Raw genomic sequence first — 72,089 nt, forward strand, 5'->3', positions numbered from 1 at the left:
TTCTAGAAGCATAAATTACCAGGTAGGGTAGTTCAGATAAAAGGAAGAGAATAAGCAAAAGTACAAGGCCTGGAGAATTCAGAAAACAATAAGTACAGTGGTATAAATTCACTGCAGTATAAGCTACCTATAGATTAAATTGGGAGACAAAGCTAGAAAGCTATGTTTGCTAGAATGCAAGTCTGACAGGTTTGCTCTCACATTGTCAGAGAATAGGGAGCCACTGGAGGCAAAGAACATATCATGATCAAAGCTACACTTAAAGAAAAGTATTGAAGGAGACAACCTTGAGACAGGGAGGAGGCCATTTGCAGTGGTTCTTAGAATGTAATGAGAACTGAACCGGTATCAAAAGTATGGAGGGGAAGAATTCAGAAAACACTAAAACAGATTTGGCAGAACCTCAGAACTGTCTAGATATTGGTGGTCAAAGGAGGGAAGTATCGATTACAATATGTTTGAGCCTAGAACCCTGAAAAAATGGTGTTGCCATGAATGAAAACAGGAAAACCAGGAGGAAGAGTTAATTTAGTAGGGGTGGTAATGATCTCAGTTTGGAATGGGACATATTGTGGTGCAGGAGGTCATTAAAGCCAAAGTACATCAACTTGAATACAAAGTGATGCAGGCAAATATCTAGTTTAGGGATGCATTGAAACGAAGGTGATGAGAGATTAAGCCATTAGGAAGAAGCCACGAAAAGAAGAGAAACAAGTCATAACCCTTAGACTTTCCTACATTTAGGGGCCAAGCATGTGATCAGTAACTCTCAAAGGAGGTAAGGAAGTAAGGAGAGAGATAGGGGTTCGAGAACCAAAAAAAGTGAAATGTCATGAAAACCAAAAAGGTAGTTTCTAGAAGAAGGGAGTAACCAAAATGTAAGAAATGTGACAAAACAGTCAAAGAAGTTGGTCAGAGAAAAGATCTTAAGAGCAAGTTTGATTTTGGGGTGTGGCTGGGGGTGGGGAGTGGTGGCTGGTGGTCGAGAAGCCATAAAACAAATGGTTATGAAGTGAGCCAGCTGGACCAGGCACGGTAAATACACAGCTAACTCCAAGAAATCTGTCAGTAACTATGGAGAGAAACTGAATCCTATTTTGCAATGTCAAATATTATACTACAGGCAAGCCAAAAGGGTTATGAGTCCTTTTAACATATGAATCTGTGTTTTCAGAGGATTTGAAGAAAATAAAAAGTGTTAGGAAGCAACATGAGGAGACTTCTAAGGCAGCTTTTCTTAAAGAGGATGGATGAAAAATACAATCCCATGGGATGGAAATGAACTTGCAATTTAAGAAAATATCACAACTTTGGCTTTTATACAACATTCCACTAACAATTAGAGGAGAGAAAACTACAGCCTCTGGGAGAAAAAAATATTCAACTCATTTCCAAACCAGACATCAAGTTTCTGGAAATAGCTAGTAATGCATTTGGCTACATAGGACGCTTATCTTATAGATAAACAAGACCACTTCCTCATAGTGACACAGAATTTAGTGTTCTTCCATTAAATGCTCTCCTTCAAAGCATTTGTCTTATCTCTTTCAACAGATTACAACAAAAGGACAACATTCTTTTGTTTCCCTTGATTTTTTTTTTTGCAAGCTGCTGTCCCTGTAACATGCTACACTACACTGATGGTCAGATTAAAACGTATCCTTTCAAAAACAGTCAATATTGGAGTATTCTAAAAGGATATTTAAACTTCTATTTCATCAACTGTATGGATGTGGTAACTCTATCATGTGCTTTCTGAAATTGAAATAGGTTATGCAAAGAAGAGACTGATTCCAGATCATCCATACTTGCCTCTGACCTTAAAAGATACTTAAACACGCACATAAATGAGCATCCTACACAAGAAAGCTGAAATAGTACAGTTAGAGAATCAATCTTTGGTTTTCTTATTGTGGCACCAAGACCTGCCCTTCTTGGAGGATATTAGAATTTCAGTTTTTAAGATTTTGACTTGTAGTTATCAGGTTTTCAAGAAGAGAGGTTTTGCCTCTCTTCTTGAACATATCCAAAGAACACAGCACCAACAAAATGCCCATTGCTTGCTTGCCCATCTCTCTACTTCAGATCCTCGTGGCTTGAGAGATTCCTGTTTACTCTATTCTGAAGTATTCTTTTTATTTAGAAAATTGTAGAATGTGAAACAGTTACTTCATTAATTTGTAATTTTGTTTTAACATAATTTAACCACATTACAGAAAAAAAAGTTTTTAATAAATCATTACCCACAACTTCATCCCAAGAGAGATCACAATTTTTACTTTGATGTATTTCCTTCCAGTTTTTTTCTGTTTTGCACATTTATTACATAATGGTATTCATAATCTAATACAATTTGGCAGTCTTTTTGACTTGATTTCATATCTGAAGAATGCCTCACCCTCGGGACTGTCACAGAGATTTCTGACTTTGTCAAGCAAGGTGGACTGGGTGTTTCCTAATTTTACTTCCTTGAGGGAAACACACTTGCTGGTTGAGTCTGAATCCTGTAAAAGCCGTTTACATTTATCTTAGTTCCTTAAAAATAAAAAGACTATTAAGCAAACAGGAAACTACAGATGTTGGAGAGGATGTGGAGAAACAGGGACACTTATGCATTGCTGGTGAGAATGTATAATGGTGCAGCCACTATGGAAGACAGTCTGGCAATTCCTTAGAAAAGTAAAATTGAGTTGCTCTATGACCCTGCAATACCACTAGTCTGTATATACCCTGAAGATCTGATAGCAGTGACACAAACAGACATTTTCACACTGATGTTCATAGCAGCATTATTCACAACTGCCAGAAGATGGAAAAAATCCAAGTGCCCATGAACAGATGAGTGGATCAACAAAATGTGGTCTATACATATGATAGAATATTATGCAGCAGTAAGAAGAAATGATGCCCTGAAGCACATGACAAGATGGATGAGCCTTGAGGACATAATGCCAGATACAAAAGAATAGATACTTTATGATTCCACTTAGTGAAATAAGTCAGATACAAAAGAATAGATACTGTATGATTCCACTTTTATGACCACGGTCAAGGTAAAATCAGAAGCTTATAATACAGAATATAGGGGACCTAGAGATACATGAAAGCTTGAGATGGGTGAACAATTAGCTAACGAGGATGAACTTAATTATAAGGGAATAGATAGAAGTGAAGGTGGTTTGCTAGTGGGTCTATAAATAAAATTACCATATTGAAGGTGAACATCATTGAAAGGGGTTGTATACAGACTCTTGTGTCCTACCAATGAACTACTGCAAAGTTATGAATTTTGTACAAAGAGTGTATAATTTAGGGGTATAGGAAAAAAGTGATATTGTAGGCTGTGGGCTATGTTTAACAGGAAAACATGAACTACCACAGCAATGCCAGGGGTACACAATGAGGGGAGGGACAAGAGTTAGGGGGAGATTTTGATTTTCTATTTGGTGAGGGTGTGTTTATTGGCTATCTTTCTCTTGGGGACAATGAAATTATGTAAAATTGAGAGTATTGATGGACTGTTGACTTTGGACATTATACATGAAGCCCAGTAGATGGAGGTGGCTGAAAGATGCACTAACTGAGAAGTAGATTGGTGAATGATGATATAGACATATGATTGAATATTCTGCTGCTGCAAAAAGAAATGAAGCTGTGAGGCATGCAATGATATGAATGGACCTGTAGAACTTTCGGTGAGGCAAAATAAGCCAGTAACGAAAGAGCAAATTGTATGATCTCATTTAGAAAATGCTTATAAGAAAACTGGAGTCTAGATTGTAAGCTCTTACAGCAATCACATTTAGTCGAAGCAGTAATTGTTACTATTGGAATTTGAGAGGCTCTTTTATACATGTATAACCTGATATGTAGAGATAAGAACAAAGCCAACCAGGTTGGGATTAAGGTCAGGGGTAAGGAAGACATTGCCTGTATTTTAGAACTTCACCTACTCTTTGAGGCCAAAGGAAGAAAGGTTTATTTTGCCCAGACCTAAATTTTCTGTAATACATAATCTAACTCAACCTATCTGGATAGATCATTTAAACGATCCAAACCCAGGGAGCCCAGAATTAAAATGAGAATCTTTAAACCTGTACAGCTTAATGTAATGCCTTGATACTTCTCAGAGTTATTATTTTTTTTTTTTTACTTTTTTTTGGCATGGGCAGGAATTGAACCCAGGTTTCTAGCATGGCAGGCAAGAACTCTGCCTGCTGAGCCACCACGGCTCACCCATCCCAGAGTATATTAAGCAGATAATCAAAAAGTATTGACAAGTCCCTGGAAGGATGGGAGAAAAAATATGGAACTATTAAACTTTACCTCCAGGGAAATCCTGGATTCCGTGTCAAACATTAGGAACATCTGAATCAATAGGCCAAGCCCTTGATCTTGAGGCTTACTCTGTGAAGCATATGTATGTAGTGGAGAAGCTTAGCCTACTTAGAGGCATGCCTAAGAGCCATGTCCAGAGGACCTCTTTTGTTGCTCAGATGTGGCCTCACTCTCTCTAAACCCAGCTCTGCAATGAAACCATTGCCCTCCCCCCTACATGGGACATGACATCCAGTGATGAAAGTCTTCCAGGCGGCATGGGAGATGACTCCCAGGAATGAGTCCAGCCCTGGCACTGTGGGATCAACAATGCCATCCTGACAAAAAAAGGGGAAAAGAAGTGTAACAAATAAGGTATCAGTGGCTGAGAGAGTTCAAATAATTGGAGACGCTACTCTAGAGATCACTCTTATGCAAGCTTCATTAGACATTGCTACCTATCATAACTTGCCAAACCCCAAACAAAACCATTCCTGCTGATCTTAAAGAATACCTGGGGCATTATGTAAGATTCTATAAAGGTTCCATGCACTACGATAACTTTCCAGAAACCTACAACCTCCAGATGGGTCCCTGGACCAGAAAAGTCCTGAAACCTAGAGGAACCAGCCTCTCCAGAGCATCAACTAGTTCTATACCCCTATCCCATATTTTTGATAGCCCCTTCCAACATGAAAAAGTTAGAGTGGACATAGCCCAGATACCCCTAAACAGCAGGAGAAAGATCAAAGGTGATGGTGGAGTTATTAAGAGAAGGTCAGGTTTAACAAATGAATTTGATTGCTGAATCATTATACTGATATTTCTTTTATCCTCCAGTACCTTAGAGCAGCTAGAAATAAAAACCTAAAATTGTGGAATTGTAACCCATACCTAACTCTAAAGTCTGTTCTGCAACTAATTGCTGTGATGCATTTTGAAATGTAATGCTTTTTTGTATGTTAAAAAAAAAAAACACAGGATGATTATAACAGAGAAGATAGGATTTAACAAATGAATATGACTAATGAATCATTGTATTGATATTTCTGTTTGTGTCCACTGTCTTGGAGCAGCTAGAACTAAAAAACAGAAAATAGTGAAACTGTAACCCCATGTCAAACTTTAAAATCTGTTCTGTAACTACTTGTTAAGCTGTATTTGTAAATTTATTGCTTTTTTGTATATATGTTATATTTCACAATAAAAAAAATTAAAAAAATAAAAAGACTGCATTATCACCCAAAAGGCCTACTTACCTCCCCGACATGATAGATCTGTCATCTTTGGTAAATATGAAGAGGTGTATATTCTCATTGTCCTATACCAGCTAATGCAGCTTCTTGGACTTTTTATCCTATACTTGCTAAAACAGAATTGGAACTAGGATTGTCACACACTTGAGCAATAGCCCAGAATCACTCCATAGGTTGCATGGCTTGTACTAAGGTTGCCAAATAATGTCCATAGTTCTTATCCACTGGTGGTGGTTGTGCTGACTAGGAATCTGAGGCCATTTTTCATCTCAAGAAGGAAAAGTAAAATACAATAAAAATGAATTACTGATAAAGTAAGTAAAAAAAAAAAAATACAAGCCCAATTTTATTAGAGTCATATACATAAAATTACTCTAACAGAGTACTATAAAACTTTCTAAATGCTTACCTTCAACTTTTAGACTTACCTCATTTTACTGGTCTAAAAGGAAAAAAAGTTTACCAACTGGCACAGATCTGCAGCTCACGGTTTGAGCAGTCCTGTCTTTAGGGATGAGTATCCTTTAGCTAAGGGAAGGAATTGGGACCGTGGGGAGGCCATTCCAAGCAGACAGGACAGCCGCAGCAGAGATACAGCAGTGAGGCTGTGAGTGTTGGCAGTACCTAGCAAATCACTAAATACCTAAATTAGAACTTGAACCACTGATAGTTGGATTAAAAAACCTGCAGCCTATATGGCTCATACCTTACTGATGCTCTTATTTTTCATAGGGGTTTCGTCTTCTTTCTTGCTGTTTCGCCAGTGTGAACTTTTGGCCTCTTTCCAACAGTTGTGGTGGCAGGAGTAGGGGGTAGAGATAGGGGATGAAGTGAAAGCATTGGGCAAATTCTATTGGTAATTTGTGTGCTTCTTCCATTCATCTGTCCCATGCTCAAGTACTTGCTTCTTCATTTTATCCTCAGCCTCTTTTTCTCTTATATATGTTTTGTTTTTCATCCTGTGTTTTTTCCTCATTTCATTCCAAATCTGTAAAGATGAATGTCTTGGGACCAGGAAGCAAAAGGAAAGTTTTGTTTTTTCAAAGGTGTGATCAAGGGGAATTGCTCCATTTCTCTTCTCAGTTTCTGTTTGTGAATGCTTCAAATTCTTATTCTAACATTCTAGAGTTTGATTTCCGAGCTTACAAAACCCATAGGATTTTAAATATAAATCTGTTAAATTCAAATTCGAGGACTGAGAAGTCAAGGGTCCATCTCACGTTTTTATTTTCTGGGTCTAAAACCTGGAAAGGGAGTAGAATTTTTCCTTTAAAATGAAATGAACTGAAAAATTGGCAACTGCGTGACATGTATTTTTATGGGTATCTCCAGCATCATTCATGCTCCTTGTGAAAATTTTTCATAGCTTCAGTTAAAATAATTTCTAAATCAAACTTCAGAATTGGCTTAAGGCATTTGTATGTTTGGATGAACTAGTTTCCCTAGTGTTTTATTTTTTGGTTTTGGCATGGGCAGGCTCAGGGAATCAAACATGGTCCCTTGTGTTTTAATTTCCTAGGCTGCTCAAGGCAGATACTGTGAGATAGGCTGGCTTAAACAATGGGAATTTATTACTTACAGGTGTGAGGCCATGAAAATGTCTTAATCAAGGCATCATCAAAATGATGTTTTCTTCCTAAAAAACAGCTGCTGGTGGTGATCTTGGGCTCTTCTACCACATGGCAAAGCTCGTGGTACGTCTGCTGGTCTCATCCTTTTCTTCTGGGTTTTGGTGATTTCACCTTCTCGCTTCTGTGGCTTTCTCTCTCACGGTCTATATTCATTCCATTTATAAAGGACTCCAGTGATAGGACTGAGATCTATCCTGATTTAGGTGGTTCTCATCTTAACTGAAGTCCTTTATTAAAATACCCTATTCACAATGGTTGACACACATGGGGATGGATTAACTTTAAGAACGTGTTTTTTTCTGGAGTTCATAGCACTTCCAAACACCACATCTAATTTCAGAATCCTGTTTGTTTAAGTAATATACTGAATATGATGGTCATTTAATTTGACTGTAAGCAGCACGAATGATGCTGTGTCTAACTATCCGGGGACCCAAACCACAAATAGATGGGCAGAAGAAATCATGAGTGAAAGATCCACAGATTCAACTCTATTTTTTAAATGACAAATTTCTGTTATATTAAAAACAGTAAAACCAAAATGAAATGGAAAACCAACTGGAAAAATATTTGTGACAATATTTATACAATGTAGATTCTAGAATAATATTGATAAAGGATCAATATCTATATTATATTAATACTTTATAGACCTTAATGAGAGAAACTCATCAAGCATACAATGGGTAAAAAGGCAGAGGACATGAAACTATAGAACTGAAATGAGATAAAAATGGAGCTAGTAAGATAAAAATATTTTTAAAAATTAATAAAATTAAATGAGAAAAAGTTCTGATACCTAGTGATGATGATTTTTGAATAGTATACTGTTGCAGTGCGCTTAGCTGTATAACAGATTTGAATGTGTTTGAAAGCAAGTTTCCCATTTTGGTCTTATAATCACACTCCCGAGTGTATCTACAGGAAAGAATTTTTAATAATAAGAAAAGCTGTATGCACAAAATGTCATTGTAGCACTGATTTTTAAAAAAATGTCAAATGTGCAATAATAAGAGAATGATTTATAACATTGTAGCATTATGACAGGATGTAATACACGTGTAACCTGTAAATATAAATGAAGACCATATAAATATGAAGACCATAGTTCAGCAACTTATTACTATCATCAAAGAAAATAATTTGTGATTTTAAAAATATCATGGAATAACTCATAATGTAAAATTATATCGTGCTATGATTAAAATGATACTAAATTGATATGAATAATCACTATAAGAAAAAAACGAAAGACTGCTATTAGTACTTTTGTTATTGTAATGCAATGCTGGGTAAATTTTCTTCCTTCCTCCCTCCCTTCTTTCCTTTCCTTTTCTCTTTCTTTTTCTTTCCCTTTGACTTATTCTTCTATCTTTCTTTCTTTCTTCTTTTCTTTCTCTCTCTCTCTTTTTCCTTCCTTCCTTCTTCTTTCCTTCTTTCTTTCTCCTTCTCACTTCCTTTTTTAAAAAAAATAGTACTATTGTGTGATTAAAAAAAAAACAAGCTTCCATGTACCCTGATAGCTTCACCTTTGTTTTTTTTTTTTTAAAAAGGTATATGTTTTAAGGAACAAAGCTAATCATGAACGGATGGATTAAAATAAATAAAATAGAAGAGGGAATAAAGGAAAAAATTTTGCCCCATGAATTGGCTGTTATTTAACCCCTCCCCCCTCCCTATGTAGGGTCATCTTCTGCACGCCCAGCACCATGCCAGGTGCTTCCAATACAGAAATTTAATTCGCAGAGCAATGCCTGCACATAGAAGCTGTCTGATGGCTTTGTAAGGCTTTTCACAAACTCAGCTGACCTCTACTCTCCCCACCCCCGAGTCCCATTCCTTAGAGACACTGATTTGCAATACTTTTCAGTTTTAGTTCTGTTACCAATATATTCCCAATCAGCCTGCCTATAATGCCATTTCTTGCTTTTTCAAAGAAAAATGTTGTGTAGTGACTTATTTCTATGGAAAATGTAATTTTGCTTTCTTGTTACCCAACCTCCACGTTTTATTTATTGGTGGTTGGTTTTGTTGCCGTCTTTGACAGTAAAAGCTTTGTTCAAAGGTCTTGTGGAGGCCTGGGAGATTGTTCCTCTCGAAAGCTTTTCTTTTTGTAAACTGTTGTAAAGCTATAATAGTAGGTATAGTGCTTTCGGTGAGTTCTGTGAGTTGTTCTAGTGAATTATTAAACCTGAGGGGATGGTGGGAATCTCCAAATTTGTAGCCAGTTAGTCAGAGTGGGACCTTGAACTTGGGAATGGGACCTGAAACTCAGTCTTGTAAGATACTGCCCTTAACCTGTGCAGTCAGACCCAAGTCCATGGAGTTAGAGCCGGAATTGGATGGAATTGGGTTACTGCAGTATTTGCAGTTGGTGCCAGAAGTTGTTGAGGTTTTTGCATTCTCCATCATATCCTTTTACTAGGTTTTCATAAAAGAGCAGAGCAGACTGCTTCTTTAATCCACCCCCTTTAACTCAGAGTCATAATTAGATATTAAAAGACTTATGAAAACATGGGCAGGCCAAAGCTGGTTTGTGGGGATGGTTTCTGTTCCTGTAACAATTTTCTTCCTTGCTTATTTAACGGCAGGTCATATACTTGAGCATGAAAAGAAAACAGACTCTTATCCTTTAGACAACCTTTGAGACACCCGGAACAAAGGACACCTCCGTTGCAACCAAGATTATAAAGACAAGGAGACATTGGAAATAAATCAAATGCAAGAGGTCCTTCAACAAGGAAGATTTGGCCTAAAATCCACTCTACCACATCTGGACAGTGCTATAATTAAGCAACTGGACTATCCAAGTCAAACCTCCCCACTTCTGTCCCCACCCTTTCACCTTCCATTCCCATAAAATCTGCCTTAACTCTCAGATTGGAGAGACAAATTTGAGGCTTGCCTTCTGTCTCCTTGCTGGTCAGCCTCACAATAAAACTTTTTTCTCAAAATCCCAGTGTCATAGTATTGGCCTCTGTGCATGTTGGGCAGCAAACCTTCACTTGTAACAGTTATAAGGATGAAGGCATGGTGGAATGAAAAGCCATTTTAGGTAAAGGAAATAGCAAGCCCCAAAACAGAGGTTTCTAAAAGGATACAAACTCAAATTTAGGAAATGTGGATTGCAATTTGACTGAAATATTCTAAAAGGATATGAACACATATTTAGGAAATAGGGATTGCAATATGGGTGAAGGGCAGGGGTGATCTAAGAGGAGTGGACACAGTCCCTGTGATAGTTTGATTGTAAAAATGGTCCTAATTATTTCCCTCCTTGGATGCGCACCTTCCTTGCAATGTGACTTGTAGCTTCTTTTCTCAGAAAGTGGAGTCTACAGATGTGGTCTTTCTGTCTCTAAGCCCTACTCTGCAAGTGAAATCATTGCTGCCCCCGCTGTGTGGGACCTGGCATCCAGGGGTGAAAGTCCACCTGGCAGCATGGGAGATGACTCCCAGGGATGAATCCTGCCCTGGCACCAAGGAAATAACAGTGCCATCCTAACCAAAAGAGAGAAAAGAAGTGTAACAAATAAGGTATCAGTGGCTGAGAGAGTTCAAATCGAGTCGAGATGCAGGTCAACTCTTAGGCAAACTTCAGTTACACATTGCTACCTATCATAACTTGCCAAACCCCAACCGAAACCATTCCAGCCAGTCCTAAAGGACACCTAGGGCAATACCTAAGATTCTACAAATGTTCCATACACTAGGGTAACTTTCCAGAAACCTGCAACCTCCAGATGGGTCCCTGGACCCGATGAGTCCTGAAACCTAGAGGACCCACCCTCTCCAGAGCATTAGCTAGTTCCATCTCCCTACCCCTTATTATTGATAGCCCCTTCCAACACGAAAAAGTTAGAATGGGCATAACCCAAAATACCCCTAAAAAGGGAGAGAAAGATCAAAGGTGATGGTGGAGCGATACAGAGAAGGCAGGCAGGGTTTAAAAAACAAGTATGATTGTTGAATCATTATATTGATACTTCTTTTAGTCTCCAGTATCTTAGAGCAGTTAGAAGTAAAAACTTGAAGTTGTGGAATCATAACTCATACCAAAGTCTGAAATCTGTTCTACAACTAAATATTGTGCTGTGCACTGAAATGTATTGCTTTTTTATATGTTATTTTTCACAAAAAAGAAAAAAATAGTGATGATTTTTTAAAAAAAGGATATATTCCTTCTAACTTCCAATATTCTGGAGCAGCTAGAAGGAAAAATCTGAGACGATGGTATCGTAGCCCATGACAAACTCTAGGATCTGTCCTGTATCTGCTTGTTGAAGAGTACTTTGAAAACTATTGCTTTTTTCTTTCTTTGCTTTGTGTGTATATTATATTATAACAACAACAAAAAAAAAGTGGAGTCTGTTCCACAACTCCTTGAATCTAGGCTGGCCTTATCATTTGCTTTGGCCAATTGAATGGTCACATGGAAGCTGCACAGCTTTCATGAGAACTAACTCAGGCTAGCCTGCTAGAGGATGGGAGACATGTGCCCAGGCATCCCCATTGCCTCAGTTGATAGTCAATCCTGAGAAGCAGTTGCCTAGCTGACCTGCAGCTGACCACACACCTGAGGGAACTGAGCAGAATCAGAAATAAGCATCCAGCTGAGACTGGCATAAATTGCCAAGCCTCAGAATTGAGAACTAAATAAATGGCAGCTGTTTTAAGGGACAAGTTTTTGGGGTGGTTTGCTATGCCAAACCAAATGATAAAGCATTGTGGGGCCAGGGAAAAATTACTGGTTAGAATGACAAGATCAGGTTCTAGTTCTTCCTTTATTAACTAATTAGATGTCCTTGGGCAAATCACTCAACCTTGCCATCCATGAATTAAAGGCACTGGAAAATGGACCAGTTGAATGGGTTTCAAACTCTCTGCAAAGAACCTCATTGAAAACAACGATTCTGTCACCATCCTATAAAATCAAAATATCTCTCATTTTCATTGGTTCCCCAGTGATTTTCATGCAGCCAGAACAATAGGCATCCCAGACCTGGCAGGCCAGCATGCATCCCACACATGACAGGCCAGTATGTCTCCCAGACATGAGTGGCTGAAAGTCACTCTCTCGCAAGATCTTCCAGGGTCTTCCAGGTCTAAAATTCTGTGAGACTGAGTCCCTTTAGTAGGTTTTTCTGGGCCTTTAGATTTATTTTTTTCCATGCCTCCACCAAGGTGCCTAGGATTTCTTTCTGAAAATGCCCCTCCCTGCCCCTCCCCACTGCCAGGGCCCTGTTGTTCTTTACCTCATGCCCCTCTGGCCCCACCCGGTCCCTCAGGCTCAGGCACACTTTCATGGTCCTCATGGGGACTTTGTCACCAGCCATGTAATTCAGTGTGGTTCTGATTTTACACTCATGTCCACATCCAAGGCCCCTTTGATTATTAAAGAAAGACCATTCTATCTGGGCTATCTTTATTCCTCAGTCTTAAGGAAAATCACTTCAGCCTCTCGTATCCTTCAAATCACCGATTCCTTGGCCCTCTGGATTCCACATCAGGATTTCTCTGATCAGCATCTGTAGGTTTCCAGTGTTCTTTGACTGGCAGCCCCATGTAGCATCACACCTAGTTCAGTCAGTGCTTTTCTTAGGCATTCTGCACCAGTATTTCTGAAAGCCTGCAGTTTTCGCCACTCTGCCCCTTGACGTCACTCATTTCCCATTCAGAATGTTCCCCCAAGCCCAGAGTTCCCAATCTCCTCCATGACACTCTTACCGTGATTACAGGTATTTCCATCTCTCAAAACAAAGAATAAGCCTCAGTCTGAGCCATACTCTCATTTAGTCTTAAACCACTTTCTTTTTTCTATGTTGGGGGAAAAGGGTGAGAAGAAGGAAGACTTTCCATGGACTGGATCCATGTATGTATTCCCTCCTCCCCCACCTCCAATCCCAGAAAAAAAATTATCTCGAGAGATCAGACAAAAGCTGGAAGGCAGATGGCAAAACTTAAATGGTTCCCAGCCTTGGGACAGTGGGCGGGCTGTGCAAGAGGCCCGAGCAGGAGAGTGCGGGGGCTCCGGGAGATGAAAGAGACACCCTCTGTTGTTGCTGGGTGACCTGAAAGTCTGACCCTGTCTGGCGCTAAGCACTCCCTTCTCTTTGGCTTCTCCTCTGCACAGCTACTGTGATTAGTAAATCTGGACAGTATGCAGATAGGCTTTAAGAGCTATTCAAGATTTAAAAACCAGTGGGAGAGTAGGGGCAATAAAGTTAACTTTTTTTCATTGTGCAGCCAGAACGATTTATTAGATAATGCACGCTCAGCATAGTACACTCAGGAGCATGCCAGCCACTTACCCAGCCCTCTGCCAACATTGATGCAATTTCACTGTTTTTAAACACAGTACTATTTCAAAAACTAAAATTGGCCTTTCTTTCATAGTTTTGTAAAAACTTGGTTTCTTTGTTGTTTGGCCATGAGTTAAGCTTACCTTTCTATAGTTGGTGAGAGCCTTGATAGCAGTTTGCAGATGACCCAGTTTACTTGTGGCTCAGATGTTTCTTTTCATGGACCCCTACGTAGAGCCTGGTAGGGTCTTCAGACACCCCCCTCTTCCCATGACGAGCTCAGCAGTGGGAGTCCGGGTGGGGCCTATGGGCAGCCTGGAAGCCTCGTGTGTTGAGTGCACACGGAGCTGGAGGACAGTGTTCCAGAAAGGACCGGGCATCAACCAGCAGTGACCAAAGACGGTTCTTTAAACATTCCTGAATCTCATGTTTCTCATTCACAAGTAAGGGTGTGGCACAAATGATCGCTAGGACTCTTCTAGCACAATCGTTTATGAAGTGGACATACTTTTGACTAGTGCTCTGACCCTTCGGTGGCTGAGGACAGGAGCAGTCCCCATGGCTCATCAACCCTCCCCACCCCCCTGACAGAGTTGTGGTGGGGGGGGGGACGGTTTCCTGCCTGACAATCAGTCCTAGGTACCGTTTCTTACTTCAGAATAATCACCCTTTTGATTTTTTATTCCAAAGAATCTCAATGCTAAATTTGTTCATATTCCAAACGCCGTCACTGGTTTTGAAATACATTTTCTCATTTGATCTTCACCCTAAGAGAAAATCAGGATTAGCATTCTTGTTTAGAAGGAAAATAAGGTCAAACAGCATTGTCACTTGCTCATAGCTATGTGGCTAGCAATGATGAAACAAGACTACAGCTAGGACTTCGGATTCTAAACCTGACCATTGCACCTTTTTCCCATCTACAATGAAGCCACACATCAGAGAGCTGACACCCCTCTCCTGCGCTTTCCGTTTTTCCCATACAGATATTTCCCAGGACTCTGCTTGTAGTCATCATAAGCAATTGTAACCACGTATTCAGTTTTAAAGTTCTCCATTCCACGAATTGGGGGTGAGGGATATGTGGAGAAGAACTCCAGGGAAAATCCTGCAAAACAAGCACAGTTATTCTCCCAATCAGCAGCATCTATTCCTTGGACAAATGCAGCAGCCTCTTCATGCCAGGCTGGGTGCCAGGAACACAGTGCTGGTCAGACACTGGGGCTCAAGGGCTCAGAAAGGAGTAGGAGGGAGGCATAGTCTCTCTCATGCGGGATAGGAACTAGCTCCCTCAAACTAGGAGAGACAACTTCACTAGGATCTTCTCTACAATCTTTGTCTCTTGTTTATCCAAACACCACCAAGAAAATTAGTTGAGAATGTCAGAACTGTTCTATTCTCCAAGGTAGCATAGCCAAAAGGAAATATAATACAAGCCACAAATGCAAGCACATATATAAATTTCAGTTTTCTAGCAGTCACATTAAAAAAAAAGTACAAAGAAGCAGGTAAAATTAATACTATATATTATTTCAATCAATATATCCAAATTGTTATCATTTCAGTATGCAATGAATACAAAAAATTATTAATGAGCTATTTTACATTATTGTTTTAGTCCTCAGTCTTAGAAACACAGTTATCTCCTCAATTTTCAGCGAACCTCAATTTGCACCAGCCACATTTCAAGTGCTCAGTAGCTGCCTTTGGCTACTGGCTCCTGTTTTGGACAGGGTGTGCCTCCAAATGCAGGCTGTTAAGCAAGGGGGCCAGCCTCCCATAGCCTCTATCCTTGCCTGGCACCCCACGGCAGCTGGTCCTGGGCAGGTGCCTCGTGGATTCTGCTCTGATTTTGTGTTCAGGGAGAGGCTGCATTATCCCTCCTGTTCCTTGGGTGATCGGCAAACAAGGAGAACATCAGCCTCCCTCTGGTTCCACCTTCCAGCAGCCTCCTTTCCTTACGGTGAAACATGAGCGCTGGTCAAGCCAGGCCAGCGGGCACACCTCAGAGCAAGCCCCCTGTTTGCAGCGTTCATGAATCACTCTTTCTTTTCCACCGCACACAGAAAACCATTTCCCCGACTCCGTTTACTTGCATCACGGCATTAGCACGGCCGGGGAAGGGGAATATACAAAGGCATCCTTTGTTTCCCCAGCTCTGAACCGTACAATGTACCTGCTTTAGATAAAAGTCATACCCTGAAAAGCCACATTTTTGTCCCTTTTCTTCCTTTTTCATTCTTTTAGAGCCAACAACCAAACCTCCACTTTTAACATTTAACCTTGTAAAATATGAGGGGGTTTCAATTTTGGAAATGGATTTTAGAGTTGGCCAGCTCCCCACCCAGAGTTTGGCTTTTGAAAAGAAGCCTAAGAACTGGGCATCGGTTCTAAATGCCCCAGAACCTCCTTTATGCCCTCCTCACCTTCCCCATTAATCAGCGACTCTACATCGCCTTCCATTCCTCATTAAAACCTTTTCCAGACTTCAGGGAGAGGTGCCCTTTAAACAAATGGGTTTGACAAACTCCTCTGCAGGTAGATAGTCCTCAAAGAGAAACAAGAAGCGTGGCCATCAGTAGATGGATGTAAATGCCAACGTTGAGACTGACAGGTGCCAAGGTTTGTATTTTAGAAAACCGAGCCACTCCCCTCTTCACCCACCTCAGGTAACAAAAAGATGCATATGCTGGGGCCCTGCAGGTCACAGACAACTTTGTTCCCTTCTTTTAAACATAGAAACCTTACACATGTAGCAGAGCAGGGCAGTTGAAACTGTGTCAAAAGATTTTCTATTGCTAAGATGTGGCCTCAGTCTCTCTAAGTCCAACTCTGCACGTGAAATCACTGCCCTCCCCCCTACGTGGGACATGACATCCAGGGGTGAAAGTCTTCCTGGCGACATGGGAGAGGACTCCCAGGGGTGAATCCAGACCTGGTACCGTGGGATCGACAATTACATCCTGACCAAAAGAGGGAAAAGAAGGTAATTAATAAAATATCAGAGGCAGAGAGAGTCAAGAGGCTACTATGCAGGTTGCTTTTACGCAAGCTTCAGTTAGACCTTGCTACCTGTCATAACCTGCCAACCCCCAACCAGGACCATTCCAGCCAATCCTCAAGAACACCTAGGGCAATATATAAGATTCCACAAGGGTTTTAGGCACTAGAGTAACTTTCCAGAACCCTACAAACTCCAGATGGGTCCCTGATCCAGATAAGTCCTGAAACCTAGCCCAGCCTCTCCAGAACATCAGATAGTTCTGTCTCCCTACCCCATATTAGTGACAGACCCTTCCAATATCAAAAGTTTAGAATTGCCATAGCCCAAACACCCCTAAAGAGAGGTATGGAAGAATCAAAGGTGGTGGTAGAGTTATACAGAGAAGACAAGATTTAACAAATGAATATGAATGCTGAGTCATTAAATTGATATCTCTTTTAGTCTCCAGTATATTAAAGCAACTAGAAGTAAAAACCTAAAATTGTGAAATTGTAACCCATGTCAAACTCTGAAATATGTTCTACAACTAATTGTGGTGCTTTGCTTTGAAATTTGCAGCATTTTTGTATTGTGTTATTGCTCACAAAAAAAAAAAGGAAAAAAGTCGATTATGATGATAAAAAAGTATTTAAGCCCTCTAGCCCCCTATATTCTGGAGCAGCTGGAAGGAAAAATCTGAGAGGATCATATGGTAGCCCAGGACAAACTCTCAGATCTGTCCTGTGACCATTTGTGAAGAGTGCCTTGAAAACTCTCGCTTTTTTACTTTTTTGCTTTGTATATATGTTGTACTACACCATAAAAAATTTTTTTAAAAAGATTTTCTAATATTGTCTTAGGTAGGTCTTTTAAAAAACACACTGAAAATAAAGCAGCTCTGTGAAGGCTACAGACATGACGGTTTTTTAAAAAAATGTTTTTTTTAAATTATAAAATAGAACATATACAAAAAACAAAGAAAGATAAAAACAATAATTTTCAAAACATAGTTCAACAAGTTGTTACAGAACAGATCCCAGAGTTTGTCGTGGGCTACCATTCCATCATCTCAGATTTTTCCTTCTAGCTGCTCTAAAACACTGGAGGATAGAAGGAATATTGATATAGTGACTCAGCAGTCATGCTCGTTTGTTGATTTACTTTAGTCCAAGCTAGATTGGCCTCATTCTTAACTCTAATTGAGGCCTGATCTCTTTTTCAGTTACTTTAACTGTTATTATAGGTAGGTAGGTAGGCTAATTTTCAGGGCTGCAGCTCTCCATTTCCAGCTCTTAGGTTAGATAGGATGGCTTTTTAGAGGCTAATTACATGGGGCCTGCATATAGCATAATCAGTGTAGTGGTTGGAACTTTTTCGTTTTGGGTGGAACTTTGGTGTGCTTGAAACCATTTTCCTCTGATGGAAAAAAATATTGGTAGCCCCTTACCCTCTCTCCCTTCCCACTTGGCTCACTCCAAGCTCAACCCACTCCAGGCATGAGCTGTAGAGAAACTACAATTCAATTCAGTGAATATGTACGGAGCACCTGTGATTTACCACCTGCATGACTAAGTTCTAGGGATGCAGATAAGCCTCCGAAAATGTCCTGCCTTTAAAGCAGTCACAAATTTAGAGCTCAATTTTAATTTCTTTAATAATCATTATTCCCTGAATCTCTAGGTCAGGGGTTGGCAAACTCTGGCCCAAGGGCCAACTCCAGCCAGTGGCCTGTTTTTGTAAAGGGAGTTTTATGAGAACACCACCTTTCCCATTCATTACATGTTTTCTGTGGTTGTTTTCAGGCTACAGCAGCAGAGCCCAGATGGCCTGCTGAGTCTAAATACTGTATTTACTATCTGGTCCTGCGCAGAAAAATGTTCAACTGCTGCTCTAGACAATTGAGAATTAGTGACATAACTACATTTCATCTTGTTTAAAATGAATCGACTGTACACATAGCAACATCTCCCATATAACTTCATGAAATGATAACTTTCACAAACATCAGTGCCTAGTGCCAGGGTATTGGTTTTTACAAAGAGGAAACTGGGCCTTTGATTTTTGTTCTGAGCGGGCTCTTATTCTCATGGCTTGTGGTAGTGGTTTAAAACTATTTCTATTCTCTTTGAATACCTTCCCTTAAAACCTTCTATCTAACTGTCTATCTCCCAAACCTACCTTTCCTTCAAGTAACCACGCTCATTAAAACTTTGTTTTCATAGTAAGTGACGAAAGAAGTACCCTGAATGAATTTAAGCATTTTCTCCTCTATCAGCATTTTTCAAACTTTAGTAGCTGTGACCTGAGAAAGAAATGCATTTTACCAGGTGGTATTCAAAATATCTGACTCCCAGTCAGGCGAAGGCAGCAGCTGATGGAACAGACACAGGTCACAGTTCTGCACCAGGACCCTAGAGGATTCCCGTTGTCAGCTGCCGGCTCATGGATGAGCCAGAAGGAGGAGATGGCATCATCTTAGGGGGCTAGAGAGGTGGCTATTTTCCAAGTAGTTAGAGAAGTTTACAAGTATCAAAGCTGTGGCAGAGTCTGTATTTGCTGGATATAAGCCCTGCATCTTATCATGGTCCAACACACCTGTACATGTACAGGCATGCTCACACACACCAGAAACACAGACAACTGAGAATAAAGTTTCACAAAAGTTTTCTTATCCTTACTGCATACAATATACTCCAAGAGTTTCTTTTCTATTCTCTATTTTTTAGATACTAATCAAAGCCCACTAGAGGATTCTATGACCAACTACTAAGCGGCACCCACAGCTTGGAAACACTACCCTCGAGCCTCCCTGGTTGCTCACCTTAAATACTGGGCAATGAGGGCCTCATAGTCAAGCTGCGCCTCCGGTGGGGGTACAGCGGGCATGGAGAACTGGTGCTGCACAAGGCTGGGCTGGACCTGCTGGAAGGAGGCCTGGCAGATGAGGATGGGCTTGCCGTGTTGCCCGGGCTTCACGGAGCCCACTGAGAAGCTTGCCAAAAACAAACAAACAAACAAGAACTGAACTGAAGTGAAGCCAAAAGAGCTGAGCAGCCAGGCTTCAGGAAGGATGGCCGGGGCAGCTCAGAATCAGGGGGTTTCCCAAGACTGTGTCAATTGTTTCTGCTTTCCTCTGTGGACTTCAAGTCACAGACTCCATTTCTCCACCAAGCTGGAAACATGGCTGTGGGCATCTCCCAGGGTGAAATCTTTCCAGTGTTGTCACCAGAGAGGAACAACCACACTTTCCTTAGTTCCAATTCAGTAGTCCCCGGGGAAGTGTTCCAATAGACCTTTCAGGGTGGCGATTGCCACAATCGCGGCATTTCTGTGAACCACGTGCTCAGAGTGGAGGGGAAAGCAGTTTCCCAGGTCAGCAGATTTGCTAGAACCAGAAGAAAGGAGGACCACTGGGCAGCAAAAGCAAATGGACATTCACTAAATGTTCTATTTTCTTACTTGCTTTTTTCTACTAAATCTTACAAGTGTTGTCATGCAACTTTCATGAACTCCTTGAACCAATTCTCTAAGACTTTCCCTTCCACCACTGCAGTGTCTTCACGTCACCGATGTCCTCATCCTACATCCTTGACTTCTCTTGAGGACATCTAGCCTAGTGGCTTCTGTAAGATCACTCTCTCCTAGTTCTATTTCTCTGATTAAATTTAACTCTCTTTGTTGGCCTCTGCCCAGCTGACCGATTATTTCCTTATGATTTGTGTTTCACATAACATGTCCTTGCACTGATTTTGACCTGTACATCACTTGGGCTTTGAGATGGCCACCCAAGCTTCTGATATTATGTATAAACCAAGGACTCCCAAATCTCTATCTTCCAGCCCTTTTTCCGTCCTGATCTAAGAGTCATATGCAAGTTCTTTCTCTGAATGTCTAGTTCATACCTCATAAGTATTCTCCACTACATTGCACAAGCACAAGAGAGGGACACCCTCTTAGAATACCTCCCTGTGCTGGCCACTGGCTATGGGGAACTGATGTCCACTAGTGAAGCTGGCCTTACTCTGTCTCTTCTCTATGTGAGTAAAACATCTTTCCATCAGAGCCTGTGTGAATCGTGCTTTTGCCGGCAAACCTGACACCTGTGTTGGAGTAGTTTAACCTATCTTTAGGTATCTCTCCTTCTGACCAATGCATCATTTTTAATGCCTGGTCTTTCCTCTAGAGAACCACCTTTCCTTCTGAAGTTCCATTTTGGTTAATGGCACCAGCCTCTTCCCAATGTGCTCAATCAGGAATCTGGGGGTCTTCATGTCCCCCCCTCCCCCCACCTCCCTTCTCATATAGACAGGATGAGCCCATTTGTACCTAGCACTCAGCTCCATGCTGTTCTCCTAATGCCGACATCCATTGCTTTGGTTCTGAAAGTCATCACTGCTTGCTAGGAGTAGAACAAAAGTTTGCAAACCAGCCTCTCTTTAAATTCTTCCAGTTCCCTGCAGGGTTATCATTTCCTTATCACATATGTTTTTATTTTAAGACAGATTTTTTTTCCAGAGTACAATCTGATCTTGACATTCCTTTGACTAAAACCTTTTACCCTTTCCTTGTCTTCTGAGGTCCTGCTCAATGGACCTCATTGCCTGGTCTTGAACCTTGACACTCCCTCTAAAGGTGTTTGGTAAAAGTATATTTAATCAATGAACAAATGATTAAATGGATGGATGGATGAATATTCTTATATAAACTTTCTCCCTGGACCAAAAACCTTTCAATTCTCCCAGTTCACTTTCCCTAGTAAAAAATGTCCCCAAATAGTCCCCTCCATGGTTTACCTTCTCCTGTCTTCATCTTCTTTTTGTTATTTATTAAAAAGTATTATATAAAGGAAAATGGCTGTCCCTTAATTTCTAGCCAACTATTTTTGTTATACTCAACTGAGTGTAAATATCCCCTCCATTAGTTTGCTAATTTTTTTCAATATTCAACATACATATTAGTCATAAAAAATGTGACTTCCACTTTATTTCCAGTGTTAACACATGAGGGTTCCATAAAATCTACCAGGGAAAATGAAATGTATCACAGATGAAGATTTTATCTATTCTTGTGGTTCCCCACTGTCAACTCACATCATGTAATTCTACTCAGCACTTCAGGGCCCATTTCCTACAAAGTACTTTCCAAGTATTACCTAAGTGATGTATATTATATATGTGAGGGGCCCGGAAGCCAGGAATTCTAACTGTAAATGCAGAACTGTTAAACACAGAACTGAGGAAATTAGGTTTCAGAGTTGGAAAAGAAATATGGTCCTGATACTAACACCCTGTCTCATTTCAAATTACCAGGCCTCCACCTTGCCTCTGCCATCTCCTCTGTGAGGACAAGGGGGGTATTATATTAAATTGAAGGGGGGCTGAGAAAGTGTTCCAAGACTATGAAAAGCTATAATCCCCAATGGGCAGCCACATTAAAGGGCATTTTCTCTCAAGGTCATTGGAAAAAGAACCGCCATCACTTCATAATCAAGACATGGGGTACTACAACTGGAAAAACCAGGAATGGTTCAGGAACATGCCTCATTTTAAATTACAATAATAGCAATTGCTATTTTTTAAGTGCCTACAGTGTGCTAGGAGTTTTACGTGCGGTGTCCTAATCCTTCTCACAACGCTGACAGCAAGGTAGCAGATCTTTAAAATTAAAGGGTTTTGGCTAGTCCAGTATCTGTTCTCCCTTTCAGCTTCAGTCTAGGGGTCTCCTCTCACATGACACTTTTAGAAAATGCAAACCAGTGGAGAAACCCAAAGGCTAAATAAGGAATAGTTCTCACTGATTGCACTTTTTCAGGATTCGTTTTTCCAGTTCATTTAAAGGTCTGGAAGCTTCGAGTTAACACAGTTGCAACCCCTGGGGTGTGGGGTTATGGAGTGTTGAGAGTGGAATAGTTACCAATTATTATCAGTTCTTAGACTTCTATATTGCTTACAATTTTTTTTTAACAAAAAGCACGTATGATTTAGGAATTTCAAAATATTATAATGAGAAAAATTTTAAGAATCCTTTATAATCCAGGCCATATTTTCTTATGTTGCTTTTCCCTCTGAGTTTGGTGATATGTGCAAATCTAAGTATCCATCCTTCCATTCTTCCTGCAGGTAGGGCTCGGTCTGACTAACTCATCACTGCATCCGTGGCACCTAGCAACGGCCCCACCGCATAGTCAGTGCTCAGTCATTATTTGTTGAATGCTTTCTCTCCAGGTATTTAAAATTTTCCTATTTTCCTTTCAATGACAATTTAAAAAAAAGGAAAGCATCCTGGTTTTCTTGAGATGGACATGGCATCTTGGTGCATAAGTTTGCAATTGTGTTCAAGGTTATGCTTGGGACAAACAGCACACACTCCTGAGAAAAGAAATTTAGTTAAATTAGTGTGTAAATTGTGTGCATGTGCTACGCCAAGGCCACCAGCACTGTAGCAGGCTGTGGAATGATGAGTCCACAGACATCACCAGACACTTCACAGTATAGTCGGGCTGAGCTCAAAAGTGCCGGCTCTCTGGCAGTCAGGACAATTTATGTGTTAAACCAGTGATTGTGTGTCAGCCGAAGAATATCATTTGTCACATCTACATTGCTAATGTGACTTTTATGGGGGGGGTTGAGGTTTATTATTTTGGGCGGGGTGGTCCATGGTCCAGGAATGAGATTTACGCTTAAATTTTAGTTTTGCAATTATATAAACGCTATCAGCAATATTTAGTCTTGTATGTGCCTATATTTAAGTAACATCAGAATAAAAATAACTTGAGCCAAATACTGAGGGTCTGCTAAACTTTTTTCCTTAAAAAGAATCACATTAGAGAAATACAATTTCAGACTGTTATTGAAAATATCCAATGGGACAAAAACCAAGAACAGAGCTCTCTGGCATGTACCTTGAATTATTAGTCCAGAGTTTGGGCAAATTTGGTCAGCCAGGTAACTTTACACATTATAGAACTATTACTTCAGCTATACATCTTATCCATGAGCATAGAAGCACAGAGTTCATCTACTGTTTTATCAAAATCAAGATGTGCAGTGTCTTTTGCCTTCCTCTCTCTACCACCTAGTAACCCTATCAGTTGTCCATTTAACAAATATTTACTGAGCCCCCACTAGGTCCCTGATGCAGTTCTAGGTGTTGGGATCCCAGCCACTGGGGCTTCAGCACACCCTCCCAGGGTCCTCCTCAGACCTCACTGCTTATACTAATTACTCAGTTATTTACAATTTTTATCACTACAAATTAATTACCATAACTAGACAACCAGATGGGACATATGCAGCCTCTGCCATTCTTTTTTTCTTTTGCATGGACAGGCACCGGGAACCAAACCCAGGTCTCTGGCATGGCAGGTGAGAACTCTGCCACTGAGCCACCGTGGCCCACCCTCTGGCAGTCTTGAGACTCTAACTCCTCTATGCTAAGCAAGCACCTTGTCTTTTGACCCCACATCTGGGGTCTAGGAGGAGGCACGGCGTAACCCACTTGCTCTGCCCCCTCTCCGTTTCGTTTACTTCTCCACAAGGCCCAGGGGACCTGAAGCCTTAAGTCTGAGTTTATGCATTTAATTCATTTTATTTCTATTACCAGCCTCTTCTTCCACTTCCATAGATGCACCTCTGAGTAACACAGACCACGCAGCGTAAGTGATTTGATTTATGTAGATAAGTAAAAAATGCATTTTCCATGAAATCACTTAGAAAGGATGGAAAACAAAATTGTACAAAAATCCTGATTACAGGGTGGGCCACAGTGGCTTAGCAGGCAGAATTCTTGCCTGCCATGCTGGAGACCTGGGTTCGATTCCTGGTGCCAGACCATGTAAAAAAAAAAAAAAAAGAAAAGAAAAATATCCTGATTATGGCTATGTGAAATATTTACATGTAATCTGAAAAGGCTCGAGAGGGAAATTATGGGGATAAATATTAGGAATTCGGTTTTTATTACATTTTCCCATTGCATTTGAAGTTAGTTAAAATTAACAAATAGAAGTAAATGAATTTAGCTGACATGATACTTTTGGTGAACCTCTGATGGCTCCAAGTTTTCATAATGGTTTTGTAAGTACTCACAGGAGGTGATTGGCCTCAAGCTTGTCACAGCACCACCCTTAGAGTTCCCTTTTTCCTCATTTACTAAAAAAAAAAATGGGGCATATCCACTGCTGGACCTTCCAGGATCTCTGCTATGTGCCATGATTTCACAAGAACAAAACATGCTGACAATGATATGATCTCATGTTCTCTATTTTTCTTTTGGGCTTTGATTTCCTCTTTGTAATATGTGTTCTATCTTCTCTGGGAATTAGTGTTTACATCTAAAACAAAGGAGAGTGAGTTTTAGACAATATTGCTTCTCTAATCTATCTTCCTAATCTAAAAAAATTGCATTAAGAACAACTGTGTGTTTCTATGCAAATGTGAACGGTCCATAAGACGTAAAATAAAGTGTAAAAAACTGAACTTGGAATGATATAATGTATATACATAAATTTAGCAGAAGTGGTATATAATACAATGGTTATTTCTGTTTGGGTTATAAAAATCAAATTTATTTTACTTCTGTAACAATGTGCACTTGATAAAGGGAAAAGAAATTAAGAAATATTGAGCATTAGTATTATTTGTAGAACTTTTTATTCCTAATATTCTTATGTTCCATTAATAGACAACGTGCTGCATGTTATTCAAATGCAGAGAAATCTACTTTAGTTCTATGTATTTATTCAAGTTGGAAGAATATTTATGACTTTTATTCTGACTAAAAATGTCATATAAAAATTGGAAATGAGAGGGCAAGTTTTTCTTTCTGTACAGATGACATAAGTGTACTTAGAAAACCCAGCAGGGTCAAGTGAAAATTATTCAAAATGTGAAAATTCAATAAGGCGTCTGGTAAGATAATTCATTTTAAAATATAGAATGTTTATGTAAGCCAACAGTATTATGAAAATAACAATGTTATTTATAAGATTTCAATATAGAATAATTATAAGAATTGTACATAATATGAACGGAAGAAAGCTTAAAACTTTACTTAACAATATAAAATTGATTTGACTATTGTAAAGACATGCTTAGTTCTAAATAGGAAGACTCAGAACATAATGCTTTGAATTGCCTCCAAATCTATAAATTTAATGTACTCCTTTCATGAAAGTAGATAAACTAAGCCTAAAGTGTTTATAAAAAATACAAATGTAAGAATACCCCAAAGGTCCTTTAGAAAAGAATGGGAAAGAGTAATAAAATTGGGTTGGTATTTCTTGATATTAAACATATTATGAAAGTTAAAGTGATTTTAAAATGTTTGTACTGTTACTGGATTAGACAGCTATATGGAACAAAATGAGATTCAATAATAGATAAAGCAAATTTGCTGTATGATAAAAATGGCACTCCAAATCATTGGGGGAATGGATGGATTAATATTTTTAATTATATGAGGACACTGGCTAATCTTTTGGGAAAAAAAATGAGGCTTAGTTCTAAAACTAACAATTTAAAATTCATACAAGTATATCAATAAATTAAAAAAGCTACCGTGGTAATTTGAATTATGTATTCCAATTTAGGCATTGTCTTAATCTTAATCAAGATTACTGGAGTCTTTTATAAACAGAGGAAATTCAGACGTTGTCAAAGAAGGTCGCAGGTGGAAATCAATGGAACAGGAAGAGAGAGGAGAGGACACCACCACACGAGGAGAGGCAAGGCTGCAAGTCAACAAACTCCATGGATCATGGAATGCCTGCGCCGCCATCTTACCGAGGTTGGGAAGAAAGCATCGCTTTGCTGATGCCTGGATTTGGGATTTTTCCTAGCCTCAAAACTCTGAGTTAAATCATTCTCATTGTTTGTATTAACCCATTGTGTGTATTCATCATGACAGCCAGGCAAAATAAAAGAAAATATGAGAAGTAATGGTTTATAATAGTGAAGTGGAAAGGCCCTTAGGATAAATATCCAAAGTCTAGAAACAATTAATAAATAGGACAATATTAAAATTAAACTCTTCTACAGAGAAGAAACACGAATAAACTCAATATGAAATGTTAAGGCTAACGTCCTTAAGATATAAGGAACTTGTGTGATTAATAAGGAAAAGACCACCAGTCAAAAAAATGGACAATTTGAATCAGTCTACCAAAAAAGAAATGCAAAGACTTATGAAGTTATTTAAAAGATGCTTATCAATTCAAATGGGAATACAAAATTGAAAAACTGATTTGTCATTTTTTATACATCTGTGCTAGTTTGAAGCTGCTATGTACCTCAGAAAAGGCTCTGTTATTTTAATTCATCCTTGTGGGCGCAGACCTATTGTGCGGGTGGGACCTTTTGGTTCAATTGAGATTTGACCCAGCCCATTCAAAGAGGGTCTTAATCTTTTACTGAAGCCTTTTATAGAGGATGAAAGGCAGAAATACCAAGAGAGAGATTTTAGGGAGAAACGCCCTGGAGATGCTAAGAAAGGACCCACAGTTTCTCAAGAGAGAGAAACTGAAAGAGCCAAAACCAGAAGAGAAGGATCAGTAGATGTCCCCATGTGCCTTTTCATGTGGCAGATGAACCCCAGATACCATCAGCCTTTCTTCAAAGAAGGTATTGTCCTGTTGATACCTTCATTGTCGACATTTCCATGGCCTTAGAACTGTAAACGTGTAAACTAATAAATCCCTATTGTAAAAAAACAATCCATTTCTGGTATATTGCATTCTGGCAGCTTTACCAAACCGAAACAACATCATATTGGGGAAGATCTGATAAATAGTGTGGGGAGGCAGGCACATTTATCCACTGATGGAAAAACGGAAATCGCTACAAACTCTCCAGAAGGCATTAGTGCAATAAGTGTCATATGAACATATTATTTTATCTCATAATTCTCATTCTAGGAATTTTTTCTAAAGACACACCCTCACTTGAGGGCAAAGATGTATGTATAAAGGATTCTCATTCCAGTTTTGTTTTTAATTTCAAAAGACTAGAAAAAAACCCATCTATCTATAAGTAAAATATAACTTAAATACATCATAGTTCTTTCATGAAAAGAACGATTTAGATCTGATAAAGCTAAGGGCCAATAGAGTAGGGACAGACCCATTGACAGTGGAACAAAATAGAGGACCCAGAAATTGACCCGCTCAAGTAAACTCACTTGATAGTCATTGTGCTGGTTTGAAAGGATGTATGTCCCCTAGAAAAGTCACGTTTTAATCTAAATCCCATTTCATAAAGGCAGAATAATCCCTATTCAATACTGTATGTTTGAAACTGTAATCAGATCATCTCCCTGGAGATGTGATTTAATCACGAGTGGCTGTTAAGTTGGATGAGTTTAACATGTCTCCACCCATTTGGGTGGGTCTTGATAAGTTTCTGGAGTCCTATAAAAGAGGAAGCATTTTGGAGAGAATGAAAGAAATTCAGAGAGAGCAGAGGAGAACGGCGTAGCCATGAGAAGCAGAGTTCACCAGCCAGTGACCTTTGGAGATGAAGAAGGAAAATGCCTCCCGGGGAGCTTCATGAAACAAGAAGCCAGGAGAAGAAGCTAGCGGATGATGCTGTGTTCGCCATTTGCCCTTCCAGATGAGAGAGGAACCCTGACTGTGTTCACCACGTGCCTTTACACTTGAGAGAGAAACCCGGAACTTCATCAGCCTTCTTGAACCAAGGTATCTTTCCCTGGGATGCCTTTGATTAGACATTTCTATAGACTTGTTTTAATTGGGACATTTTCTCGGCCTTAGAACTGTAAACTAGCAACTTATTAAATTCCCCTTTTTAAAAGCCATTCCATTTCTGGCGTATTGCATTCTGGCAGCTAGCAAACTAGAACAGTTATTAAAGAAGAACACCAAATGGTCATTAGATCTCCAGCTATTAGTCAAATATTAGTTAAACTATGAGTTACATATATGGCTTATCTCTCAGCCAACACGGCAAGCAAACTCACTTCCCTCCCCCTCTCTATGTGGGACATGATTCCCAGGGGTGTAAATCTTCCTGGCAATGTGGGATAGAAATTCTAAAATAAGCTGGAACTCAACATCAAGGGATTGAGAAATCTTCTTACCAAAAAGGGGAAGGGAGAAATGAGACAAAATAAGGTGTCAGTGGCTGAGAGATTGCAAACAGAGTCGAGAGGTTATCCTAGAAGTTATTCTTATGCATTATATATTATTCTTATGCATTATATAGATATTCCCTTTTTAATTTAAGGTGTATTAGAAAGCCTAGAGGGAAATGCCTGAAACTGTAGAGCTGTGTTCCAGTAGCCATGTTTCTTTAAGATGATTGTGTAATGATATAGCTTTCACAGTGTGGCTGTGTGATTGTGAAAACCTTGTTCTGATGCTCCTTTTATCTATGGTATGGACAGATGAGCAAAAATATGGATTAAAAATACATAAATAATAAGGGGATCAAATGTTAAAATAAATTGGGTAGAGGGAAATACTAGTAGTCAATGAGATGGAGGGATAAGGGATATGATATGTATGAGTTTTTCCTTTTTTCTTTTTATTTCTTTTCTGGAGTGATGTAAATGTTCTGAGAAATGATCATGGTGATAAATATACAACTATGTGATGCTATTGTGAGTCATTGATTGCACACCAAGTATGAAATATTCATACGTTAAGAATGTGTTGTATGCTGGTTGGTTTTATTAATAAAATTTTAAAAAAACTATGAGTTAGACAATAGGGTACTATTTTTGGTAAATATTTTAAAAATAATAACATCACTATTGGTTAGACTGTTGATTTTTTATTGATTTATTTATTTGGTTCTGTTTGTCCATTCCTTTAGTCAGTCATTTAATTAATCCCTACTATATAATATATCTTACAGTATGCCAGGCACTGAGTTCCAATTACTGACAGTCTAGTTCATGAGAGTATGAATTCCACTGTGACAGTATGAATTCACAACTTAAAATGCTCATATCTTGTTCTGAATGATTTATCCTATATAAATCGTAAGGTTTAAGTGTGCAAAAAAGTATCTGAAAAGTTATTTAGGGCAGCATTTATGGAGGATGTAAAGATGGTCCCTAATTCTTCATCCCTGCGTACATAAACTTCCTGCATTGTGACACTGCAGATTCTTTCTTTGAGAGTCTGAGTCTATTCACCTCTTGAATCTGGGTGGGACATGTGATTTGCCTTGGCCAATGAGACATCAGTAAATGTAATGGCAGCTTAGCCCTTGCGCTTTGAGGTTTGCTATATCGCTGCTGTTTGCTACCTTGATATTGCTTCGCAAAGAAACCTAATCTAGCTCTCGAGAGGATGAGAGACCATGCTGAGAAGGGTTCCAACTATTCCAGCTGTGCCAGCTCTCCTAGTTTCCTCACAGAACTGTGGTCTAAAAAGTGTTTTGGACTGGTTGCACAGCAAAAGCTCACTAGTAGAACATTATTTGTAATTGTGAAAAAAAACAGGCAACCTATATGATCAACAGAAAGGGACTGGTTAAATGAAATAGCTTCATTCATACAATGAAATATGCCATAAAAATTGATGGTATCTTACTGACATGGAAAACTATTTATGATGTAAGTGAAAAAAGTACATAACGATAAAATGGTATGTAGAATATGATCTCATTTTTTGGATAAAAAATCAAACAAACCATGAATATGTCTGGCAGGTTACACTCTAATATTGACAGTGGCTATTTCTGATGATTTTTTAATTTAAAAATAACTTGTTTATCTCTATTATTTAATTTGTCTACCTGGATTAAAAGAAATAAGAAGAGATTTTTATAGAAGTGATTCTGACTTCAGTTTGATTTCTATAATGGTAATACTATGGTTATTTTTTTAAAGCCATTTTCTGTTTATATGTCCTGCTCCCCAATGCCATCCTCTTTTCCTTGTGTCCCTGCTCTTGGGCTCCTCTTCTATGTGCCTCTTTTTTTCTGCTTTCTCCTCTGTGGTTGTTGGCCTCCATGAAACATTCATTATAATTTTATTCTTTGCTTCTGTCACAGCCCCTTTCTATCTCTACTCAGGTTCCCAGGAAGGGCCTGCGTCTGTGAATGAAACCTGAGAGCACTTGGCTGCAGACATACATTTGTCTTCTCAGCACGCAAAGTAACAGGAGAAGCCCTAGGATGGAATGGATGATGCCAAGTGCACAGGGACGCGCTGATGTGGACGGTAGGAGGTGGCAGAATGGGTGGCTGGGGGAAAAGGCTTTCAGGCTCAGTTTAACAAAAAGAATGCAACTATAACACATTCATAACCTCCCACTCTCCCAACTACCTACTTCCTATTTATATAATACCTTTTAGTAAAGAGTTCAATATGCTTTCCAGGGCTTTTTTTTTTTTTTAATTCAGAAAGTACATAAGTTGCATAAGGTAATCTTGAAGTGCATAAGCAGACAGCCACTTTCTATATACTGAGTACCGAAATGACTAAGTGATATATCCCAGCGCGGTTTAAAATCTAGTTTAAGCTTCGTTGTCTGGTTACTTCCAGTGGATGCAGTATTTTAAGCTATCCCAACCCCCTCAAAAAGAATAATAAAACAATTTTAAAAAGCCAACCCTCTGAAAGGGATAGTGGGGCAATGCTGCTGGGTATTTCTATAAGTAAACAATCTCTTGAAATTATTTCAAAATCCAGTGAATGAAAAAGTAACAATAGGGGCGGGCCACGGTGGCTGAGTGGCAGAATTCTCACCTGCCATGCCGGAGACCTGGGTTTGATTCCCGGTGCCTGCCCATGCAAAACAAACAAACAAACAAGCACACAAACAAAAACTAGTCTTGAATTAAATGTTAAAAGGTCAAATGGCAGCTGGGATGTTGCTCCTTGTCATAGCTAAAAAATGTATTGTGGGCGGGTCACGGTAGCTCAGTGGCAGAGTTCTCACCTGCCATGTCAGAGACCCGGGTACAATTCTCAGTGCCTGGCCATGCAAAAAAAAAAAAGAGAGAACTTCAATAGGAAAAATAGCTGTCTCTACTATCCCAGCTATCTTCTTTTTTTCTCCTTTTATCTATCTTTTCCTTCCTACATATCACAGAACCAAAATCTTCAAGAGGTGACTCGACTTGTTAAAGGCACCATTTTATGAGGCATTTTGAGACAGTTTCTGGGCCTTTATATCATGTTTGGAAAACCAAACATTCAATCAAAGTGCTGAGTGATACGGTATAATGAGGTGGTTTGGTCAGCTTCGGAATAGTGTTTATTTTAAAAATTGATTTAGCTCCATGCTTCTCCCAATGGTATAAGATGATTAGCAGTGTGGAGCCATGAAATCTGCTTTGTGGAAGGTAATGCCGCCTTGATAGTCTTTCACTGCAGTTGGAAGAAAAACCAGGAAAAGGGAAGTGTGATAACGCTAGTGAAATAATGCATATAAAATGCTTAGCACTGTGTCTGATACATAGTAAATGTATGTTTATTGTTAAATGACAGATGTCATTATCATTATTGTCTCAGTTTCCCAGGCTGCTGTCACAAACTACCGCTAACTAGGTGGCCTGAAACCACAGGCGTTTATTGTTCTGGAGGCCAGATATCCACAGTCAAGATATCAGCAGGACCAGACTTCCTTGGAGGTCTGTAGGAAAGACTCTGTCCCATGCCTCCTTCCAGGCTACTGGTGGTGTTTGGCTGACAGTCTGTGGTGTTCTCTGCCTCCGTCGCCACATAGCATTCTTCCTTCTGTCGAAGTTCATTTCCCCCCTTCTTATAAGGACACTGGTCTTATTAGATCAGAGCCCACCTTCATCTGGTTTGGCCTCATCTTAACTAATAACATCTTCAAAGATCCTACGTTCAAATAGATCACCCTCGTAGGGCTGGGGGTTCACACTTGGACATGTCTTTCTGGGGGACACAAGTCAACCCACAGCGATTTTCCTATTATAAACTCTCAGTAGATCAATGCCTACAGAGGAGTAGTCAATGATCAGAACTCACACCCACCACTGCTGGCAGTGCTACAAACACAACCAGGCTTTTCTTCCATTATGCAGTGGCACCGAGGAAGTCGAGGCCACTGAAAATCCAGCCTTCTCCTGGCACCTTTCAGGCTTTGTTCAGGCTGTGCCCCTCATTGGAAAGACAAACAAATGGCCACGTCCCCTTTGTACTTGTGGAAAGGACATTTCCCTGGAAGGGCAGGGTTCCTTTTCTTTCTGTATGCATTTGGTCTGAGATGGGCAAAATAGGAAATTTATAAGAGATGTAGGTGAAAGAAGGATGAGAAGAAAAGAAAGAAGAAGAGAAGGATGCAGAGGGTAGTGAGACCAGAGAACGGCCTGGATCCCAAGTTAGGGAAATAACAACCCAGTGCAAAGTTTGTCCAATGACTCCAAAGCACTTAAAGTAGTAGTGAGTCACTTTTCTCCTTTCCCACTCTCTGCTCTGAGGATGAGAGTGGAAGAGGAAAGGACTCACTTCTGAAACACTGATCTTAACAGTTGACGAGGGGGTTCGGAATAGGATCGGGGGCTCCAGATGGGCCTCATGAATGGATTTTGGCCTGTGAATACATCAAGAAGGAGAGGAAAGAGTTGGTTTTTCCAAGTATTGCTTCATTTAGAGACATTGGGTAAAATTCAGAAAGCAAAGGCCAAATGGCTCTCTGGTTGCCTCAACATCTGTGGAGTTCTTTGATAAGAGACCCTAGCAGTTGCCCAAGGCTGCAGAGACTCATGGGAGGCAGCAATAATGGGGCATATTTGCGGTTGAGTTTCATGGTGATGAAAGGAGATGAAAGTAGACTAAGAGTTTTCCTCGCCTCCTGTATCATCCTGGAATTTTGAGAGCTTGTAGTACCTTTGTCTCCCTGTCAGAGATGAGCTCACACTGTCCTTTAAACTGTGTCCTCCCAGAAAATCCCTTGTATTTGCACAGTGCTCCACAGATTCCTCATCTGGACCTGCAGCAGCACGCCGAGGGCAGGGACAGTGTGATATCATTCTCCTCTAGGCGAGGATGCTGCAGTTCAGAAAGGTTGAATGATATGTGCTAGGACCAGAGCTAGTAGATGGCAGCACCTGGACCTGCACTTAGGGCCTTTCGATTCAATAATCAATTCTTTTTCCCCTTTGGTCTATCCTGTTGTGAGGGGTTTCTGTGCATTAGCTCATGCAGAACTGGTCAAAGGGACATGATGTTCAGATAAGGAGGAAATCATGTTGGTTCATACATGATTTTCCTTAAATAAAGGGACCCAGAGTAATGAGAGTAGAACTGTAGTCTTCTGTGGGAAAAGTCTGGCAGCAAGAGCCCTATCAATTATATTTTTAAGTATTCAAAGAGGGCTACTTCCTGGGCTCTCACTCCAAACTGGCATAGCTTCCAGCTCATGGTAGCTTGCACTGCCTCCCGGGCCCACCTTCATACAGCCCCACTGGCCCAGAACACTGCTTCCAATTGTATTGTTCCATATCTTGTTAACCCTGCTCTAATTCTGAGCATTTCCGCTCTATTATTTCCACAACAGCCTCTGGCCATGCAGAAATGCATAGCGGGTAGTCCACGTTACAGCTACAACGGTCATTGCTTTCGCTGGTGCTGTTCTTCAAAATTGCATAGGTTTGAATCATCGGCCCTAACCTTACTTTTCTCCTCTGTGTTGTTACTTAGTTTCTTAATCTCTCAGCTTCTGATAATGGATAGATATTCACAGTATGAAACACTTCACACTCCTTATCACATGGATTCATCCACAACAGCAGGCAATGTAAATTGAGCTCTATGATTCCCATTTTACGTATGAGAAAACTGAGATTCTGAGTGGTTAAGTCACATTTCCATGTGGAAGAATTAGAATTAAAACCTAGGCCTCTGTGACTCCAGATTGGTGCTGCCCAGTAGAAATACACTGCAAGCCCACACATAGTTCTAAATTTTATAGTATTCATTTTAAGAAAAAGTAAAAAGAAGCAGGTGAAATTATTATTATTATTATATTTTACTAGCCTTTTCTGGAGTACATAACAGCTTCAAACCACCGCACAATGATTCATTAATATCATCAAATATCTGGCCAGGGTTCAAATATCCAGTTGTTTCCTAAATGTCATATATATATACTTTTTTTTAACATAATTTTTAAGTTTAGTCTAGGATCCAATAGACTCTAGAAATGTGCAATTGGTCAAAAGATCTTTTAAGATAAACTACTCTATCTTCTCATTTTACCTCCTCGTGTTCTTTGTTTGTTTTTGTTATTTTTTTTTCTTTGGAAATTGCTGCTTCAAGAAACCTGATCCTTTGCCTGGGGTTGTTTCCTACTGCCTGAATTTTGCTGGTTCCATCCCCAAGGCGTCATTTAGCAGATTTCCACCACCCTCTGTACCTCCCGTGGGCTAGTAGTTGGATCTAGAGGTTTGAGTCAGAGTCAAGTTCACTCTCTTTTTAGCAGGACTGTTTCACCGATGACTGTGTCTATTTCCATCATGGGGTGCCTCCTGTCTACCCATATCTCATTGGGTTCATTATGCCATTAGGAGCTGCAAAATGGTGATATCCTAATTCTGTCATTCTTTCTTCATTTATTAGCTAGATTATTTCTGCAAAGAGAAACCTCTTTCATCTATTCTTGGGTGACCAAGTGGTCCAGCTCCTAAAGGAAAAGGGGAACGAATGTTTTGTGGATTGATTACTAGCATCCTTTTAACAGTGATGAACTGACATTTAGGTTTTTTGTTTGTTTGTTTAGTTTCATAGGATCATCATGAATTCATGGAGTTAATTAAGCATATTTGATGTGTTTCCATCCATTCCCGTCAAAATCCTTATTGATTCTCAAACTGTCCCATCTTTGGCTTGTGTGGTGCACTGTGCTTTTATCCTATAACCAGACATCTTGGTGATATTTCCTTGGGCTTTTTCAAGCCTTCTATTTTCTTTTTGAACTCCTCTCTAGTTGCTCTAGTCACTATAGAGAGTGCAGTATTGAAATCACCAGCTATTATTGTTGAATTATCAGTTTCTCCTTTCATTTCTGTCAGTATTTGTTCATGTATTTTGATGCTCTGTTGTTAGGTGCATATATGCTTATAATTGTTATGTCTTACTTATGGATGGCCTGTTTATCACTATGTCTTTTGCTTCTTTTTTTTTGGGGGGGGGTGGGGGTGGGGAAAGGTTTGCATGGTCCAGGAATCAAACCTGGGTCTCCCTCATGGCAGGCGAGCATTCTACCACTGAACCAACCATGCACCCCTTGTTTGTTTCTTGTAACTTTTTAAATAGTTTTTTATTATTTAAAAAAAAATTACAAGAAAGAAACACAAACATTCCCAACACATGCACTCAGCAATTCACAATATCATTACATAGTTGCATATTCAGCATCATGATCATTTCCCAGAACATTTGCATCGATTCAGAAAAAGAAATAAAAAGACAACAGAAAAATAAAACAAAAACAGAAAAAAAAAATTTACATACCATACTCCTTACCCCTCCCTTTCATTGATCACTAGCATTTCAAACTAAATTTATTTTAACATTTGTTCCCCCTATTATTTATTTTTATTCCATATGTTCTACTCATCTGTTGACAAGGTACATAAAAGGAGCATCAGACATAAGGTTTTCACAATCACACAGTCACATTGTGAAAGCTATATCATTATTCAATCATCATCAAGAAACATGGCTACTGGAACACAACTCTACATTTTCAGGCAATTCCCTCCAGTCTCTTCCTTACATCTTGGTTAACAAGGTGATATCTACTTAATGTGTAAGAATAACCTCCAGGATAACCTCTTGACTCTGTTTGGAATCTCTCAGCCATTGACACTTTGTCTCATTTCACTCTTCCCCCTTTTGGTCGAGAAGGTTTTCTCAATCCCTTGATGCTGGGTCTCAGCTCATTCTAGGATTTTTCTCAATCCCTTGATGCTGAATCTCAGCTCATTCTGGGATTTCTGTCCCATATTGCCAGGAAGATCCGTACCCCTGGGAGTCGTGTCCCACGTAGACAGGGGAAGGGTGGTGAGTTTGCTTGCTGTGTTGGGTGGAGAGAGAGGCCACATCTGAGCAACAAAAGAGGTTCTCTTGGGGGTGACCCTTAGGCCTAATTTTAAGTAGGCTTGACCTATCCCCTGTGGGGTTAAGTTTCATATGAACAAACCCCAAGACTGGGGGCTCAGCCTATAGCTTTGGTTGCCCACACTGCTTGTGAGAATATCAAGAATTCAACTTGGGGAAGTTGAGTTTTCCCTCGTTCTCACCATCCCCCAAAGGGGACTTTGCATATACTTTTCCGCTCACTGATCAAATCACTCTGGGATTCATTGGGGCATCTAGCTGGACAAACCAACAAAATCTCATGTCCTACTCAAGGTTCCATGTACTTATGTTATTCAACCAGGCTATCTACATAAGTTATATTAAGAAATGCACTAGTCAAAATATAAATCTTGTACCAAATAAACATTTTTTGCTTTAGTCTCACACATAAGTTGAAATTTTAAAATATTAATTACCATCTATCTTCAGCACCCTGCAGTAATGACATTCCTTTGTTCTTCCTCATACAAAAATGTTTTTAAAATTTGTACATTTAGTCACTGTCATTATACACTCTAGACAATCCTAGATTATACCACCTCAATCTCTGTCGTCTATCTTTTTTTCTAATTTCATTTGTGAAATTTGAAATTCATTTTAAAATATATTTTATTTAACCAAATATATCCAAATATTAAAATTACGGAGATGTTTTATTCTATTTTGGGTACTAAGTCTTTGGAATCCAATGAGTGTTTTTACATTTACAACATATCTCAGTTCTGACAAGCTAATTTCAAGTGCTCAAGAGCCAGGCATGGCTAGTGGCTGCCTCCCTGGGGACCACAGGTCCAGACCATCTGTTCTAATCTCTCATGTTAGTTCTCTGAGTTTAATGATATTTTGGACTTGGAATTTTTGAAATTTTTAAATAATGCAGAATGATATCCTGCCTATTGAAGAAGCAGAATCAGTTTGTAGACCCATGGATTGGGTGTTCTATAAGGGACGACCTTGTTTTGTTACTAATGTTATGATGTACTGAGTTAAGATTTTAAAACAATATTTGACCTCTCTTTCTTCCCCCAATGTTACACTGATATGTTTAGTCTGAAAAAGCAATATTATAATAGCCAAGGTCAAATATTTGAGAGGTTATCTTGTGAGAAAGGACTAGACTTTGAAATGATCCAGGGGTGGGGGTGGGGAAGAACTGGGAACCATTGGAGGAAGCCACAAGGATGTCAATGTATAAAAAACAGTCGGCTCTATAGAAAGACAGCAGAGGTTGGCTCAGAAGGCAGTGAACTAAGCTGCTCATGCAGAATCTGGGCAAGCACTTGGGGAGAACATTGTAAAGCCAATCCATGCACTGAGATCTGATTACAATAAATCCTTACATGAGCTTGGAATGACAAAGTTTGTGTTTAAACTTTGCACAATCCCCTTCTAATTCTAAATTAAGACTTCGACATATGGATCCTGGTGCCAGAATGAAGATGTCTGTCTAGTCTAGATGTCCAACATACAGGCACTAATTACCTTTTGTGATACCCACCATTGATTAATGCTTGGATCTCCTCAAAAGCAGAAACCCTTTTTGAGTTTATTTTGGATTAAGGAATCCTTAGCACTTGAATTGTGTTGTGATGTCAAGACCATACTACCAAAATGAAATCTGCATTTCAGAAGATATATCAGTGGTTTGTTATCAACTCTTGGATACAGTGAGAATATGGTGGCAATTGAGAATTACATCTTCATAAACAATGATGAGAAGGTGAGTCTATAATGTGGTAAAAGACCCAACCTCGGAAGACTTATAGTTATATTAATGTTAAGTATAAGTCAAACCATAATGGTGATTTTACATTCCCAGGAGGATTTGCTGTACATTTTGGATAGTTTGGTTAGTGCTTCACAAAATTTAATATGCCTGTGTTACCTGGAGGACATACTTTCCAAAAATCAGCTTTTTGGGAAGGTGAGAGTTTGAGTCTGGCCTCTTGTAGATGTCTCAGCAGAATGGGAAGCTTAGAATTCAGAGTGGAATATAAAAGGAAGGGCAAGAGATTCAGAAATCCATTTTTAAAGGCATCTGTCTAAAAGCAAGGAATAATAGCACCTTAATCCAAACTAGAATGACCATAAAATAGGGATTTTTTCTCTCTGCTTTCTTCCTAATTGCTCCTATTTAATACATAAGTCACTTCATGAGGACTTCATTAGACCCCTTAAGCCTTGAATGATTGAGTTTTTCCAAGATAAGGGGCTTGAGGAGACAGAGAAATCATTTTAAGATATTTTTATGATATCTTGAGATGATGAAAGAAAGGGAGAAACATTTCCTGTTTTGCATTTCTTTGAAGTGTTTAGGATTTTTTATTGCTTAGGTACCAAACTGTTTACCTTGAAAGCTGTTTTATTCCTTCCCTCAAAAGGCTCTGTACATTGTTTTATCTCATAGCTGGAATCAGAGGATTGCTTTTGCACATGGACAGTTTGGAACACTGGAAATGTTACAAGTCATGTCTCTCAGTGCACAATTTTCCTCATCTGGTGGTTTACCTACAAAGTGTGAAAATTTATCTTTAGTGTCAAAGCTGTGTTCAAATCCACATTTAAAGATTTAAAAATATATGTGTGCACATTAAAAAATAAAAATAAATAGATAAATTTAAAAGCAAAAATTAAAATTTAAAAATTATAAGTAAACATCAAAGTGTTTGAATAAATCAAAGATTTTTTTTGCATTCTAAGTGTGCTTAATGAGAGTAATGCCATCAAGATGGCTGCGTAAGATTTCCCAGGAATGTTTCCCCTTAGAAACAGCTAAGTTAAAGGGCAGAATCAACTCACTTGAAACTCTGGGGGATAACAGAAATTGGAAAAAGACTCCACAATTGCTGAATTAAAAGGAAACACACACACAGAGATAGGAGGGCAACACAGATTTGCCAGTCTGGACTCCGCCACATGCTTGGTCCCACATGTTAAGAGACACACAGTAGCAGCACTCTGGCTCAGACACCTTCTGCCATGGTCATTGACCACTGAACCACCCACAATAATAGAGCTAAAAAGACAGCAGGGGCATTCAATGAAGATTTGAACAAGCAGAAGAAAGAATCAGTGAACTAGAAGATAGGATAACTGAAATCATATAGTCAAAATGGAGATAGAGAAAAGAAGTGAGCAGCCTGAAGACCTGTAGGACAGAATGACACATACTAACATGGGTGTCTTAGAAAAAAAGGAGAAGGAAAAATGGACAGAAAATATATCTGAGGAAAGAATGGCTGAATATTTCCCATGTAATACAAAATACATAAGGATACGTATCCAGGAAGCACAATGAACTCCAAATTTGATAAACCCTAGTAGACCAACTCCAAGACATATACTAATAAAAATGTGGAAGGCCAAAGATAAAGAGAAAATTCTGAAAGCAGCAAGAGAAAAGTGATTCTTCGCATACAAGTGATTTTTCATCAGAAACCATGGAGACAAGAAGACAGTGGTATGATATAATTAAGGTACTAAAAGAGAAAAACTGCCAGCCAAAAATTCTTTATTCATCAAAAACATCCTTCAAAAATGAGGGGAGTGTTCAACACATTCATAGATAAACAAAAACTGTGAGAGTCCATCACCAAGAGACCTGTCCTACAGGAAATGATAAAGATAATTTTTCAGGTTGAAAGGAAAGGATAGGAGATTGTAGCTTGAAGCAGTAAGAAGTGACCATCTCCAGTAAAAATATTTACATGGGTAAATGCAAATACTGTGTTATCTACTCTTTATTTCCTATCAGATTTAGAATATAGTTGAATAAGAAATAATCATATTTCCATGTATGGAACACAAAATATAAAGAAGTTTTGTGTGACAAAAACAACATAAAGAGGGGAAATGGGGAAATAGGAGCAGATTTTGCATATGTTATTGAAGGTAAGCTGGTATCTTTTCTAGCTACTAGGTTATAGACTTATATACAAACTCCTGGGTTACAACAAAGTATTTAAAATATATACAGAACTGAAAATGAGAAAGAGATAAATCAATTATATCACAAAAGATCAATTATGTACAAAATAAGGCAGCAATAAAGAAAAAGAGAGACATAGAGGCTTTAAGACGTGTAGGAAACAAAGGAGAACAGAGCTGAAGAAAGTCTTGCCTTTCAGTAATTACAGTGAATATAGATGAATTAAACACGCCAGTCAGAAGGCACAGAGTGGCAAAAGGGATGACAAAGCACAGCCCAATTCTATGTGGTATATATGTACAATGGAATATTATATCACCATAAAAAGGAATGAAGTTCTGATGCATGCAACAGCGTGATTGAATCTTGAAGATATGCAGGGGTGAAATAAGCCAGACACAAAAGGACAAATACCATATGATCTCACTTCTATGAAATAAACAGAATATGCATATTTGTAAAGACAGAAACTAAAAAAAGGTTACCTGGGGCTGGATAAGAGGAGGGAATAAGGAGTTAATGTTTAATTGGTAGGGAGTTTCTGTGTGGAGTGATGGAGAAGTTTGGCAATGAATTATGGTAATGGAGGCAAAACTTTGTGACTATAATTAAGGCTATTGCATTATATATTTGAAAAGGAATAAAGCAGGAGACTTTAAGTCATTTATATATTACTACAAAAGAAACCTCAATAGAACTGTGAACCTTACTTGTAAACAGTGGGCTAAAGTTCATAGCATAATTATAATAATGTCATATCATAAATTACAACAAAAATGCCATACTAATGAAAATGTTAATAATAAGGAAAACGGTGTGGATGAGTATATGGGAGCCCTGTATTTTCTGCATGTAAATGTACAACTGCTATAATGCAGAAAAAAATTTGATGTTAATATTTTCATCTCATTTTGAAGTTTAGTATCTGTTTTCCACAGTCTTTTGCAAGTATAAACATGAGGAGAGTGGGGTTTAAATCCCCATTATATATGGCACAGTAAAAATGCCTAAAGCTTTTTTCAAGATAATAAAAATAAAGGGCTATTTATCTCTTAAAATAATACAACTTTCAATGAGTAACTACTCCATGTGAGAGATACTAAGGATTTACAGTTGAATAACACAAGGCCTTAGACCTCAAAAGATTCATTTTCCTCTGGATGACAAACATGGAGACAAGAGATTGAAATACAAAAAAAAAAAAAAGCCCAAGATAAATAGAACAATGTATTGGGTACACTACTGTTAATTGCTACAAAATAAGTTCAGGTTTTAAGAAAGGATTTTTAAAGGAACAAATTCATAGGATGACTATGTATTTCTCAGGCAGAATAGGAAAATAACCATTCCAGGCATCAGAAGCAGTATGTGCAAAGGTTAGAATCTGAAACATCAGGGTGGTGGTATTTAATGCAATAAATGTTGGACTGACGGGGGAGCCAACCATAAGGTTAGGAAGTTATAAATGTGGTGAAGAGCTGGTAAAGATCTGAGGAGCTTTGTATCGAATTAGAGAGGTGCAGCTTCTTCTGTCCATCGAACAACCAGGTTAACAGTTAATCATCTGCTGCCACTACATACATGTGTCATTTAGTCAGTTGGGTCATCCAGGGAACAGATGCTGAGATGGAGTTAGGAAAGCAGGAAGCTTTCGTGGGATAACACCTGTGAAAGTTAAAAGGGGGAAGAAGCAATATTGGGCAGGGAACGCCTTCAAATTATTACTGATCTGGCTGTCAAAGGAAAAGGTAAAAGTAGCAGGATTGGGCAGGGAGCACCTCGGAATGCAATGCAGGTCTGACAAAGAGTCTGCCAGAGCAAAGACAGCCCTTTAGGAGAATCATACATTGGGCAAAAATGGCTGAGCCCTACTACTGTCCTCTATGCTTAGTCATTGGCTGGAGTCTGCCCGGAAAGTGCAAGACCTTGGCTTAAGAGATTCAGCAAATTTAGAAAGCTCTAAAAGCTGAAGGCTGTCAGCTACTGTATTCTTTGCAGATGAATCATAAGTCCTTTCTTAAAGGGAAACTCAACGAATTTTTGTAAGTCAGATATTGTGTCTTGTCCAGTAGTAGAGTGCCTTGTGCAATGTTGTATATATGGAAAGAATTAAAGAAAATGTTTAATGGGTAGGTGCTATGGATGGTGAGATGGAGGCAAGACAATGTGCTATAGAGCAAAGGTGGCAAATTTTTCTGTAAAAGGTCAGATGGTAAATGTTTTCAGTTCTGAGGGCCACATACAGTTTGTTTCTTTTTCTTCTTCTTCTCTTCCTCCCTTTATCTTCCTCCTCCTCTTCCTTCTCCCTCACAACCCTTTAAAGTGTGAAAACCATTCTTGGCTTGAGAGCCATACAAAGGACAAGCTGCAGGTTACTGGCCTCTGATCTCGAAATATTAAAGAAGTCATAACAGAAGGAGTATGTTTTTGTATTGCTGCATCAAATACCACTCCCAAACCTAGGGGCTTAAAACAATAATTTTATTTTTCCCTCAATTTTGTGGCTCAGGAACTCTGGAAGGAGGGGTTATCATGACAGATATGACAGCCATTACAATAATAAGAGGTTATTACCAACAGTTTTATGAGAGTTAATTTGACAGCTTGGATAAAATGCATTTTATCAAAACTGACACAACAAGAACGAAAATCTGAATAGTGTATAGCTGTTAGAGACATTGAATTCATAATTTAAAACTTTTCCACAAAGCAAACTTCACTGGAGAATTCTATCAAACGTTTGGGGAAGAAATTACACCAATCCCACGCAACTTCTTTCACAAAATAGAGGAGGAGGGAACCCTTCGCAACTTAATTAGGCCAGGCTTACATGGACACCAAAAGCAGACAAGCCTATTATAAGAAAAGAAAATTGCAGACAGATCCTTTGTGAATATAGATAAAAAATTCTTAACAAAATATTAGCAAATCAAATCCAGCAATTTGTAAAAGGGATAATACTTCACAAACTAAGGTTTATCCCAAGAATGTAAGATTGGTTTAACATTCAAAAATCAATTAGTGGGACACAATGGAGAGCAGTGCAGTGGAACACACTGGGCTTGAAGTACAGGATGAAGACCTGGGGAGAAAGAGCGGGAACAAACCCAGCTGCTCCCCACCGTGCTCCCACTGTGTGCTAGGCCTTATGCCGGCACGTTATTGCTGATTATCCTAACAGTCCTGAAATAGAAGCATCGTCATCTCCATTCTGCAGAGGAGGAGCTTAAGCATTAGAGAGGGTTGGTACTTGGTCAAAGGTTACACAGTGAGTCATAGAGATGTTTTAAGCTCAGGGCTCTTTGGTTCCAGAGCTCACTAGAGCAACCTGCCATTCATGGCTATGAGTATTGGGAATTCAGGGTCTCAGAATCCCCCCAAGAGGGCAGAGAGGAGGAGAGTTTCGGAGAGCTTGAAGGATGCCAGTTTGGGGCTGTAAGGTATTCTGGGAAGTAGACATTTGGCCACAGACTCACAGGGAAGTAGAGCAGCAGGGATGCAAAAAGGATGGTTTTCAACAGGACAACCCAGAAACCTGGATCTTCTGTGAATACAAGAGAGGGTATATGAGGGGAAGGGCCCCACACTGATCACGATACGATCCTTCCTTTCACAGAGGCTTTGAACAAATGGCAAGAACTGGCAGAAGCAGCTTTCTCAAAGCTCCAGAAAACAGTTAAAGAATTGCACGAACAGGCAAGCAACAAATTCAGAAAAAGGCTACTTAAAAGCAGTAGGCCCTTGTGACAACCTGGCTGGTGCCTCCTCCATCCCTCACCAGCGTGGGGCAGATCCAGCCCTCACTCCCAGTGCGGATCCCTGGTCCGGTTCCAGACACAGCAGCGTAATCCTCAGCACACACTGGGCGCTTGCCCTTCTGGCCCTGCCTGGTGGTGGCCTGAAGGACTTGCCATCGCAGAACCTGCCCTGAATATGGAAGGCGGCTCACAGAGCTCTCCTAAAGATGCTGTGGGAGAGCACTCAAGTTGTGTTGCCTGAGATGCGGGATTGCTGGACACAGTGCAGGGCCCAGAACTACAAGGAAATGGTTTCCCAGGGAAGAGGGGACACTTGTATGCACATAAATAGGAGGATTCCTAGGGCCCAACATGCAAGCCCTTAGAAGGCATGTACAGAAAAGACCCAGGGAGACCCCCAACCAAACCATGGAGGCAAGAAGGCAGTGGGGTGGCATATCTAAAGTTCGGAAGGCAAAAAATTGCCAACCAAGAATTCTAGCAAATCTGTCTTTCAGAAATGAGGGGGGAGATAAAGACACTCCCACATAAACAGCTGGGGGAGTTCTTCACCACTGGACAGGACCTACAGGAGATCTAAAGAGAGTTCTTCAGGTTGAAAGGAAAAGGCGTTAGACAAGAGGTCACATTGTGAAGAACTGAAGATCTGCAGTGAGGGTAATGGCATTGGTAAACATAAATGCCAGTACTGTTGTGTTTTTAGTTCATACTTCCTACAGGAAGAAAATATACAAGCTCACAGAGACAGCTATTAAAATACAGTGACGGGGGGTTGGGCAGGAGGTATGGGGAGTTAATGCATAGTGAGTATGTGGTTTCTGTTTGGGGAGATGTCGAAGTTTTGGTACTAGAAGTTGGTGAGGTTGACCCAATTTTGTGAGTGTGATTGTATGCTTAGGAGTGGTTGAGATGGGAAAGTTTTTGTATATATTTCCCATAATTTAAAAAAGGTGACTAAAGTGACAATGACACGTAAATGCAGTACACAATCCTTCATTTTATCTAATAAGGGAGGAGAAAGGCTCAAAAGAACACTTTTGTGAAATATGAAAAAAATGGAATATAAACTGTAAGCTTTATATCAATGTTACATTTTTTGAATGTGATAACTGCACTTAACGTGCTTATGTAAGTAAATATCCTTGCTAAGAGGAAATGTACATGCAGAATTAAGTGTTCAAGGAGAATGATAAATTCAAGTATTCAGAAAATGGATTAATAGATAAACTAGATAGATAGACAGATAGATAGATGGAAAGATAAAATGATACAGTAAATGAGGCAAAATATTAAGATAGGTGGATCTGGCTATCTGTGGAAATAGTGTTATATTGGAGTTCTCTGTATGGGTTTTATATTATTTTTCTAATTGTCTTGTAAATTTGAAAATTTGATTCAAAATAAAAAGTTAAAAAATAAATTTATAATCCACTACATTACAGATTGAAAGAGTAGAATTCTATGATTGTCTCAATAGAAAAGCATTTGACTAATTTTGATACACATTCATGATTTAAAAAAAAACTCTTGGAAAACTAAGAATAGATGGGAATTTTCTCAATTTAATAAAGTTCACTATTAAAAACATACAGCTAACATAATTTTTAATGATGAAATACTGAAGACTTTCCACCTAAGATTGGAAACGAGGCAAGAATTTATTTCCTCACTACTATTGTTTAACATTGTACTGGAGGTTCTGGACATAGAAATAGGGAAAGAAAAGATAATAAACATATAGATTAGAAAAGGAGGAATATAGTATTTTTCTTCACAGATGACATGACTATGTAGAAAGGAAATCCTGGGGAATAAAATACATAAGCAAACTAATAAAATAAAATATTAAAAATAAAAAACTAATAAAATAAAATAAATAAAAACAAAGTTGATTGATTAAACTACTTAAAAGATAAAATAATCAGACAGTGTGGTATTGGTACAAAGATAAACAAATGTACCATGGAACAAAAGAGAGAATCCCAGGCATTAATCCATATGTGTAGATCAAATGCTATTTGCCAAAAGTACTAAAGCAATGCAATGGGGAAAATGAAAGACTTTTTGATAAATGAGCAGAGTGGAACCTTTGGCTATCCATATGAAAAAAAAAATCTCTTAATTCCTATCTCACAGGATATGCAAAAATTAGATTTGTATCATAGACCTATATATATAAATTAAAATTATAAATCTTCTAGAAGAAAACAGAGAAAAATATCTCTGTTACTTAGGGGAAACAGAAAGCAATAACCACAAAAGAATACAGCATGACAAATTTAAAGATAGACAACATCAAGAGTTGGTAAGGAATCGAAAATTTCATACATTACTTGTGGATGTGAAAAATAGTACAACCAGTTTAGAAAACCATATGGCAGTTTCTTATTAAGTGAATCATATATACCCGACAACTAAACAATTCTGCTGTTAGGTGTTTATCCAAAAAGACTTGCATAAGAATGTTCATAGCTTTTGTCATACTAGTTAAAACCTGGAAACACACCAATGTTCATCAACAGGAGAATGAAAAGCAAATTGTGTTGGTCCAAACAATGGAGTAATACTCAGCAATAAAAAGTTGGTTTGTAAAATTTAAAAAATTAACAAACACAAAGATGCACACAACATGATAGATGAATCTCAAAAACATTATGTGGAGTGAAAGAACCAAGGCACAAAAGAATAGAGATTCCATGATTTCATTCATATGAATTTCTAGAAAAGTATAAATCTACAGTGATAGAAATCAGAATTGTGGTTATAGATGGCCTGGGAGCAGGGTGACTGGTGGGGACATTAGGGAGCTTTATAGGGCATTGAAAATATTCTATATCTTGATAGGGGTATGGATAATATAGATGTGATATAAATATATAATACTGCACTAATTAATATAATTACAGTACATTACCATGATATAGGATATCATTATACATACTAAATATATAACATAAATTATTTATTTGTAAAACTTTGACACTTAAGACTTGTACACTGCACTGTATGTAAATTGTACGTCAATGAAACTTTATTCGGATAATAGATGGCAAGAGACCCTATCCTGATGGGTTCTAGCTTCCGATACATTGCCAAAGGAAAAGCTTTGGAGGACCCTTTGTAGAGCCTTCCAGCCTGAATGTTCATTTTCTTAATGTAGCACTGTCTGTAGGGCATGGTGAATTGAGGGAGCTTTCATCCCATCTTCCCCCATCCCAGAAAGTGATTGCTCTGTCAGCGGGGCAATGTCTGAGCTAGGATAGCAGCCTCTGAGCTAAAGGCAGCATGGCCTACTGGAAAGATTTTGGGCTTTGGAATATAGTAGACATGGTTTTGATACCCAGCTCCAGCACTTGCTTTGGGCTAAATTGTTTCATCTTCTGAGCCTCGATTTGCACTTTGGTAAAATGAAGATTATTATCTGTACCTTGAATGTTGTTTTGTGGATTAGTGCCAAGCTCTCTTTTGTCACCTTTGTGAAGCATTTCCTGATTTTCCTGACTCTTACAAACTGACTGCCTTCCCCATTAAGTGTTTTCATAGTTCTTCTTTCAGCCACCCCCCATAACTGTGATTGTGTTCTTAACAGTGTTACTGTCACGAATGCCATTGTCTTCCCCTAGACTGTGAGCTCCTTCAGGGCAAGAAGCAAGTGTGTTTTTGTTCCCTAGGACCAACTACAGTGCCTGACATGTGACAGAAAACAATAATTTTGTGCTGGAGGAATGATGATTGCTTGATGAACGGGAATTTTCCTTGTGATCAACTCCTCTCCAGCCTTGGCAAAGAGAGTGAAACCATGAAACTCTGCTCTTCAGCCTTCTCTCACTCCCCTGATTCCAATGTGTACCCCACCCCTAGAGCCTTCTTTTTCCATCTGTCATTTTCTGAGTTCACTGATACCAAGCTTTATCTGTCTTACAATGCATGCATGTGTGGCAAAAGCATGGAGAAGGGGAGTGGAGGGGGTGGGGTGTTGTTGGCACACAGGGAGATTTGCCTCCTAATGGCAGCTCCAGAGAAATCACCCTCCTCTGAAGAACTCCAGCAGCCGAAGAATCTGACACAGTCATTAGAAAATCTGCAGCCCCCTTCGTTTGCTCCTAAGAACTTTTACACTGGAGGGCACTCGAGGTCACCTGTCGCCTCTTTCCATTACAGCTTGGGGGTTCACGTTTATCTGTGTCATTCATATGTTGGACTTGCACCAGCCTCCTTGAGTGTTTTTCGAAGACTTATTTGTGAAACTGTCCTATCTTTTAGCAAGGTTTTCCTTGTTTTCTAGAAAGGAGCAACATGAAAATATATGGTTACTCTGCCTTCACTACTACTTCCATTGTTAATCTTGCTCTTTGCCTTCTGAAAACATTGAAGGAAAATACTACTAAACCACACAGATGGGCAAGGCTTACAGCCCTTGGAAATCCTCCAGAGAGTCTACCCATTGCGGCTTTTGTGTTCAGATATTCACAAATTTAAATGGAGAATTTAAAGTAAATTTAAAGTAAATTCAATTTATTTCTGTTATTTTTTTACTTTTTATTTTGAAATACTTGTAGATTCACAGGAAGTTGCAAAAAAAAAAAAAAATTACAGAGAGGTGCCATGCACCCTTCACCTTACTTTTAACTTTTAATTGCAAATGCAATTCATCAGCATTATGACATTTCATATAGGACAAAACCATACAAAAGTGCGTCTTCTTCCCCATGAATAATCAAGTCAACCCCCTTTTAACGTTTGTTTGTTTTTTCCAGTGCATAAACGAATATATGGATACTGTTGGCTTGTTTGTCAAAAGTGGAATCATGCTTTCCATGTGATGCAGCAACCTGCTTTTCTTTATCCAGAACTTATGGTGAAGATCTTCCTGTGTCAGTAGCCATAGCTTCCCCATATTCTTGTAAACAGCTACTAATAAAAGAGAAAAAATTTTAAACACCTATTTTCAGAAATTGTGGCATTGTTTTGGAAACTTCCTGAAGAAAAATGGTTATAATTTAAAAATAAGCACACCTCAATTCTGGGCACATTTCTCTGAAGAAAATATTGTGTGGTCTAAGGGAACTCTAGACTCTATTTCTGTTTTCAATCAAAGTATCCTTGTCTAGAAACAAACACCTGCCTCTGGGAAAAGCTGAAGGTGGATCATTGCTGGTGTGTCTCCAACTTCAATAATCCATTGTTTCCATTCCTTTAAGTTCTCAGCCTTCCATTTGGGAAAGTAAAGAATTTGTTGCTTACCTCAAAAATGGCCTTTTCTCCACTGTTGTAGACAAAGCTTGGGCATTCCTTTGGGAACTGCTAGGGCTGGGCACCATCAATTAAGGCTAGGATACAAGGGAGGCAAGTTATAGGAACTTGCTGCAGGTGGGTGGAAAGGAGAGTCCTAACGGGCAGATACAGATCGGTACAGTCCCAACTTCCTTCCAAAAGAGACTCCAAGTGGCTGTCACCCTCTTCCGTTAGTACCACCAAACAGAGAAGGTGAAGGTGGATCAATGGGGATGGGACCAGCCATTGGGATGGGCGCAGGTACTGGAGATGAGGCCTGAGTACTGGAGATGAAAGCCCAATGGCTACATGTTGGACTAATCTCTTCTCAGATTAGTTCAGAGTAGCAGGACCTCAATTCGAGAGAACTGCCAATTCACAAGGTACTTTATTCTTATTAATCCCATTTTCCAGATGAGAAAACGGTGGTACAGAGAGGTTAGTCAACCTGTCCGAGATCACACAACTTATAGCTAACAAAACAAATTTGAACCCTGGCCACGAGGCTTCTGTGTCAGTGCTTCTGACCACACTCCATGCTGCTTCCGAAAGGGGTGGCTTTCGGCCGTGAAAGTTGAAAGCTTGGCAGTCAAAGTTAGCATCCTCTAGGCAGATCCCCAGTGAAAAGGGAAATCCGAACGCTCCAGGGTTTGGGCTACAGGTCCGGCCTTTTCCAAGGGTTTGCTCTAGTGGGTGAGGGGTGTGAGCTGGGGGAGGCTGCTGGAGACCGTATAGCTAAAAATGTGGAGGAGGAGAATTAGGGGATGGTCAGGGACAGAGACAGATGGCATGGTGAAAGAAATTTGGGCTATTACAGGGCTTTCAAAAAGGTGTGATGTAATACTGTACACATCTCCCCTCAAACCTTTAGCAAAAGTCCTTATTTGATTTTGGAGTTTAATTTATGCTTTTTTTTAACATCTAGTTAGCGTTCAGACCCATGTCAGGTGAGATTACTTCACTTAAGGAAATCCATCACAACTGGCCAGTTGTGTCTGCTCTCCTCAGTTTACAGAATCTGTTGGCACACTCGAGAAGTTTCACTCTCTGTGAAAGATACTCCCCAAAATCCCAAACGGAGAAGGTTCAGCCTCTTGGCATGCCTCTTTTGAATCCTCACCCCAATTCTGAATTTGTCTGAAATCTCTTTCCTTTTGAGCTCTGTCGGTGCTCCCCGGTCACTTACACTCATCCGGTGCTTTCCCGGCCGTTCAGGCCAAGTGTGCAGTTTGTCGTTTCTGTCCTCTTCTCCTTGCTCCCCACGGTTCTCACGTTTGTATACAAACGCTTGCCCCCTTTCCCACTGACCTCTCCTTCCCCTGGCTTGCCCTGTCATCTTTCATTATTTTTCACTTGTGTGGTCAACTAATCAAAGGAGGTGCCCCCACAGTGACAGTGACAACGAACACTTCCAGCAGATACACCTGCGCAACGGCCGCAGGCTGCACCACGATTATGAAAGGGTTCCGGGCAGAAGGGAAAACATTGGCCGCCTCACTTGTGTTCTCAGACCGGCATCCTAAACTCGGGCTCTGCTGCAAAAGGGGCCTTTGAAGGCAGCTCAGCAGAGGAAGGTGGGTGGACGTCCTCCTTGCACTGAGAGTGCCCGAGGGAGGTGGGGGTGGCAGGGAATGACGGGCAGGGGAGAGGAAGGAAACCCGGGAGCCACCACCTGCTCCAGTGCAGACCCACACGCTGCTGCCCAAAGCGCTGCTGTGTCAATACGTGTGGAGAGAGGTCCGGGGCTCCTGGGAGCTGCTGCGTCGCGAGCAGCCCGAGGCGGTACCTGCCCGGACAAGCCGAGAAGGAAGCCCCGGCACGTGCCTCCTCCTCACTTCTGCTTCCGCAGCTGGATTTCCTACTGCCGGTCACTTTGGGGTGGACAGGACTGTGAGTTCCCCAAGCAAATGGCTGACTTTCATTAATCTCCGTAGCCCCACTGTCTGCTGTGATGCCTGATACGCAGTAGGCATTCGGTCCATGTGGCTAGTGCACGAGAAAATTAAAACGGGAAACTGAGCACCATTCCTGGGGATCCGTTCACTGCTCAGAAGAAAACGACAAAATAAGAATAAGGATTGAAGGGGGGGGGGTGGGATGAGAGAGAGAACAAGGAGGCCTCAGGATCGTGGGACACTTCAAAGGCACAGGCCTGGGTGGGACATTGCAAACCCTCCCCTCCACTTCCCCCACCCCCCACCCACTCCCAGAGGATAAACGAAACAAACTCGAGGCGGGAGAAATACAAGAGTCCAGAGCCGTAAGAGGATAAGCTGGTGCTTCAAAGAGCAGGTTGCTTTGCTGCCAGCGGGCAGCCAGGTCACCTTAAGCTCCCTTCCTGTCTGAGACTGGCTGACATGTCTCCCCAGGTGAATATAAAAATACCCAAAGGACGGAGCTCATCGGCAACAGTTGCTTTTGAAGTTCACAGGCTGAAACAAGTTGCCTGCGCAAACCGCGCGCAGGGGAAAGAAAACGGCGGTAATACAGCAATTTTTTTCCTTCACTTTGACTGACTCACATCGGAGTTTGTCCTTTCAAATTGTACGCAGCGAATCTAAATCCTAAGTCTGAAAGGCATCCAGAAAATAATAGCAGTGCACACTGGAGGTGGAATAATAAAATGCCCGAAAGAGAGGTTGCTTGGTTTTGGTGGTGAGCTGGCGGGGCCTGGATAATCGTCTTTGCCTATTTGTATTTTAGTCCGGGTTTCTAATTGTAGCTGTATAATGTTCTAAGATTCTCCTTGAAGACCTTTACTCATTGGAAAAAAAAGAAAGGCTATCCAGAGCAAGTTGTTTCATTACCAAATGCTAGTTCCTGCTTTCTGCATGTGCTCATTGGAAGAACTGGTTCAAAGTCCAGGAAGAAGCCAGAATGATCAGTGCTGAGGAGAAGATGAGTCCCCTTCCCTGAGTTGGACAGAGAACCTTTAGGTGAGCAACTAAATCTAGCCTTTCCCTCCTCATCTTTATCAGGTCTTCCCCAGGTGAAGGGAATGCTTCTAGGCCGCCCTCAGAAGGGACTGAACACCAGGCCTGTTGCCTCCTAACTAAGAAGCTGTTCTCAAGGCTGATTTATCCTTGCAGACTGCAGGACACTTCTTAAACAGAGATTTCAAAGAGTTAAACTGCTTCCATATGTCCAGCATGAGAATGGAGTTTGTAGCCTTTGGCAACCTCAGCTGAATCCAGCTGCAGCTGCTACCTGTGTGTTCTACTGTGTGTGTGTGTGTGTGCACTCACACACACCCGCACGCCCGTGTGTGCAGTGATATCTGAACCATGCGCCGACAGCATCGATGAAACTGTTATGTCTTTGTTGGGGGAGATATTAATTCTGAGCAATTACAGTTCCCTCTCCCCTCACTCCCTCCCACCCCCCTCCCCTTCCTTCATCTGCTCAACAAGGACCATGGACCATGTCAAACAATATACAACAGAGAAGAATGCAAATAAACTTTAGTCTGCATAGCCCAGCAAAGCAGTTAGCCGCCCACTTGCAAGATACTTAACTCTTGTACACATGATACACAAAGAACGCTAGCTACTTTCACCAATCCCTTTAGACCAAAAAAAAAAAAAAAAAGGAAAAAGAACTGATCCTTGTCTTTCTATCTGTGAGGTTGCAGTTCCTCCTGCTAATAAAGGAGTTTTTTCCCATGATGCAGCGTGATAAGGATTGGCCTACATGTAGTCCAGCAAGCCACCGCTGATGTTTCCTTGATTAGGTGTCTTATCTTCCATTGAGCTGCATCTGATGAAGGTTGCTGACAGCATAATGGCTGGGAAAACATCGGACAGCTCCATAAAATGGCAGCTCTGTTATGACATGTCAGCCAGGACCTGGTGGATGGTAAGTTTGACGTGATAACATTTTTTTTCACCCGTCTCCAAAACTTCCCCCCTTCTCTCTCTCTCGAGCTCCTCCTTTATTGCTCCATGCACATGTGATAAAGTTCGCTGCCTGCAGAAAGTTCAAACTCTACTTGGGAACCTGGGGTGCCTCTGCGCACCAGTGTGCTAGATAGGATTTCCCTGGCTACCGCGGCAAGGGGCATAGGCCTTCTTTTTAAAAAAGGCAGTGTGAGTTTTTGTTCACTTTTTTTTTTTTTAAGAAAAATGCAAATGATACAGTCTGCGCCAGGCTGACTGGGGGGAAATGTATGGAGGTGGGGCAGTCGGTGGGGAGCTGGAGCCTTCTTGGCTAATTGTCCTTGCGTTGGTCTTAAAACGGAGCAATGTACGTCTTTCTTCGGCTTCTCTGAATAATGGTTTAGATGGTGTATTGTCTCATGTTGTGGGCAGTCCCCTCATCAGTATGCCACTGTCCCCCACGCCTCGCCTTAATTTGGAATCCACCTCCCTTTCAATGAATACTGTAACTGGAGCAACCACTGATTACTATGCCTCTCAGCGTAATTAAATTTAGTTAATGAGGGTATGCATATTCAGTTCATTAGTTTTCTTTGCTCGGGCGAATGTGTTCGTGAGGTTGTTGTCGCTGGTTTTTTGTTTTTGTTTTGCTCATATTTATCCAGCTGCAGATTTGGGGAAGAGGGAAAAAAACCGCATAAAAATTCAGGACATTGATGTCTCCTGTGATTCAACCTTAAAAGATAATATTGGGAGGAAAGAAGTCGTAACTTCCTTTAATCACAATGCTGGGATTAGACACAGTGGTTTGGGGAAAGAAAATCTTTCACATCAGAAAAGTGCTACATGAAAAATATACATGATTTCTGTTGTGTGGACAATAGTCTCTTGTATGCAGTGGTCCTGACCTGAATAGGAAAACCGTGTATAGACGAGCATTCCAGCATGAATATTAAATCCATCCTTGGGTTAATTCATTTGCATGTTTATTTTCTCTCTTTCTTCTTTTTCTTCTTTGCCCCTTTCGTTTATGTCTTGACTGCCTTTGCTTGTTTGCTTGCATAGTTATTATGCTTTCTGCAAAGGCTGTTTTCCCACAAATCAGTGCAGCGCAAGACAAAAGATAGTTATTTTTGAGTGAGTTGGGGTACAGCCAGCCCTAGCAGTCAGCCCGTCCCCAGTGTCAGGACAGACGGGCACTCCTACATATTAGCCCTGGCTTCTGGCACTGCTAGGCGAGACGGTTTCTTCCTAAGGTGTTTGAATTTCCCGAAAGGTGGACATTATGCCGTTGCTTCTAGGCTCCTCCTGAGAACTCCACGTGCAGGGAGGCTTCAGTGGATACTGCAGTTGCTCTCCGTTTGCTTTCTCAGTTATGTGAGATGTGCACGCCTGCAGGAAAACTTTTCTGCCGCCACTACTTGTTGCTGTTTTGAGTGCTCTGTTTCAGAAAGAAAGGCCAGGTTCTCAAGGAAAGACAGAAGCTTCTCTCTCTCTCTGTCTCTCAAAACCATTTCCTTTTAGTTGGAGTACCTTTTACAAGTGATCTAAACTCTACAGTGGCAGATTTTTATTTGTGGTTGAATCTCTCATTAGACTTTCAAACCGTGTGTATAACGTTGCCATGTATTCTTAAAATGTCTGGCAGAGGTTTGGGGAAGGATATTGGTAAATGGTTGTGTAAAAGATTTGTTTTATGTGTCTGTACAAGGGCTTGAAATGGTGTTTTAATAGTTACAGTGCCTCTTTACTGTCATTTTAGGTTATTCTAAAAAGTGAGTTTTTATATCAGTCTTTTGATTGTATGAAATAATTTTCTGTTAAAAAAAGTCAAACGTTTTACTCTGAGACATTTTGTTTAAAAGCAGGGATTAATATGGGTAAAGTGAGCTAATCGCTGTAAATATTTTGCCATTAAATTTCATTATTCCTGTTCTGAACAGAGAGATCCCAGCTTCCCAAGAGAAGTGTTTTGTGAATACTATTTTTAAAGATTTGTGTAAGCAATTTTAAAGATTATGTTCCTTTGGTGCCTGGGAAGATGCAGAATTTGTACAGGCACAGGTTCAGCAATAAAATGTTAACTTAAAATTTTTTGGGTACGTCATTTTCTTATTTAATCTTCAGTAGGTTTTATAAATAATATGTAAGTTCTTAGGACAACTGAGTTTTTTAGAACTTTGTTAATTTTAGACAAAAGTGTCTAGGAGATTATTATTAATGTGTCATTGAAGAGCTGGAATGAGAGATGCTTTGTGGGAATACTAATTAATCGAACTAAGTTGTGGCTTATCATTTGTAATCTACTGAAAGAGAGAGAAAAGTGCCTGGGTGATTAACTCTTCTCCTGTTTCGAATTTAAGGAGTATGTTTTAAAAATTTCTTAAGGTTCTTACAAACTAGTTTATTGTGATTCTCCTCTCACCATGACACTGATTCTTTTATTTTTACAATTACTCTGGAGTTCTTGTGTAAGAAAGGACATTGTATCCTTATTTGGCTTAATCAAATGAAATTTTAGTAACCAAATCCTGAATTCCAAAGCTGCAGTGTTAAAGTATCCCGGCAATTGCTTCCTGACTTATTGTCTCTTTCACTTAGATTTTCTTATTGTGTGGCAATGATCATAAATTCTACTTGACAAGGAAAAAAACCAAACAAGATGCAGTCGTACAATTCTACATCTGTTTTCCTTCCTAGATAGGCATGTTTTAGTAAAACAGAGGGAGGAAAAACATTTTATTGAGACAGCTAAAAATAAACAAGTACAAGAAGAGTAAACTTGTGTGTGTGTGTGTGTGCGTGTGTGTTAAATGTCATCTACAAACATACAACTTTTTAAATGATGCATCCTTATGTGTTTTACTTCTTTAAATTGTTTTGCATGTAATTTCTTTCAAGGGGAAAAATCATGTAAGCAGTTTAAATTACAGTTGGTTGCTACATTTAGAGTTCGGTTGATGACCTTTCACATTATTTTAAAATACCACTAGGATGTATTAAAGATGAATTTCATAAACAGCTCAAGTTATTGGCAATGCTATGTATTTCCTTTTAAACCATTGATAAAACCAGAAAAAGCAATTTTTGGCCTTTAAATCTATTTTATACTGTTTATTTAAGCTCTCCATGAAACTTATTAGAACTTCTTTATTATCTGTTTGGAACTTCAGGATAACGGGTACGCACCAGACATTATTTTTTTCCCTCTAAATTTCAAAAGTCTAATCCTTTGATCCTATCAGAGCCAGGCCAAAACATTTGTAAATTTACCTTAATCATGAAGAGTAATTATGTAAATATTAATCCATAAAATTAATTTTCAAAACAAATTGCCAGTGGATGCGACTTGAAATGCCCACTCTTGTAAAGATTACTCGAAGGAAACAGTCATATAAACATAAAAACTGAACTAGAGCTCATGTTTCCAAAGGCATAAACATGATATTTGATTGAATACCAGTTAGTCTTCTCAATTGCAAAATACTTAATATTTTACTTGAAAGAAAATAATCTTGACTTCTTCAGGAGCTGGCATGTTAAAATATTGAACAGATTAAACAGACACCTTTACATAATTCTGTCATTTGGTTTAGGACAACGTTCAGAAGGTGACAGGTGCAGCCCTCGTTTATTTGACTGTTGTAGCAATAAAATTTCATCCTTGATAGTAATTTTAATTAAATGAATAGACCACAAATATCAATATCATATGACCTCAGTGAAGAGACTGTTTTCATATAAAATATTTTTTAAGTCTTTGAGAAGTTGAGGTGAACTGAAGTTTACAATTGACTATTTTTACCCGAAGGTCTTAAAATGTATCTTTTTTTTAAATGTTGAAGCTAGCGTATATTAATTGGTGTGTAATTATTTTACTTTCCTGTAAGCAAAAAAGTTCCTAAGAAGCCTAACGAATATACTCAAAATATATATATGAGAGAACGCCTGCCTAACCTAGTTACCACATTTAGAATTTTCTGATAATCTATCAGCCATGCAGAAATATATCTAAAACTCTAAATTCGATAATTATGTTATTTCTTGGTAGAAATGTAAATGAGCTTAGTGGACACAATGAAGATAATAACCACATCATCTGCTTGCCTGAAGGGTTATACCTTGAACCTTTATCTAGAATTAGAAGCAATAAAATTTACATTTCATTCAACAATTATTTGTGAAGGACTTAGTATATCCCAGGCACTGCACAGGGTGCAGAGGAAAGCAAGACAAGCTATTTGAGAATCAAACCCACGTCTGAGTGCCACAGGAAGGGAATGCCCACAAAGTTAATGCAGACTACTGAATGATTTCTGTATTCTCTAAAACGGTTGTAAATATGTAGGCATTACACTTACACATTTATTTCTCATAGTTAAAGGTAATTAATACATCTTTCTCCTTTCTCAGTCTTGTATTAAGTATCATTAGCTCTAAGCCATCTCCTGTACAATTAATGAATGGAGAAAGAATATAAAATACCAGTTCATGACTAAAATAATGATGATGGTGATGGTGATTCCTGCGGGGGGAAGAAAGATTTCAACACTTCTAAACAATGCTAACATTTAAAAAATATTTCATGTTGTAATAAACAAATTGCGCTTCTTTTGATTCAAGTCTTCTGTATTTATAATCTTTAACAATACATTTTTATTTGTAATGCCATTTTAGTATATTTAAATTAAAATGAACCGTATGGACCAAGTGGTAAAATACATTGATGTTCTTCTAATATACTTTCTTATACGGGAACAACTTTTATTTCATTTTCCATGATATTTCTTCATTTACATGGTCATATAACACATGTGACATATAATCTTTGGATAAGGAAATGTATCTTTTGGGCTCTATCTTAATAAACTTAATAAGCAGCGATTAAATGGTTATTAATTTAATCAGAGAGTAAGAAAATACAAGTGTCTGCCTATCCTCTTTTCCAGTTCTTTTTGGAAGCAAAGGGTCATGTTCTCAGGGAGAATTATCTCTTCTATCTATGGGAAAGCTGGTGTTGATTTCCCAGTTTAAAGTCTAGTCAACAAAGAGATATCTGATGCTCACAGTGTCATTGAACTACAGCATATTTCTGTAACTAGGTTGAGTGATGTCAATTATTACCTTGAGGCATTTTTTTTTAATTCTCTGAGATTCTTATTACGTGGCAATCTCTACGCCGAGATTTGTAATATGTATTGTTCTGAGGGTCAGGGACAGTGAACAGGGATATAGGAAAACAGGCCAGTGAAAATGCAACAGGCCAGTAAAAGAGAAGGGCATCCTTCTGTTGTTGCATTTTGATGGCTTAAACAGTCAAGATATTCGGTGCAAAAATTCTTCTCACGTGAAGTTCTGCAAAGGAATATGTGTACCAATAATGCATAGTTCTACCAACTTTATGTATTTAACACTTCATTGCACTTTAAGTGCTTAGCATAAAGCCAGGAAAATAGAAAGTACTCATAAATGTCAGTTATAATAATTATTAATTATTATTTTTTCAACTGACACTCAGCAGGCCTCATAGTGGGGCATATTTAGCATATCATTTAATGGACCGCTTTAATGATAATTTTCATTTCTAACTGTTCTAACATAATATTTAGCCCAATACCTCTCTAAAAATGACTTTATTCAGGCAACATACTTCTTAACTTCTCACATACTATGTTCATTTTATGAGGTTATAACATAATGGATATGTTTATGAGCATGAGGCTGAATCCTGGGTAATGTTGATTCGGTGACCTCTGGCAAATGAATTTGTTCCTTTCACGGCTGGTACAGCCAGCTGTAGTGTGCTGATAATCCTGCTCATTACTTGTGACTCGGACCTGTCATGAGGATGAATGAGATGGCGTCGGCGAGGCACCTGTGAAAGCGGTGTAGATACCAGGTCCACAACAGACACCCAAGGGGGCTAGTACAAGTTGTGAATTATGTATGCAGTCTCAGGTTGAGCACATAGTAGGTACACAAAAAAGTACACAGGATGGGTTAATAGAACATAACTAACATTTTCTCTGGGGATTTCATAGCCACGTCGACTTTTTGAATAGATGTAAACATTTTTGTGAGAAGTAGCTACATTAAATGAATCATAAAAACTCAGTATTTTCCACTTCCAATCGCAGCAGACAGGTTTCATAAAAGCAGAGTCTCCTGAAGGGTTTTCTTATGCTTAGCCAGATCCAGTGGCTGATGCTGAACAGTAGCTTAATGTAAACACTTAGCACTATGTTTTTAAGGGTAAAAGAGACCCAGGATTATTGAGGACCTCCTGTTTGCCGGTGTTTGCCAGGTACATTGGGAGGCAATTTATCTAAATCATCTCCTTCAGTCTTCAGCCCAATGCAATAAAGTGGGCATCACCAGCCCCACTTTACAGTTGAGGCCATTCAACTCCGATGTCAAGCCACTTGCTTAAGGGCACTACATTAATGGGGGGGTGGAGAAGGAGAGGCAAGAGCACCCCACAAACTCTAAAGGTTGGTCTGCTCTTTCCCCAGAGCCCAACAGTTGCCTGCTTCATCCATACAAACTGGGTTATGACTAATTATTTGTAAGCAAGATGAGGTATTTTGCCATTGCCTGCTCTACATCTTTGCCTACCCCTCCAGCTTCGTCCCAGGCTCAGCTTTCCCTGTACGTTCAATGGGGCAGGATGCGTCCCCCAGCACTGTTTCTGAGAATTGTAGAGCTCCAGGATTTGAGGTGGCTGAATTCTTTGGAAATGTGATTCCATTCATCTTTCCTCTGGACAATTAGACTCGCTATTGTCATAAGCCATCTGGGGGAAATTTTTTGGAAAGAAACTGGCAAGCAAAGCGTTTCCATTTTCAGGTTTTGATGGTATCTGTTTACCTCATGGGGCTCTCGTGAGGCTCCAAACAGATGATACATAGCAAATGATTTGGAAATTCTAAAATGCAGAACAACTTTAAGATACACATATTATCATATGGTGGTGTTAAACATAGGGAGGAAAAGAAAGGTTTTCCAGAATTTTGCCAGTGTTCTGGAGTGTGATATAATGGAAAGTGACCACCAGGCGGTAGAGGCTATGCTGGCTATCTAAAACAAATGCTGGTCTTGTCTGATTCTACAGTTGTACTCGGGGGGATTAATGCTTCAGTTATCAGTGCACTACTATACCAGCTCAACCTCCCAGGTGATAGAAATGATAATATTGCCCACCATCCTCTTTTTATATATTTAATGGAAAGGAATGAAATGAAGAAAATTGCCAATATGTCACTTGTGCCATCTTACAATTCTTCTCTAAGCTTTCTCATTGATATCAATTTCCCACCCGTACCATAAAAGAGTCACATTATAATCATTCCTTGATGAAGTTCTTGTTTTAACTCATGCTGAGCATGTATTATGTTTGGACAGATTTAGTTAGCTTGTCATGTAATGGATAGCATATTATTTTATAAATGGAATTTCTTTTTTATTTTAAGATTGCTATAAATTACAGTATCACCAGGAACTGTTTGAGCTGAAACCCCTCACACCTTTGGGGTGTTTTAATGCTATACACAGGGTATATGAATGCTCTGGTAGGGATGAACCTACTTTATTGTGACATTTATTATACACAAAATATAAGATTTTTCTTACGTGGTTGCTATAGGTGTACAACTAAAACTTTAAGCCCCAGAGGGTGGTACTAGGTTTTATTTACCAGCCCTAAATGGCATTTTGCACATAGAAGGCCCTTAATAAATAATTACTATTTTTTTAATAATTGCTAATTTGCATCAAGATGGTTGTTAGCCCATTTACTAATGGAGATAGTGACCCCAATGAGCATTCACGTTCTGAACTGATCCATGATGACGGGTCCAAATCTGCAGCCTAAGTTATGAATCACCACATCATCTTTTTTCAAGGTAAAGCCTAAATGTGTTAGAAGTATGTGGGAAGAATGCTGAAAGTAGCAGCAAAATTTTAAAGCTGGGTGTAGGAGTGGAAGAAGGTCTGGAAGCAAAAGCGACATATTCATATTTCCCTTCAAGCAGACAGACTCGTGGTTAAGTGGTAAGGCAGCAACTATTCTTATCAGCCATTATCTCCATGATCACTTCCGCCTTTCACACAGTGACTTTCAGGGGCCTCGTAAGTCAGGGAATTTGAAAAAGGATGATGTATTTTTGAGGATAAATACCCAAGGCAAGGTGATGTTGGATTAAGTGAACTTTTCTTTTGTGTCATCTCTTATAGTTGAGGAAATAAAGTTCACTTAAGAGGATTGCTTATTTTCCACTCTAAGATTTCAATTATTTTTCCTTGTTTCTTAGGTTTAACTCAACATTGGGCAAGGCATTGTTTTGGACTGTAAGTTGTGACTGTTCTGTGTTTGCATGGACACTTGGGGGATCATGCCCCCAAACTGAATGAGTAGGTGGGATATAGAAGCATTGCAATCTCTGGAAAAGTGAGAAGGAAATTAGCCAAGCACTTGTTAAGGAGTAACAGTAACTTTTGTTAAGAAGTAACTGCTTCCTTTTGAATTTTAGAAGATGATATTTAAAGTGAAAAAATTAATCTATTGGGACTTCAGCCCTTCTTCAACTACTATAAGGTGGTGTCTGAATGAAAACTGAGGACATTGATTTCCAATACCAGCACTAAGTGTGCTCGGCGAGTATAAATCCTGCAGCCCAATCTACGGTGCCTATTCCTATGATTCCTTTTCCTTAAAACTGTCAGAAAGTCTGGGGAGTATTTTGGAGCCCTCTGCAAAATATTAGAGCACCCTCAGCCAAACACTACCCTTTTATGAACAACATAAATCCATACCTTGCAGACAGTAATGATGTAACAACTCCTTTTGATTATTCAGCACCCCTCCCCATGTTTATTTTCAGATATTTCAATGTCAAATGGTAGTAGAGAGGCATAGGAAAGAATATTGATTGTGGAGCATTCCTTTTCTCCTGAACCTTTCGGCTACTGCTGCAATCTGGAGCACACGTTCTCCCTTCTAGAATAGAGCCATTGCTTTGAAGGAGCAGTGAAAGACCTGTGACTTTGAGTTAAGTAGTCAACACCTTATCTTCCAGGTATCTTTAACTGTTCTTACCAAGTTTCATGGTTTAATGCTGATGCTGAGAGCTAATCTGAAGGATATTATGTAGAAAAAAGTAAATTTACATTTCTCAAATTTGGGCTTGAGTGGATATGGGTAGAAGAATATGAATCTAAAATTACAGCACGTGTGTTATTGCACACACTGCAGATGACCATCATTACTGTGATTCTTCCGAGTCACGGGTAGTTTGCTGTTATTAACAGAGCTGAACAACCTCACACAAACTTCTCTTACCTTCTCTGTAAAATCCTCTGATTCACTCTTAGGTGGAATTGTAGAATATCATGTGCTCCAATAATGACCAAGACTTTAGAAGAGATAGCAATGCTTTAATAAAAAAAATCCTTAAGTAGAAGGAGTAACACTAAATTTCCATTTTATTTTTCTGATAAGGTATTAATTTTCTTGTGTAAGGCTATTCATTTTATTGGCACCAAAGATGTTTATAAATGGTACCCCACATAATACAAACCACATGTTTATGTAGCATGAATGTTCAATCAATTAGTTTACACACATGAATGCTGGAATATTGATGACACATGTTGGCTTTTAGTGGGCAAAAAGCCAACTGCGCTAATTTGATGCATTGATCCTTGGGCCCAGCACACAGATGTGAACCTTTGACTTCATCACAAGTGATTTGGCTGACAAACAGTAGCTTGTAATCATTGTTGCGCCATCATAAATTAATTAACAAATCAATCAGTCAGCTCAGAACCAGCAGCTCAGCCACGTTTGTTGGTTTGGGACATTTGCTTGTCTTATCAGACTCTTCGAAACATTTGCTCCTGCCAGATTGGCTTTTCTCTAAATTTGAAAGGGACTTCCAAAGAAATGCATGGGTTGATGGAAATGTTGCTAATGCATTCATCAATATTCTCTAAACTTTCAGCTATAGAACGATCTATGGGCACTTTTCTAGGTAAAGCAAATATTTTTTGTGAGTTCAATAACTTTTTGCCAAAGCCCTCTCTTCAGGCAAGGAATAGGAAGCAGCATCCCAGGCTCTTGGCAAATAGGCCACATTTGGGGACAGCATTTGGAAATATTATTTCCAAACTTGTGATTATATTTTTGCCCCAACCCTATGTTTTGAAAGATCCCATTAACTGAACAAGTTGCATTTACTGAGTTATGAGTTATTGCGCTTTTCATATACCACCATTTACACTAGGTGTAAGGTTCTCTGCTAGATGCTTTGCATGTATTGTCTTATTTAATTCTTTTAACAACACTGCAATGTAGTTGTAATTCCTATTTTACAGTAAAGGGAACTGAGGTTCAGGGTGTTGAGATTTACTAGTTAATAATGGGCAGTACCCTGGCTAAAACACAGGTCATTGGCCCTCCCCAGCACACCATGATCACTCAAAGGCATCAAAGGACATTTGACAGGCATATTGCAACCCATGTTACAATGTGGAATTGATGTAATTCTAGCTATAAAGAAACCTGAAATATTAGGTAAATGGCAAAGGATTATTCTAGATAAACCCACCATTTCTGAGAGCCTTTGTGAAATCTTTAAAAACGGTTCTTAGAAATCATTTTTTTTTTTTGCATGGGCAGGCACCAGGAATTGAACCCAGGTCTCAAACTCTGCCTGCTGAGCCACCATGGCCCACCCTATACACCATTCCTGAATTTACTTTCAAGAACTTCAAAAGGGTGGAAGAACTCTGAATCATTCTTTGCCCTGTTCACTAAAGTTACTGTTCTTATGAACTCAGAAGCAGCATCCACTGCTGTGTTAACAAGGGGTTATTGCTTTCTATTGTTTTGTTTCATTTCCTTGCCCTGAGTTATTGGGAGGCAGTGGGTTGACAGTTGCACTAAGAACCGAAAGAACCAGATGGACTTCCTAAACTGGTCTGTAAGAACCAAGTCGTTTAGCCTCAGTGTCCTTTCAACTTTTTCATGCCTCTGTGAGAAGCCAATGATGCGGTGGTTTCCAACATTCTCAGGCCTCCCACTGTAACCTGGTACACAGGTGCAGAACTGAAAAGAAATCCTAAAACAACCCTTACCCTATCAAATATACTTTTAACAGTTTTCACTTTTATTCTATTTCATCTTTTTGAATGATGATGCTATCTAAATTAATATCTTAATCCACTGATGTGTCATGATACATGGTTTGAAAAATACTGAGTGAATGCAATTTCTCTGTTCATGTTGCATTCAGTTTTCACAGGAGGAGTACTTCAGATTCTTATGTTTAAAGACCTTTCATCATTAGAGTCCTATTTTTTTTAAACTTTTTTTTATTGTGAAATATAACATATATGCAAAAAGCAATACATCTCCAAGTATATTTTAGCAAGTAGTTATAGAACAGATTTCTAAGTTTGGTATGGATTACAGTTCCACGATTTTTCATTTTTTCTTCTAGCTACTCCAAAACACTGGAGACCAAAAGAAATATCAATATAATGATTCAGCACTCATACTTATTTGTTAAATCCTATATTCTCTGTTATACTCTTCCTTCTCTCTTTTTTTCCCGTTTTTGTGAAAAATAACATATGTACAAAACCAAAACATTTCAAAGTACATCATAACAATTAGTTACAGATTCCAGAGTTTGATATGGGTTGCAATGCCACATGTTTAGGTTTTTATATCTAACTGCTCTAAGGTACTGGAGACTAAAAGAAATAGCAATATAATGATTCAGCAATCATACTCTTTTTTTTTTTTTTTTAAACATGGGCAGGCACTAGGAATCGAACCTGGGTCTCAGGCACACAGGCGAGAACTCTGCCATTGTGCCACCATTGCCCACCCCATACTCATTTTTAAACTGTACTTTCTGTGCATAACTCCACCATCACCTTTGATTTTTCATGTTGGAAGGGGCTATCGATAATATGGGATAGAGGGATGGAACTAGTTGATGCTCTGGAAAGGCTGACCCCTCTGCATTTCAGGACTTACCTGGTCCAGGCACCATCTGGAGGTTGCAGGGTTTGGACAGTTACCCTAGTGCATGGAACCTTTGTAGAATCTTATATAATGCCCTAGGTGTTCTTTAGGATTGGCAGGAATGGTTTTGGTTGGAGTTTGGCAAGCTCTGATAGGCAGCAATGTCTAACTGAAGCTTGTATGAGAGCAACCTCCAGAGTAGCCTCTCGACTCTGAACTCACTTAGCCACTGATACCTTATTTGTTATACTCCCTTTCCCTCTTTTGGTCAAGATGGCATTGTTGATCCCATGGTGTCAGGGCCTGACTCACCCCTGGGGGTCATCTCGCATGCTGCCAGGGAGACTTTCACCCCTGGATGTCAGGTCTCATATAGGGGGGAGGGTAATGTTTCACTTGTGGAATTGAGAACTCCATCTTTTTCTTCTTTTTTTTTGTAAATTAAATTTTTTTAAAAATATAACAACATACAAACATGAACGTTCTTATCATATGATCATTCTATTCTTGGTATATAATCAATAACTCACAATATCATCACATAGTTGTATATTCATCACCATGATCACTTCTTAGAACATTTGTATCAATACAGAAAAAAATACAAAGAAAAAAGAAAAATAATTCGTAATACCATACCTCCTACCTCTCCCCCTCACTGATCACCAGCATTTCAATCTACTAAGTTTATTTTAACATTTGTTCCCCCTATTATTTATTTTTAATCCATATGTTTTACTCGTCTGTCCATAAGATAGATAAAAGGAGCATTCAGACACAAGGTTTTCACAATCATGCAGTCACATTGCAAAAGCTATATACAATCATCTTCAAGAAACATGGCTACTGGGACACAGCTCTACAGTTTCAGGCAGTTCCCTCCAGCCTCTCCAATATACCTTAACTAAAAAGGTGATATCTCTATAATGCGTAAGAATAACCTCCAGGATAACCTCTCAACTCTGTTCGGAATCGCTCAGCCATTGGCACTTTATTTTGTCTCATTTCGCTCTTCCCCTTTTTGGTCAAGGTTTTCTCAATCCCTTGGTCCCGAGTCCCAGCTCATTCTAGGATTTCTGTCCCACGTTGCCAGGAAGGTCCACACCCCCGGGAGTCATGTCCCATGTAGAGAGGGGGAGGGCAGTGAGTTTGCTTGTCATGTTGGCTGAGAGAGAGAGGCCACATCTGAGCAACAAAAAAGGTTCTCTGGGGGTGACTCTTAGGCCTAATTTTAAGTAGGCTTAGCTTATCCTTTGCAGGGATAAATTTCATATGAACAGACCCCAAGCTTGAGGAGAGCCCCATCTTGTAAAGCAGTTTCATATTCTTTGGAAGAGAGTGATTACTTTGGGTAGGGCGGTTCTGGTGTGACACCCCACTCTAGGATATCCCTCTGGGGTGTTCCCAGAGCTACTGTAAAGACGAATGGGTCAGTCTGCCCTTAGAAGGAGGTTGGGTATGGGGCACAGTATGTAATGACCATCAGGCTGGGCCCATGTTTATAGTGCTGAATGCTTATCTTCATCAGAGCAATCACACCTATGAGGACAGCCCCATTGCAAAAAGGTGATGGAATGAAATTTTAGAATTTGACAAAAATAATTTCAATAGCTTTTGCTGTTTAAATGCCAGCTGCAAATATGAAGAAATGACCTTTGGGTAGAAATCAAAACAGGCAGGTAGAATAGGTGGTTTCCTGAAGAGTTGTTTCTTTTTTCCCTCCCTGAAATTTTTAGTGGAAGGAAATCTTGGGTAATATGTAAGGTAATATCTAATGCACATTTTATATCCTCATGTGAATGGAGGAAAGTTAAAAGTTACAGATACTTTCTTTAAAATATGGAAATTTCATATTCTTAACCATCTGCATTTTATAATGTTTATAAACATTATAGAGAACTCAGGAGAGGCTAAAATTAAAGTGGAAAAGAGTGCAGGTTATAAAAATGGTTTTGGACAGTGTTTCAGATTACACCAAGGGGCAGAATAGAGTGGTGGTTGAGTCTGGGTCCTAAAGCCAGACTCTCTGTGTTCAAATATGCTATTGACCAGCTGGATAATCTCGGTCAAATGATTTAATTTCTCTGTGCCTCAGTTTCCTTGACGGCCATATGGGGATAGCAGCGAGTTTCCCTTAACAGGGTTGTTGTGTTGTAAAGATCAAATGAGATAAAGCACTTTGCAGGTATATAGCAAGTCCTCATGTTAATATTAACTGTAAACTGCAAATAATTACAATGCTTTACAATAAAATGCTTTGCAATAAATAAGGTTTAAAATAATGAATATAATGAATGTTTTACAATAAATAAGCTTTAAAGCGAAGGAAAAATAATAAATAAGGTGTATAAGACAAAACAAAGCAAACCAGAAAATATACACGGGGGGGACTAAAGGCCAAGCCAGTGAGTTTACAGTACACTGAACGATCAGCGCAAGCCAGGTCCTCAAAGACGTTGTGTAGCAGTCTTTCTGACACAGTGGTTTCTCCTAGATTCTGAATTCCTTTCCATTTTAATCTGTGTATGACTGTCATTTATTTCATTTTTTTTCCTGAACAAAATGATAAACTTCTGAAGAGCAGAGGCTCCACCTTAATCTTAAATTTCCTCTCTCCACCTTCCCCTCCCAGCCTTCATTGTCCTACAGAGTCGTTCCATAAAACTTGTTGAATGCTTTTGACTTGCATGAAGTTCCAGTTTCTCAGTTCGTTAGTATCGCTCTGAGAGAGCAGGGTACTCAAATTGTAGTTTAAGTCAGTCCTCCTTTTCATAGAAGTACCTCCCTGCAACTGACCCAAGAGTTGGGCTCTAAAGGTCCCTGTAAGTCAGTCATTAGAAATGTTGTAGTATGTGCAGTTGGTTCCTCAAAGGACCCATCAAAGTTGGTTTTACCCAGAGTGTACCAGGTGCAATAATGGCTCCATGCAACGTGGGCCAGGAGCATAGCATCTGTCCTTCTCCAAGCCACTGAGAATCTATTCCACTGCTCCCATCCAGAGAGGGAAGTTGAGAATTGGAAATATGGCCTGGGGTCCCCCTGGAGACTGGGAAGAGGGTGGACGTGGGGGGAGTACTCCTCTCTCGTCTCCATCCTTTTTCTCTTTTCTTCTCTCTTTATTGTTAAAGAGAAGAAGGAGGAATCCTGCAGCTTTCCTTCCCTTATGACTATTCCTCCCTTCCCTTGATCTTCCTTTCTCTTGGATTTCTTCCCACAGCTGTTTTTAGCCCAGTAACTCAGGATAGAAGTAGTGGGCAGTGGGGATGAGAGTTGAAGGAGGACCTAACAGACATCTTCCCAGTTCTCTTTCTCATTTGTACCCTATTCCTTCTATCCCACCAATCTAACCCCAATCCCTCCACTAGGTACTAGATCATTATAAGAGCTGGGGAACCTGGGCTAGTTGAGCAATGGGGGGAAATGTTGATTTAAAAGATTCTTACAAGCAGTGCACGTGTAAATTGGTGAGGTGAGGGTGGGATGGTCAAGGAGGTGGGTACAGGAGACAGCAAAAGAAATTCAGTTCTTAAAGCAATCGTGCACAGTCATCTGGAGCAAGTCAAAAGCTACCTGTGTCCCCAAACATAATCACCATGTCCTTCATTACCTATCGTGCCCCAAACATAGGGCTATGGATTTGATGGGCTCTTAGTCTCCATACAAACCCTAAATATCTTTGCAATGCCCCTTTAATTTTTCAATGCCATTTTATTGAGATAAACTCACACACCATATAATCCATCCAGATATACAATCAATGGCTCACAGTATCATTATATAGTTCTGCATTCATCACCACAGTCAATTTTAGAATGCAATGCCCTTTATGCTATTTCATCCTATAGGATAGTCATCTTTACAGTGATAGGTAGGTTCAAACTTTTCCTTTCCCAGCAGCATTTGCAACTGCATATATCCATTCATTCTCTCACCAAATGTTCCTCAGGCATCTATGGTAAATGCTGTACAAACAAGGCAGACTTAGTTTTCTTCCTCAGGAGCTCACATCCAGTGGGGGTGAAGCAAACAGACAGAGGCAATGTGATGAGTCCTCTGAGGTATTGGCTGTTGAGGAAATATATAAGAGAGGCAACTAATTTATCTTGAAGGTGGTGCTGTTTTGCCAGATACAAATAAGAGAGAGGAGAAGAGTGCCTCTTGCCGATAGGCCAACCTGTGCAAAGACCAAGTGCATAGCTCTGGACCCGAAAATAGAACATGGCAAAAGCCATCATGCCATAAATGAGGACTCCTAAAATTGAGTTGAAAAATCCACACCAACAGCCTTGCTACTTTGCTCACTGATGTAAAGGAAAAATGTCCAGGAACATGGGCTGGTAAATCACCCCTATAAACACACACACACACACTGTCGCCACCACCACCACCACAACACCACACACCACACATCCACTGCCGGACAAGGATTTCATTATGGTGAAACTTCGCAGACATAGATCAAATAACACAGGACAAGGGTCTAAGCTCAGATGGCTGCTGTTTCTGCAACTTTCTGGTTTATCCAGCCTATTAGACTGTAGCCAGATGTACTGTGTTACCTCCATAATCCTTATCAACAGCATTCCATCTGTGTCACCCAAGTAGCAGGAATTAGGCAGGGACCCTTTTGGAAAGTGGCCCAAAGGGTACAGAAAGCAGGTACCCCTCAGAGGCATGTAACCCACGTCCCTCCAAGGCAGGAGGGAAGAAAAACACATTGAGTTACTGCCCCAGATAGTCCCTTGAATTGCTCTCGCATTCCAAAGAGAGGTTGGTGGGGGGAAATTCGGAGGTTAGCTGTAGGCCTTGGAGTGATGATTACTTTGTAATGGAACAAATTAAATTATGTGAAATTTTAGACGCTTTCCCCCTGCCCCAGCGGCTCCCAATCTATTTAGGGGTAGTCGGGAAAAGAGGAACCTTTACAACAGCTGCTTAGCTGCTTGAGCTCAGAGAGGAAAACCATAATTTGGTCTGTAATCCCTAATGCCAACAGTTGTTCATTAAGAAACAAAACTAATGTAATCTTGATTATTTGCTCAGATTTCTACTCTATCATGTTTTGTACATCTGGCAGGCTAATGTAATTTTCCTCAGAAACCCAAAGCAATCTGGTGCTCAGACAACACCAGGCTGATTTAGGTAAATTCCAGTCTCAGATTAGCATAATATTAACTAATCACGAATATCATTTGCATTCATTAGTGTGTTGGGGAAAAAAATTGTTTTTAAATGGCAGAAAATTGAAAGAAAGATTAAGAGCAAGGCCTCGAAAAACCTGTTTGGCTTGATGTGAGTATATTACAGATGATTTTTTCTCTTAAAAGGCCTCATATTTAATGTGGAAGTATTAATTAGCGTATTGGGAAAAAAGATTGCATCTAATTGGAAAAAACTAAGAGAGATTATTAAGGACGTATATGGATTTGCTTTTCCTTGATTCAAGTGTGGAACACATAATTTCCCCTGCAACGCCAAGCAGCTTAAATGTGTCAAAGATATGGTGATTAACTTTTTTCAGGAAGAACCAAGCCTTGTTTTGAGATAACAGAGAACCAGAATTTCTTCCCCTCATTGGGTAACAAGTGTATCGGTGTCTTTGTTTCTGTGACGAAGGGAAAGCGATAACAGTATTAAACTCTTAGCTCTGAAATACCCCCAAATGAAGGCAAAACCTCATAAAGCCCACACACTTGGCAAACCTAAAAATCACAGTAATAGATCCCAAATGTTGAACTGATTAAAAAAAGAAAAGACCCAAACCCACACCTCCTGTTGGTTAGCTCTTTTCCTTGCGATTTCCCAGGTCCAGTCGTTTGGCATCAACTGAATTGGTTGCAGGCTGTGTGCTGGGGCCTGTGCCTGAGCATGGATGCAGGCAATTGTCTGTAAATCCTGTCCCTCGGCAGCTCGGCAGCTCCGTGGCTGGGCCGCTAAATTCAGCGCTGGCTTCCTGAGGGCTCAGAGCAGGTGCTTGCCAATGGCTTTGGCTTCTCCCTCTGCGAGGATGAGCAAGTCCAACCACTCCCGTGGCGGGCAGCCAGCTGAGCAGACATTAGCAGCTCCGGACTCTGAATGCCCAGGCTCGTCTAGCCGCTTACAGAATCCTGGCTGGGATGGACGGTTCGTCCTCAGTGTAGTTGAGTTCCGGGCAGTGCGGTGCTGGAACTTGGGGCTCAAAGTGTGATCCGTGGGCCAGCAACACTGGTATCATGTGGAAAGCTGTTGGAGATGCAGAATTTCAGGCCTCATCACAGACCCACTGAGTCAGAATCTGCATTTTCATATGATCCTCCGATCCTCCAGATATTTGTTGATTAAAGTTTGAGAAGCACTGGTATGTAGGACCTTGGGCCTTCAATGTCAAGGGCATAACTATCCCTCTGAGGACATGTTAAACCTCACGATCCTGGGCCCAAGATTCATTTTCAGGAGGTGTGGGGGACGAGGTGAGACTGTAGGTGACTCTGATGCAACAGGTCTCTGGACCACACTAGAGAAACACTGGGTGGGAACAAGCATGGATTCACCTCCCCTCCTGAGTTAGTGGAAAAGTTGCTCAGTCCCTTTAAGCCTCAATTTACTCATTTCTAACTTGGTGTGATAGTTGGGCTCAGGTGTCAACTTGGCCAGGTGATGGTGCCCGGTTCTGTTG

The sequence above is a fragment of the Tamandua tetradactyla genome, chromosome 2 (genome assembly GCF_023851605.1).
Source record: "Tamandua tetradactyla isolate mTamTet1 chromosome 2, mTamTet1.pri, whole genome shotgun sequence".
Lineage (NCBI taxonomy): Eukaryota > Metazoa > Chordata > Mammalia > Pilosa > Myrmecophagidae > Tamandua > Tamandua tetradactyla.